The sequence below is a fragment of the Lampetra planeri genome, chromosome 4, assembly GCF_965212315.1.
Source record: "Lampetra planeri chromosome 4, kcLamPlan1.2.h2, whole genome shotgun sequence".
Lineage (NCBI taxonomy): Eukaryota > Metazoa > Chordata > Hyperoartia > Petromyzontiformes > Petromyzontidae > Lampetra > Lampetra planeri.
In genome coordinates, this window is record NC_136110.1 from 18008 (window position 1) to 90000 (window position 71993).

At 51.0% G+C, this 71993-nt stretch overlaps 1 protein-coding gene across 1 annotated transcript; it reads right to left on the minus strand.

Annotated features, from left to right (window-relative positions):
- Positions 1-19132: 19132 nt before the first annotated feature.
- On the minus strand, positions 19133-48075 carry LOC144717480 (homeobox protein MSX-2-like). The gene is made up of 4 exons (XM_078592849.1): positions 48021-48075; positions 45102-45425; positions 20522-20700; positions 19133-19796 (listed from the first exon to the last, which is right to left on the minus strand). The coding sequence occupies exons 1-4, from the start codon at positions 48073-48075 to the stop codon at positions 19530-19532; spliced, it is 825 nt and encodes a 274-aa protein (XP_078448975.1). The 3' UTR covers positions 19133-19529.
- Between the last annotated feature and the right edge of the window lie 23918 nt (positions 48076-71993).

The window sequence follows — 71993 nt, forward strand, 5'->3', positions numbered from 1 at the left end:
CTCTATGGGTCTCTGTGAGTCCATGGATCTATATGGGTCTTAACCCTTCTCTCCTAACCCCTCTAACCCCCGAACCCCCTAACCCTTTAATCCTCTAGCCCTCTACCCTCTAACCCTACCCTAACCCGCACCCCTAACATTAACCCCTAACCCTTAAACCTAACTTTATCCCTAACCCTCGTTCTAACCCTAAACACTAACGCTAACCCCTAATCCTAACACCTAACAATAACCCTTACCCCTAACCCAAACCCTAAATCCTAACGCTAAACCCTAACCCCTCACCCTTACCCTAATCCTAAACCCTTACCCCTAGCCCCTAACCCCTAACCCTAAACCCTAACCCAAATTCTAGATTTGAAGCTTTCGTGACTGCAAGGATTCATATTCTTATGTTTTTTCGGTAAAGTCACGTAGGTAAAACATTAAAATTAATAAAAGTAAAATAAAATAAAAATCACGACGTTTCAGAGGCAACACAAGCCTCCGTCTTCAGGTGGAACCGTCACAGCCACGACAGCTGTATCAAGTAAATGAGAGATTGCAGGAGCTACCACTCCGTTTATATAATGGTTGGAGAGGAGGGAAGGGGCAAGTGCAGCACACTTTTTATTCATATGGTAAGGTGAGGCTTAAGAGGGTGAGCCCTTGTTATGGAGAGGTACGGTTTGTGACTCAACCTGGCCTACCTAACAATAGTGTGAAAAGGAGAAACATGGTAAACCTGTAATAGTTGTCTGTCAAATAAGATTGGTCAAATAAGTGTAGTTAAATCTTTTTTGCATGGTTAATCACATCTTTCCAATGATTACTCAGTTTGTAACCATCATCACGGTTGAAATTATGTCTGTGATTGTATATTTGTATGGCTTCGTGTACAAACCTTTGATGGTAGCCAGGAACCTTGGTCTCAGAAAAGACAATTTCATGAGAGCCCACCGAGTTGTAGCAATGATCCGCAACGGCCGAAGAATCAGTTCTGCCGTGTTTCAGATCTGACTTGTGCTCGCGGACACGATCAGTACGACAGGTTATAAAATACACACGAGCTAGCCCAAATCAAGCAAGCAACTTCTATTTGGCCCGGTAGAGGATGCTAATCTGGCGCGGCACGTGCTAGAGAAGAGATGGGCTGATGCGTTACAGGAGGATGTGGAACTCAGCGGGCTTGCCGATGACTTTCACCCGTGGTGTCAAGATCGGAACTCTGTGGAGGAGGAAGTTCGTGAAGGACCATATTGCAGCTTGAGACAACAGGGTAGTTGTAGACAGTCCGCCTTCAACAATAGCGAAGGGCGGAGGAGCGGCAAATCGCAACAATGAGCGGAGCATCGGGCGGATAAAATTCAGAAAGCATGCACAGTAGGGAGCACAAGTGGTGCATCTGCCAGTTATCTCAGTCAGCCCATGGCACTTGAGTCTGTCCCGTGACCTCCTGCACCGAGCCTGCCACAGCAGTCAACCCACACCACCTGGGTCTGTCCCGTTATTTCCTACGAGCAGTCATCCTTCCACGCTTCGCGCGACATCAAAGTGCACCTCGTCTGGCACAAGCGCTGGGGGGACGTCACCGCCTTTGAGTGGGTAATTCGGGGCCTGGACGCCGCTCTTGGGTTTCCGTCGCCAGCAAAACCGAAAGCAAAACTCCCCTAGTCTGTTCAACACGTAGTATGCTCTCGCGACCAATATTATCCATAGTAGAGGTTTTTGGTTATATCGCGTAAATATAAATGTGTCGTTAAACCCTCCACCACCAGATACAGCTAATTGGTAAGGTCTGGCGTCAATGTGGCCTTAATGCGTAACCAGAACTGAGACATGGCAACAAGTGATGTTAAAGAGACTCAAAGTGAGCGTGAGAAGTTAACGTTGAACTGTGCCGCAAGGTCACGTGTCGTGGATGACGCGAGCTAAACAAAAGCGATTGCAAACCCACAAGTCGGTGAATAGTAACAACAATGATGATCACGGTGAAGAAGACACGCATCTATATGTCGGACGATGAAGAAAGAAGAGCATCATTCTGACTGCATTTGTTGCATTGTTTTGGTGACACATTATTAACTTAAATTCTGAGATAAACCAGTCGTGTATTTTTACTATTATTGTGTAACAGTATCAAGTATGAGTTGATCTTCGTGTTAGTTGCATATAGATACTTGTTTGGATTGAAAAACTGTCTGTGTGTGTGTGTGGTTCAAAAGTGTGTCAACTCCATCCGTTAAATGTGAGATGTCTAAGAATCTGGTTGGCTCATGTCGTTGTGTGTAACGAATAACTCATAACGTAGACAAATCAATGTTTTATATAAATGACATCCCTTCCAGTACTACAAGGTTAATGCATTAGTGAGCGTCCGTGTTCTTTAGTTCTGTAAGGGATGGCAGGGGTAGGAATGGATTTGGACAGTGGATTACGGTGCATGGAGAGGGTTCCCACCGAAATGAGGGGGGCAGTCGGGCAGGAACAGGGGAGAAGGGGAGGAGATACAGGAGGGGGGCATCAGGGGACTCGGGGCATTTGACGGTGAACGGATTGGGAGGGCTGTGGGCATGTGTGGGCTGGGGGTGAATAAAACATCGTGTCGGCTCGAACGCTACAGTCCCTTTAGTGGGTGTCCATGTTGGTTAGTTCATTTAGCGGGAATCCATGTTGGTTAGTTCAATTAGTGGGTGTCCATGTTGGTCAGTTTATTTAGCAGACGTCCATATTGGTTAGTTCAGTTAGTGGGCGTCCATGTTGGTCGGTTCATTTAGCGGGCGTCCATGTTGATCAGTTTATTTAGCGGTGAGTGGCCCGCTCACAGCCGCCGCACAGTGAGCGTAACGATCACTGCCCTCGCACTCACAGTGAGGTGACACGCTCAACGTGGGTACCTCCCCGAGCAAGATGGCAGACACTGCTTTCCTTCCCCGGCACCTCTGAATGTGCAACAGCTGTAGTAGCGCATTTGTCCACAAGAGGACATTACGTCACCATGTATTGCAGTAATCTACTGTTCAAAATTTAACGCTCCCAGATTCTTCACAATAATTTTTTTACCCCCAATAAATTACCAACATTCTTAAACTGTCTATTTCAATAAAAAAAATGTTTAAGTCTAACTAATTCCACCAAAACTATAACTTGATTGGGAGTGGAGTGAAGGTATCGTGTGAAGTGAATCTGTCTCTGGTAGTCTGTCTTTCTCTAGAGCTGCCTCTTAGTTTGTCTCTCTGCCTGTCTGCCTCTCACTGTGCTCTCCGTGTTGCCCTTGACGTTCCCTCTAGAACTCCTCATTGCAACATTCACTCGAATCTGTCCCCTTGGATATCAACAGAGACCCCAACTCGAAAGGTCCTCTTAAATAAATCCGCCAATTATCTAAAGGACCACTTAGTTCCTCTAACTCCCTCCCGTAGACGTTTAAGTGCCTCCTCATTACAGTACGTCCAAACATTCCATTTGCTAAAACTTTGTTTGGTAACAAAATATCTTTCTGCGTTTCTGTTCCACGATTTTGGATTCTCCTTGCCGCTCATCGACAGATCGGTTCCTTACCTTCTCACCGCCTTTATCTCCCTATGAGCCCAACACACAGGGCTTACTTGTACCTGCATCGAACTCTTGCCTGACGCCTCTTGCTCTCATATTACACCTGTCCCTTTTTAAAATTCGCGTTTCATCTCCTGTTAAATACCTCGTTCGTTGTGCAATATTCATGAAGGACCCTGTACCGCCGATCTTCCGTATAAAATAGCCGGGAAACTGGCTAAACTGAACCCATCCGTGTAACAAATCAAGGTAAACGTAAACGTTATCTGTATGCCTGCCTCTCTGTCTCTGCCTATCTATCTGTCTATCTGCGCCGGTCTCTCAGTCAGTCCATCTGTCTGCTTGTCTCTCAGTATGTCTCTCTTTCTGTCTCTGTTTGCCTGTCTGTCGATCTCTATCTACGTCTATCCTTCTGTCTCTGCCTGCCTCTCTCTGTCTGCTTGTCCGTTTGATGTCTTGTACATTTGTCTGTTCATTATGCCTCGTGCAATAATTATAATTGCTAGAAGAACATCGCCAGCCAAATTCTTCAATTACATTACTTACAAAAAATCGTCTCATTCAGTTTCCCTCGGCCATCGTGAGTAATGAAGTGATTATGGAGGAAGACTGGAGGGCGCGGGGTACAACGGGGTGAGACTGGGCAGTGGGCGATGTGGAGGTGGGTGTGGTGGGGGTAGTGAGGGTGGGAGACGCGTGTTACCTTGTGAATCACGGTAGACCTAAATTATCAAATCTTTCGGTCACACATTCTTCAACTCATTCACGCACTCTCTCGCTCACCCACTCGCATGTCAAACCCGTCCAGGCAGTGGCTCGTGCACCCCACTCGCATATTGGTGGATAAATGTCGCAATAATCTTCATCATGAAAAGTGAGCGGCGATGTTCTTGAAAAACTATTTAAATCCTATGCGCATTGTCAGCTTTTGCATATGAATCAGAAATGTGGACACCGACGACAACGAAATGGAACAAAGCTGAAAAGTGCGCAAAGAAGTGTAGAGAGATCTTGATTTGAAGCTGTCGTGACTGCAGGAATCCATACTCTCTGCTCGTTTCGGTATAGTCACGTCGCAGCACAAGTGTCCGTCATCAGGTGAGAAAGAATGATCTGCTGTGGCTCTCCCCCCGTGAACTCCTGCAGCCACGACTCTACAAATCCCTCCCCCTCCCGTAGCTATATAAAGCCACAACAGCAGATCATTGTTTCTCACCTGATGACGGACGCTTGTGTTGCGACCGAAATGTCGTGTTCTATTATTATTATTTCTATCTACGTGACTTTACCAAAAGAACTAGAGAGTATGAAGTGTAGAGACATGAATAAGAGGCAAAGTTGTCAGGGTGATTAATTATCCAGCACTCACTGATTAATTCCCGTCACTCGCTCACCGGTGGTCAGTCGTTTCCTCATCACTCTGATATCGCGACTACCATGGTTATTGTTTCCCCTGAGCTTCACTCATTGATTCTTCCTACTACGTCGATGACTCGGTCTACCGGACTGTTTCATCTTATCAATACTGTGTTCATCCATCACGCTTCAGGTGAAAAATCATCGGTGAAAAATCAATGGTAAAAGTAAGTTTTTCAATGCACACACTTTTATTTGCAATTTCATGCACAAAATAAATAATTTTGACCCCTGAATTAATCGCCTTTGACGTGCTGAATAAAAGTTGGTGGCATCCTTTCGATGTTTAGTTTTATTTATGCAAGCCACCCACTTTTATTCAGCACATAAAATGTGATTAATTCTGGGGTAACAAATATTTAATTTGTACTTGATAGTGCAGATAAAAGTGTGTGCATTGAAAAACTAGTGTTGTACCTATTTTGATGACCCTTGTCGAGATGACAATGATGTCTTTGCCTGTCAACCCTTGTCCATACCGTAAATGAAAGCATGCGCATTGCTACACAACAGTCAACGTACTGAAATGTTGATAGCGCCCGCATCACGGCTATTACAATGAGAATAACGATCATACCGATTGCAAAGTCGTGAAATGACATTGATAACAACACGAGACGTAGAACGCGTTTGTCGGGTTTGCGATCATTAAGTAGTCGCGTGTGAAGGACGCTAAGACGCGTGGACTGCAATGCACGCATATGGACACCGGTGCATATCGCGAGACCGTATTCAACGTGCACAGATTTAGCACTTTAATTTAAAGCGTTTATACCAGCAATCATTACGAGAACATTTTGTCACTCAAAATAGGGATAACATTAATGCATGCATTTGTAAAACATGATCATGCTTCTCACCTGCTCGCTCAACTTCAGCATACCACCCATATTTCCCTCCGCGCGTCGGAACGGGCGTGGCAAAGCAAACGATGATGCTATTTATTAAGATTATAACTCTATAATTATTTTAGCAAGAGTAGAAATATAAATAATTATTGTTGTAATTGTTCGTCTCGCGCTCAGTAACCACAGCGGCCGCTGACGGTGCCACGGCGAGCGGCGATGTTTGCGCGCCTCTCATTGGTCAGAGGCTCCCCAAAAGCCGCTCTGATTGGACGAGACGTTTGTCTCGGAGCTGGGCGCGAACATTCGAGATTTCAAGGGGGGGTGGGGGGGTAAAATGAGCGAGGATTAATTATTTAAATTAAGCCAAAAATACGAACACCCCAAAATCGGCGGGACCTGCACCGGTTTTAATTTATATGAAATCTAGAATTGTCACGTTAGACGAGTCTGTGTTTTATTTTTTGCATGTTCACCACAAGTATATGTGGTTATTGGTGAATGCATACATTAGTACGTGTAAAAGGTTTCTGTTTGATATTTTTACATCTTAACACCTGTTTTATTGCCAGAAAGGGCGAACCCTATTCTTATAGCACAATTATGATAATTCATAACCACGTCTAAACAACCTCACTCTCATCATCATCCATATTCTTTCCTCTTCACCATCATTATCGTAATTCTGTTCAGTATGGTCATTCGAACCCAGGGCAATTACGGATACCCCCCCCCACGTCACCCCAACCACCTCCCCCACTCCATCGCCGCTCTACTGCCTCTACCACTGATGGCGCGCATTGTTCTGGGTCATTCATTCCTACAACAAGGGGTGAGGGGCAGGGGGTAGCTTGTAGCGAGAAAGGGGACGAGAGTTTGGGGTAGGGGTAGGTGGCTGGCGAGAAGGGGATGGGGGAGGCGAAACCTCAACCCACCAGCCCCGCACACTGCACATCTTCTCTGCACTGTAGGCCGTGCAGGGCTTAATAGGTACTCGCAAACAGCGCTCTCCTTGACAACTATGGCTCAACGTAGAAACTTCATGGATTTGCTTCAACGCAACTCCATCCAGATCACCAGCCCTAGCAACAGCTACCAGCGCCTTGCCAGCGTGAGATCGGAGATCCAACGCGTGTATCTTCACATCAACCGACACGCGGATACAGATACCCAGAGCATCATATGTGACTCACCGTAGGGCTACCTGCACCTCCACAAATTTGGTTCATCACACCCCGTGGCCTCCACTGCATTAAATCAAGTGATAACGCCTCGGTGATAGATTTTCCCCAAATCGTCCGTCGGCTCGCAAACTTCCTGTCCACACCAGAGGCTCCTCACAGCCCACCAGCGGGCACCGCAGCCCACGTGACGGTGCGTGGCCTCATCCTGATCTCCGGTGGGGGTGAGGCCAGAGCAAGGACAAAAGGCCGCGCCGTTGAAACTGAATGACGATGATATCCGCCTGCACTAACTTCGCTTTATTACTCAGTGCTGGACACATGGACATATCGGTTCATCTGTAGTGGACCTCCTATCGACACACATTTAATTACAAAACACGTTTGATGTGTCCGTAGAATCGGATAGCAAGGGCAAAAAATACGCAGAAATAAAACTAGTTTTATTTGTATACTATAAATTACTCTGCTTGCAAGGTTCAGGATTTTTTTTATATTTGAAAGTCCCTTTGAGCGTCACATATCTTAAGAGCCTATTGACTCCAAGTGAAATTACTTTTGGGCCATGGAATGAGTGGCGAAGTGCATTATGGTCAGGGTCTTGTTTGTTGGCCACACTGCAATTGGGATACCCATAATGCAAGATGTCAAACATATATATTTTTGAAACTTATTGTGCACACTGTATTATCGTTTAAGATTAAAGTGTCTCTTGTTTGTGTTGCTGCTTTATGTATGTTGAACTTCTTTCGCGCCGTACGTAGCTAACCGCGCTAATCGGAGGTGCGGGGTAAGGACAACAAACTAAACACAAAAGCAGTTCTAAAGAAAAGGGTTTTCACTCGAGATGCTGAAGTGCTCACGCACCTCCGATCTCCCGTGGACAATAGCCGGTAAACTTACTCAACGGGACCATCGCTGTAACAAGTCGAATAAACTCAAATTAAAAACTTGAGTAATGTGTTGAGTTTGTTGTTATTCAAATTTAATTCATGTCACTACCGACACATCGAATCCCACTGTAGTGTTTCTGAACTCGAAACACGACAATAGGGGTTTTACTCTTTTTAAAATCGCCAATGTGGTCTGCACCAAGAGAAAGAGATCAACATCCCTTCTCGAGTTGTATCTCAAAGGAGAGGTGAGAAGGGAGAGGAGAATAATTGGGAAAAGAGAGACGGACAGGGGGGAGGTGAGGGAGAGATGTAGATACGGGTGGGGAGGGAGAGCTGGGAGAGTGTGGGTGGGGGGCTATATACGACAGAGAATGTCCACGTCCAACATCATTGTCGCAATTACCTTGCGAGGAGCGGCTTGAAAAGGACACTTTTCATCGCGTGGAGCCGCGACGCGGGGTGTGGGTGGCGGGAGTGGAGGGGGGGGGTCCCAGGGGGGAAAGGCCCCGCCCCTCTCGTGTTTCCCCTCGGCGCGTCCCCATCCAGGAGCAGTGGAGCAATGAGACCCCCCCCCTCCCCATTGAACCCGTCGGGTTAAGTTGAATTCTGCTATAAAACAAGAAACGTCAGCAGAAACAAACGTTGTTCACGTGTATAACGTGAATCTTACCTGAAGCGCCTTGAGGTCCGTTCGACCATACAACGAATGAGTACTTGATGCGATGGTGTGATCAAATTGACACAGGTGACGGTCACACCACTCCATGCGAAGCCCTAACGGTAAATGAGAAGATTTGCTTCGGGCGCTTGGACGTGCATGTCTGACAAATTTATTTAGTTCTTTGTTCCATGTGTTTCTCAGTGTGTATTGCATGTGTCTCTACATGCGTGTCTGCGTGTGTGTGTGTGTACATAGGTGCTCGCTAACATAACTTTTCCCAACAGTCTGTTAAGCCTTTACGGGAAATATGTATTGTGTGTGTGCACATGTGTGTGCGTGCTCATACGTGTGTGAGCATGTATGACACGTGTCCAGGAGATGAGAGTGTTGAACGTCAATCCCTCTCCTGCATGGATTTCTCCATGTTCTCCGGTTTCCTCTCAAACACCAAACAACCATTCATGGTCAAGGGATGGCTAACAGAAACGATAGCTCAACGAAGTGGCTTGTCACGTGGGAATCTATCGTAGTAGCCAAACCGAGTACTCTAAACGAACGTTTCTAAATGTGGAGGGGAAAAGCAGCGGACCCGGATAAAAATCCACGCGACCACGGGGAGAACACGCGAACTACTAATATACAGGCGTCAGGATCGCACCCACGAACCTGGAGGTGGGGCCTTACCATCACGTCCACCGATACACAGCACATGTCTGGGTACTTTATGTCATCAAACACCCGACCCCTACACTTTCCTGAAGCAAGGGGTTGTAGAGAGAGTGGATGAGTTCTCATACTTGGGCAGTGTGCTCATGGCCAACTCTGGTTTGGGCCGTGGAGGTCTCGCTCCGAATCAGTCCAGAGGCAATTCTTTGTCATCGTCTGCGTATGTCACACTGCGTGGAAACTGCCTGGCCTGCTGCTCCAATACGACACTGGTCGATTTCCGCTCACGGCCACGACCAAACGTGTGGTCGTACATGGTATGGATCTCGTTTATTGTTACATTTGAATCACAGTTCCTATGATCACTGTTTCATTGTTTTTATAGCTTTATTTTGGTGATTAAAAAAAAAATTTGTTTAGCCATTTTTATTTGTTGTATTACAGAGTTAGCCTGATAACTTTAATTTAAATTGTCTTATGGTTGTTCTTGTTTGACTTGCATCCCACTGGGAGTTTTGCACACAGCGTTGGAATACGTGTTTTTTCTGGAAGACTTTGCTGGTTTTTCCAGGATTTTCTTGTTGCGTGTAGTCACTTTAAGATGTTTATTGCTCATGTTTTTGTTTGTTGCGGTTGCACCCGAGTCAAGCGCCGCATGGCTCACAGGGTTATACCTCCTAACACATGAAACTGAAACCAGTGACACATATATGAACAGGTCCTTGGCCTCCTCTTTATTGAGTACCTGGTGTGGTGTGTAAACATCACCACTGGGGAGACAAAGGCGGTCGGGTACCATGCTGGCCTTCATAGGTGCTGTGTTTGTGTCGCGTACTCTGCGCGTGTGTCTGTGGTCTGAATGGGCGCGAGTGTAACTGAATACCGAACGGCAGCGGTCTCTGCGCGCACTGTACACGCATGCGGAGCGAGAACAGCGACCCCAACTCAGAACACATGGCACCACCGCCCCTGCGCACACGCAGGGGCTGTCCCGCGGCGGGCGAGGGATTGTCGAGTTTACTGGCTCCCAACGTGCACGTCGCGGACCACTGGTATTCTGCAAGCCTCAGGGAAGCGTTTCAGGCGGAGCTGTTGTAGATGCTGCGATTTAGAGCCATCTTCACGTGGACGAGTGTGTTTGTGGGTGCACGGTGGGCCATTGACACTGTCTAAGGGTTGCCCCCCGTAGTCCGCGGGCCAGGCATGTTTGGGAAACGCTGCTCGAGTCTCTGCGTCCGACCTGATTAAAGTGGACAAGCGGTGGGGATGTTGTCGCCTTGGTTGCTGTAACCCAACATGAGTGCTGAGAAAACCATCTCCGTTGGCTGATGAACAGTCGCGGTGTTCACGCGCACGAGAGCGCGAGTAGCGAATCACGCGGCGCGTGCCGCTCTGCATGCCGAGGAGTGTCGTCGTGGCCGGCGTCGCGCCGCGTGCGATGAAGATCGACACGTGAGGGGCAGTCTCTCACTCTCTGTGCCACAGCGCATGCACTTGGAGCTGACGTATAGCTGACTTGCGGTGGAGTTGTCTTTTTGTCTCGGTCTTGTTTGCGGTAGCGATACAGAGCCGGGTCTCGTGTCCGCACAGTCGGCGAACAGAACCGCTGCGGAACAAATGTGCGCCCGCGTCCGAGGGGTGGGCAGGCAGCCGACTGAAGGGCGCACCGCTCTCCTGTTGCGGGTTGTCACTTCTGCGTCCCTGATGACTTCGTTGTAACGTGTGCTGCAAGGTCGTAGAACTGGATGACAACCTGCAGTTGCGTGTTGCCGATGGCGACGTTTGGATGTGTGTAGGGTTTTCTGGGTGCGGCTTGGTAAGCTGAACACCGTTTGTTAAGAGCTAAATGTTAGTCCAGAACGTTCTGTCGGCCGAGCGGACCTCTCTGTGAGAAGCTGCACACACCCTTGTGAGTCGGCTTCCAGGGCACAGCCGTCATAATCCAACAGCTCCCGAACTGCTGCTGCCTCAAACACTTTGCTTGAACTGCGCTGTCCATTTCGGTTGAAAGGCTTTCCAGTGAATATGAAATGCACCTCGGTAAATTGCAGCACAGAGAGAAAGCAGAACAAAACCGGTTCCATAACCGCCCCCCCTGCCATTCGGGATGGGAAATGTGTCCGATCGAGCGCCATCGACGCTGACTCGACCAAGCGCGCCGTGGAATACCTTGAGAACGCGGGTGGATGTTTCTTGCGAGTCAAACTCACAAAGTCATTGCCAAAGAGCAGGTCTGCTGACAGCGTCGAATGCTTGAGTTGGGCCAATAAAGGCAAATTCAAGATCGATTAATCGAGGCAACATCGCGCTTCTCCAGACACAGACTGTCCAGAGGGACCGGGCCCCCAGGGCGTGGCGTGGGGGGGGGTGTTCGTGACCATTGCGTGCACGAGAAGGTGTGTGCGCGTGTGTGTGCGCGCGCACTTGTGAGCATGTGCTGGTGTGCATGTATGCTGAATGTGTCCGTGTATTTAGGTGTGCTCTTGTGTCTCGGTGTGCACACGTGTGTGCACGTGCGCGTGGGCACTTGTTCACGTAATTAGTATCGCGTGTGCTGTGCGTGTGTTCACATAATCAGTGTCGCGTGTGCATTCGCCCCGCGCCACGATGCTTTCATCACTTCACCATCGGGCACGATTGCCCGGAAATGCGGGTAAATACCGTCTCACGCGAGGCGACCCACATGAACATGGGGGAGAGACAAAGGCGGACGGGAATTATTTTGGCCCCGCCTCTTCGTCCATCTTGTGCCGTACTTAATAGGTGCTCGCCAACAAAGTTTACTTCAAGATTCTGTAAAGCTGCATTGTCCGTGTATATTCATTTTCTGCATGTATGTGTTTTGGAAGGATGAGTGCACGTTTTGCAGTATTCTGCAACTGTGTGCAGTGGTTCGTATTCTGCTCTACGAACCCGGCGACCTGGGGTTAAGTCCTGGCCACGGACGTCAGGAGCAAGTGGTATCTGAACATCTCTCGTCATACATCTGTGCTGTCGTCTTAACCTAAAACATGAACTCCCTTGAACATGAACACCCCGGTGTTCATGTTCAAGGAAGCTGCCGCGGTGTAATGGTTCTAGCACCGGACCTGCGACCCAGAGGCCGTCGGTTCGATTCCATCTCCCGGCGCGGCAGCTGGAACTATGGAGCACGGTTCTGAAATCCCCCCGCCTCTGTCCAACCCTCAGGGTGCATGGGCTCCCGACAGACGACCGGCAGGTTGCGTGCAGCTGGGTTAGCGTGTGGTGAGCGTGGAAGAGGAGACCAATACCTTCCAGAGTTCGCTCGAGTGGAGGCCCTTCCGCCAGTAGTAGCGCGAGTGAGCGATTGTACAGCTACACCGGTTCATTTACCATTTCCAATGCTCGCCATCGCCCGAGCTGCTGGGTGCTGTGAGTACACAACCGGCACTGGCGATCGAGCGTGGTGCTGGCCCACACCACGCTCGCGTGCGCTGTGTCGGCCTGATTCAGTGTTTGTGAACAGCACCTGCCCCAGCAGCCTGTGGATGCTACACACCGTATCTTTGTCTTTGTGTATCTAAATGCTCATATTGGAACTAAATCTCGACTCAAACCCCGAGCCCCTCCAGAGCAGCGGGCCGCGTCAGATTAGGAGCCGCACTGAGCGCTCAGTTGCCCCCGAATAAACCCCCTTTATTTAATGCCTTTTAAACGCTCACAATTATACAGAGGGGAGAGGGGGTCGTGGGCCGCGGAAGGGTGGGATGGAGGGAGGGGGGAGAAGGGAGGGAGGGGGAAGAGGGATGGAACGCGATATCAAATGCTGCTCGTTCTGTTTTGGAGAACACATGCCCAGGAGGGGGGGGGGGTAGAGCGAGATAGGGGGAGATATGGGGGTGCTGGAGAGCGCGGTGCACATATGTGAACATGAAAAGTGCGTCGTGTGTACGATGTGTGGCATCGTGGTTAGCGCACTGCGCTATGAACCCGGTGACACGAGTTCGATTTCATCCCATAGCCAATATCAGTGAAGAATATACAAACCGGTCCTGGGTCTCTGCTAGGTCGATTCAGCCTCAAATGAGTACCTCGTGCGATGTGTAAACAGTGTGCACACAGCCGCATACGCAGGTATAAGCATCGCCACTGGGGAGACAAAGGCAGTCGGGTGTGGTGCTAGCCAGTCTGCTTAAGGCTATAGGGCGATGTGTCTTTGTTGATGTATTATAACGAGAGAAAAGGGGAATAAGCGATGTGATGAGAGTGCCGTTGAAGGGAGGAGGAGGGTGGAGGAGGCACGAGAATGCAGTTGGTGGAGGAGGTTGTAGGAAGGAGGAGGAGTGGAGTCACGTGGAGCAGCAGAATTGCAAAGTGTGCAGGAGGGAGGAGGAGGTTTTTAAACTCGTCGCGACTGAGATGTTTTTAGAACCAAACACGTGATGTCATGTTGCTGGATTGGTAGTTTTGTACAAATAGCAAAAAGCTCAACACATTCGTCAATGACCCTGTCTTAAAAATAATGTATATGCTATGAAGAAGGGTCATTACCCGAAACGTCACTTATATTTTTGAGACTGACGTACTATAAACGACACGTCTCAGTTATGAACATATCGGCTGGTCACGAGAGTAGGAGGGAGCAGACGAGAGAGGGAGAGACGAGGTGAATGCGCGAAAGAGGAGGGAGGATGTGGGGGCAGACGCGAGACTTGGGGAGGAGTACGGAGCGTGCAGCAGGGTGCAGGCGGAGTGCAGCAGGGTGCAGGCGGAGTGCAGCAGGGTGCAGGCGGAGTGCAGCAGGGTGCAGGCGGAGTGCAGCAGGGTGCAGGCGGAGTGCAGCAGGGTGCAGGCGGAGTGCGCGCGAGCGAGCGAGGAGAGAAGGGAGGGAGGTGGGAGCCGCCGGGGATGTGGGCAGCCGGGCGGGCGAGCGGGCGAGCGAGCGGCGCCTCCTTTCAAAGAACCCTCCACCATAGCTCGCGGCGTCGAGTCTCGCCGGAGCCGGGGTGGAGCTGAGCCGCGTTTGAAGATAACCCGACCCGTAATTACCCTTCTTCTTTATGAGCAGCGCCACGACCCCCCCCCCCACACGGTCCCGTCCCCTCCTCCACGCGGCCCTCTTGGGGAGGGCCGCGTGTGGACACGCCCCGACTCCCGGGGCGCAATCGAGCTGCACACATGCGACTTATTTGCGGTTTATTCCGTGCAGCACCCACTTCAAGGAACGCATTTTATTATTTTTGTGCGTTAGCGTTTTCTATTTTTATACGAAGCCCATTGTGCTTACAGTGAGTGGTGGGCAGCTCGAGTTCCATTTCCACTCACGGCACACATCAGTGGCGATTTTCTGAACTGGTTCAAGGTCTTCCCTAGATCGACTCAGACTTAAATGAGTAACTCCTGTGGTGGGAAGACATGATGCCCGATGGTGGGAGGCTGTAAGGGCGCATCTATGGGTCTTTGTACAAGTCGATGGGTTTCTGTGTAAGTTGATGGGTGTCTGTGTGAGTGGATGGGTGTCTGTGTGAGTCGATGTGTGTCTGTATGAGTCGATGTGTGTCTGTGTAAGTGGATGTGTGTCTGTGTGAGTCGATGGGTGTCTGTGTGAGTCGATGTGTCTGTGTGAGTCGATGGGTGTCTGTGTGAGTCGATGGGTGTCTGTGTGAGTCGATGGGTGTCTGCGTGGATGGGTGTCTGTGTGAGTCGATGTGTGTCTTTGTGAGTCGATGGGTGTCTGTGTAAGTCGATGTGTGTCTGTGTAAGTGGATGTGTGTCTGTGTGAGTCGATGGGTGTCTGTGTGAGTCGATGTGTGTCTGTGTGAGTCGATGGGTGTCTGTGTGAGTGGATGGGTGTCTGTGTGAGTCGATGGCTGTCTGTGTGAGTGGATGGGTGTCTGTGTGAGTCGATGGGTGTGTGTGTGAGTGGATGGGTGTCTGTGTGAGTGGATGGGTGTCTGTGTGAGTCGATGGGTTTCTGTGTAAGTTGATGGGTGTCTGTGTGAGTGGATGGGTGTCTGTGTGAGTCGATGTGTGTCTGTGTGAGTCGATGTGTGTCTGTGTAAGTGGATGTGTGTCTGTGTGAGTCGATGGGTGTCTGTGTGAGTCGATGGGTGGACACCGCGTTTGTGTCGAGGTGCGCTCGTGGCATGAACTGCTTGGGCCACGAAGACGTCTCGATGTTAGGACGGCCATCCATTGTAGGCACTCAGCACACAGCAACCGCACTGTCCCAAATGCCAGGGTTGGTGGATCACGCACAGATGTGTGAAGACGCCCCAAAACTCGCTGCGCTCCGAGGTAATGAGGGTATGACAGTAAAGCAAGTTGGTTAGCCGTCTGTGTCGCGGAAGTTTGTATATATGTGTGTTGAACTTCTTTCGCACCGTACGTAGACAACCGTGCTAATAGCGTGCTGTTCCTCTGGTTCCCTCCCACACGGAGCAAACCACTTCTCAAAGTCCATGCAGAGTACTCGGCATGACCCTCGTGAAAGAGTTGTTGAGACTCACTGAGGCCTGCCTGTATGAAGGGCACTACGTTATTAACACATTATGATCATCATCATCATTAAACCGGGTCTCCCTTGCAGAGACGACTCTTGATCTCAACGGACACTCGTGTGATCATAAAGAGCGTCTTCTGTGCGTCTGTTGGTCTCTTCGTGTCTGTTGGTTGTGTCTTCAACAACAGGTAGAGAGAGAGGTGCGGCCCTGCAAATACTTTCTCACGTCACTGCTGGTGGAAGGGTCTCCACTCGATCGAACTTAAGCGTATTTCGTCTTCTCTTCTAGTTTCACCAGACGTGCTGGAAGTGGTGGTGGTAGTAACCACACTTTACCCCACCGCACGCGACCTGTCGACCGACTAATCGTAGCGCACGGGGAATTTGGGGAAATTGCTCCATTGTTTAAAATGCCGAGCTGGGAGATGGAATCGGACCTGCGACCTCTGCAATTGCTACCGCTCCACCACGCCAGCTCACTTGTTTTGTCTGAATACCATGCATGCGTATACGTGTCTATCCATGGCGATACGTGTGTGTATGTCGACGTGTCTATCTGTCAAACTATATTTGTCTGCTAGTTCGTCCATCCTTGCAAGAGCACAATCGCGTTGACACCGCGTCTGCAATACCCAGCGTAACACTCTCGCTCCAACCATCTCCCCCCACCCCCTCTCTCTCTCGAGCCCTCGCCTCCCTCCCCCGCCCGCCCGCCCGCCCGCGCCCCCCCCCCTCCCACTGGCGTCTCAGCCGCCCCGGTGCCAGTGAAACAATCGGCCGCACTCACTGGTGTCGGCAGACGGAAATATTATTTATATATTTATATAAGCGGAGACAGAGGAGGCTGGGCGCTCTTATTAAGACACTTATTCGGTGGGGGTGGAGGCCGCGCAATATAAGAACCGTAACTGAAACTGCATGGACTTTCCTTCAGAAAACACAAGGCAGAGGGGCGGAGAAGTGGGTAGGGTGGGGGAGCAAGAGGAGGGGGTGATGCATGAGTGGGGAGCTCTGTAAGGTTCTGGAGACGCGAGTCGGAGAGGGGAAAGAACGCGGCTGTGAAAGAAACGCGACATGAAACGCTGTCGGCCTACGATCCACCACTGTACCGCTCACGAGTGCAGAGAAGTGGAACATTATTGAGATGAATTGCTCCCCCACCCGCCCTCCCATCTACTGCCGACATTCCGAATCTCTGTAAAGAGGAACACGAATAAGCAGACGATTCACCGGCCCATATCTGGGGGTAAATATGGGAAGGAGGCGTACAACACATTTCCATCATTGTTGACGCATCCCATCAGCATGGGTCGCACGCAAGCAAAGCCCTAAACCGGCGGTTTCAACATCTCGTGTCACATCAGCACACGAATGAGAGAACAGACTCACGTTAAAGACAACGCAACCCGCCACTAAACGTGGGCTGTCGCTTGAAGGGACGTGGGCCGATGGTCAAGAATGATCGCGGAGTCTCCGTGCGGCTGACGTTGATGTGGAGCAGCAGCAACCAACATTTTACGTTGAGGTGGTTGAGCCAGATGAGTGCATCGGGAGGAGCGGAGTGACTCGTTGTGATGCCTCCTTCGTATTTGTGAATCGGGCATTGAGTCGCTCTCTGTCCCATGGTCCCTTCTCGTGAGTGAGCGGCAGTTCCAAATACTCACGGGAGGGCCAAACACTCATTGAGTGACAAACACTCATTAATCGAATTGACCAAACATCCCAACGCGTACAGGGTCATCCTGAAAAAAAAGTCTTAAGACTCATTCTTTCCTTGGTAAATATATTCCATTATGGCGTCAATTATTGTCATCAAACACCTACACACCCCAGTACCCAGAGAGTCTCTTTCGATGTACACTTTTATTCTGTAAATCTGTAAATGCTTCTCCGCATTCAAAACACGTGAGTGTATATATTTATATATGCGCGGAAGTAAGGTTAAGTAGCCGACCTGGTAGTAGAAAAATGCGCTGCGCTTGAGTTACGACGCCAAACTCCAGTTTTGTGTCGCTGAATTTCGGCTTAACATTCCTGGTGATTCTTTAATTAATTAAGAACCTCGGTCTTATTTTACGAATAATATCGTGCCGCTGGTTGTAACGTGGCGTCGTAACTTGAAGCTGACATCGTGTACCCAGTAGCGGCAGATGCATTCACCCCAGGAGGAGGTCTCACTGACTGGAATCTCTTCCCGAGTCGTCCGCACGCGAGAGGCGACGTCGTGCCTCGTGACGAGCTGCGCTCATTTGTTCAGAAAGTGGGCCCACGTGGCGTACACAGGGGAGTTGTGTCCCTTCGAGTCTTGGGGAGACAGCAGCAGCAGCTGCTGCTCATACCACTGCCGAACCAAGAGACCTCCACTCGAGCGAGCGAGAGAGACGTCTGGTCCACTCTTTGACATTGACCAGACATGCTGGAGGAGCTCGGTGTAGCCACACATTACCACACCATACGCGACCTACCGATCGAATCACTGTTTGGAATAAACCTGCCACATGTAACGTGTTACCCATTATCAGTGCTCTCTGTAAATGTTCCGTTGGCAGTCGTGATGCTTCACAAAGTCCCGGGGAGGCTGGTAGCGCAACACAACAATGAACCCTCGGGCCACGTGCTGAACAGACGCTCCTGGTGACTGCAGGGGCAGCGCGACGTGCAGGCGACGTACAATGCACGCACGTCATTACATCCGACACATTCCATAGGTACAATATATGTACAACGTCATATTAACAATACAATAGCTGTTTGTGTACAATTTATACAAGAATGTACTTTTGTATGTATTAACTTGTTTGGCCAAGTAGCGTCATTCGGCAGCACTCGCCCACGTGAGAGTGGGACCTTCAGTGACGTCACCAAAACTCTTGACATGTCCCCTCACGATATCGTTCAAGTCACACACATGGAGATCGCATTGAAAGCCGAACGTTGAGCCAACGTTACACGTGTACTGCGATGCCGGCCTCTGCTCCACGCTGCGTGAGCTGCAGCTGACATTGACTCCAGTTGACTCATCGGCGGGAGAGGAATGATGCTGCGTACAGGCGGAGTGTCCCATGCAAGTGCAGGTGCTGCTTTGAGTGTCTTTCACCTTCCCGGGTCGATGCATACGCACATCGGTAACGGATAGGCAGGTAACGATCCGACTTCCCACGATTGGACTCTTCTCGACTCGGGGTCGCGATCTGACCGGACGACCCCGTGCTCATCAGCATCTTCATCAGTCTCTGCGCTCCAATCGCTCCCGGAACTATAACCGTGTGGCTGATGAGGTGTGTTTGAAAAAATACGTTTCTAGTTCATGTGAAGGGATAGGTATTGGAGACGGAATTGTCTGTCATTTAGACTTCCGCGGTTTGGGTTCTCGTCTCCCGATGGCCGCGTGCGCCCGGCCCTGCCGCTCAGCCCTGAGGCGTCTCTGGGGTCGCTGAGAGGTCAAGGTCAGGACGGGCCTAACGGGTGTCGTCGGTGCAGGCATAGTTTATTTTTAAAAAAAAACGTAACTAATTACTGTCGTGATTTGAGGTACGCAAGTAATCGACCTTGTCATTAATCGGCGTTAGTACAGTACTTCAGTGACGATTGCAATTCATCCGACAGCATGATTCAAGGTTCCACCTTTTGTCGATTAAAGTTATTATCCCGCTACCTTCTACGCTCACAATGCATCGACATTCTTATTGTATCGACGTCCATAATGTTTGTCACACGTCGACGTTCATAATTAACCGATCGACTTGCATAAGCATTGCTCATAACCAATGCTCAGAATGTATCGGTACCCTCCACCCAGGCGCCGAGTTAACTCCACGCTCCCGACGGAGCGGCGCTACCACGACACCGTCCTCTGCACCATTCGCACTACGAGTGGTGGTAGAGGCTGTACGCCACCGGTGTCGGGTACAGCCCCATAGGGCCCATGGGGAGGCCCGCGGGTCGCGCGAACAGCCCGGACGCCGTGAGGTAGAGGCCGTGAGCAGGCAGGGGCGCCCCGAGGGGCCCGAAGGCCGCGGGGAGGCCAAAGTGCGACGACAACGCGGGTGGCTTGGCGGCCATTTTGAGTCTCTCGAGCTCTGCCTCCTGGAGTCGCTTGGCCTTGGCTCGGCGATTCTGGAACCAGATCTTGACCTGCGGGCGACACGGGGTCGCGCACAACAGTTTGGTGAGGGCTTCGCACCGTGCGCCAATACGTTACAGGTTTGCTCTGAGCACAAAAACATTGTACCCATATGCAAATATATTAGCTGCATCTAAAAAACATCATTATAAGTCATGTAATCTAATGCTGGATGAAGGCCTCCCCAAGCCACTGGCACCTCTCAAAATCCTGTGATTCAACAATCCATCCAGCACCTGTACACAAACTGATTTCATCACTCCATCTCCTCGGAGGTAATCCTTATCTTGGGTATTTTTCATTCCGTGGAGGGGAAGGAGGAGATGATGGGATACAAGGTGGCAGTGCAGTAATGGATTACTGCATCTATTTGTGCATTGCCCTCTCAATATGCGTGGGATTTTCTCCTATTGCCTCCCAAGGGCTAATCGCTCAATGATGTAAAATGGCCACAATCGTCACCAGGGGTTCAGAGCGGAGCCAAGTTCGAGTCGGTTTGTTTAGCCTGCAGGAGGGACCCACAGGGACTTGGAGAGGCTCCGTTGCGAGAACGGCCGGGGCTTTCCACGCACGCCATCGGGAGAGCAGCCTCACGTGCCTTCACCTCGGCTCCAGTGCCGCCATGCAGGGAGTGCCGCTTCCTCCTTCCTACTTGGCCACTCTTAGCGATGCGCAACAAGGTGGGCAATGTAAAAGCGAGGACCGCGATTGATGGCGTGGCCAGAAAGGTTCTCACCTGTGTCTCCGTGAGGCTGAGCGAGGTCGAGAACTCTGCACGCTCCGCGATGGACAGGTACTGCTTCTGCCTGAACTTGTGTTCCAGGGCGAGCAGCTGGGAGGTGGTGAACGGTGTCCGCGGTTTTCGTGTTGCCTTGTGCTTGCGCAGGGGGCACGCCGGGGGGCTCGGCTCCTGTCCTGCAACGTGTGAAATGAACAACACTATGTAACACAATTTTTGTTCCTGGGTAGTAAGTGTTATTTCGTAATTTCTTATGCTTAAAAAGTATAAATAATGGCTATTATTCCCCACAAACTTTGCTTTTGTGACCAGGACAGTGATATTTTGAAATGTACCTATTTTCAAAGAGAAAAAAAGGCGAATTTTTGTTTTTTCGTTTACATAAATTCAGAAGAAAAAAAACCATATGAATAAAATGTACATGTTTTATGCTAAAGTAATACCAAAATGATTGAGTAGTTTTTCGAGATTTACGATTATACTGTAAATCACTTTCACAAATCAACCCACAAATGTAGTCTCCCATCATATTCTCATTATACTGTCCTTGGTAGTGGCGTTCAAAGTCCAGTATATCCTGGTGGAAGCGCTCGCCTTGCTCTTATGAGTGCGCTCCCATGTTCTCCTTTAATTTATCAAGATGAGCATCAAGGATATGGACTTTGAGCGACATCCTACGGCCCATGTGCCATAGTTCTTCATCAGAGTCTCAACCAGCTCCACATAGTTTTAGACTTGTGATTGCACAGGAAACCACGAACCACTGCGACAAAGCTGCCCCAAGCCACTTTCTCCTTACTAGTGAGTTTCTTGGGGAATTCATTGCACTCCAGGATCTTCTTTATCTGTGGTCCGACAAAGACACCGGCTTTGACCTTTGGCTCAGACAGCTTTGGGAAGAAGTCTTGAAGGCACTTGAAGGCTGCCGACTCCTTATCTACAGCTCTGACAAATTGTTTCATAAGGCCCAATTTGATGTGCAGTGGTGGCATCAGCACCTTCCGGGGGTCCACCAGTGGTTCCCACTTGACGTTGTTCCTCCCCACAGAGAACTCGGTCCGCTGTAGCCAGTCCCACCTGGGGTAGTGCGCCTTGGTGTCCCTGCTGTCCCAAAGGCAAAGATAGCAGGGAAAGTTGGTAAAACTGCCTTGGAGAGCTATCAGGAATGCCACCTTTTTGAAGTCTCCGATGACATCCCAGCCATACTCATCATACTTCAAGACGTCCAGTAAGGTCTTGATGCTGTTGTAATCCTCTTTGAGGTGGACCGAGTGAGTCAGGGGAAGAGACGGGTACTTTTTACCATTATGGAGGAGCACGGCTTTGAGGCTCCTGGATGAGCTGTCAATGAAGAGGCGCTACTCATTCTGATTACAGGCGATTCCGATTGTCTTGAACAGACTGGTCACTGTGGCAGAAGCAGAGCCCATCTTTACGGGTGAAGAAGCTGCAAAAAAGTTGGTGACGCTTCCTCTGATCTGCGACTTGCACACTTTCATTCAACAAGTTCCACTGCTTGAGCCTCGACGTCAAAAGCTCGGCATTGGACTTGGTGAGACCAAGATCTCTGATCAAGTCGTTGAGGCCTTTTTAGTTGTGGTAGTATGGGTTTCTTTCCTCAGCTCGACCTCTGAAATTGTCACCTGGATCTATAACGTCTTCCTCGCTCTCTGACTTGCTGCTCTCTTCTAAAGATGGCTGCTCTCTCTCCGGAGGAGTGGGTACGAGAAGCTCATGGCAGTGTGGCACCGGGACAATGAATGAAGGAAGGTCCGGATACGTGATAGCAGGTTCATTCTTGCCAGTCCGACGTTTGGAAGGGTCCACCATGCAGAAGTAGCAGTTGCCTAAATGGTCAATGAGTTCCTGCCAAATTCTTGGGATAGCGAACTTCATGGCTCTCTTTTGCCCTCTGTACCATCCTTAAAAAATACATTTATTTCACCTATGACTAATGTGTAAGAGATTTTCCCAACATTTTTCATATATTATATTTTTTGTTTCAATAATATTCAAAATTGTAAACATTTTAAAATTATAAACTTTAAAATAATCATTTTTTTTACACATTTTATAACATTAAATTTTGAGCAACAATTGTCCATCCTACCTTCCAGAGTTTTTTTGCATTTCTCGCAGGTGAAATGAGGTGCCCAGGGTTTGTCTTGATCCCTGACAGGCATGCCGAAATATGCCTTGTAGGCCTCACACATTTTAGCAGATGCTTCCACAGAGTACTTTTTCACTCTTGTCTTGATAAATTGGCAAAATGTGTCTGCTGGATGCTTGCAGCCTCTTGATGCCATCTCAGAAAAGTGCATATATATCCACTTAGGCAGCTGGAACTAAACTGAACTGGTGGGTTCTTTGGGTCTTTCAGTAAAGTCAAGTAGATAGGTTACGTTTCGATCACAACACAAGCGATCGTCATCAGGAGGAGTTAAGTGGAAACCCTCCCCATGGAGGCGGTTCGATCTTGCCTTTAAGCTTTCGTGACCGCAGGATTATTCTTTTGGATGTAGATAGGTTACAAAAAATAATCCTGCAGTCACGAAAGCTTTAATTCAAGATTGAACCACCTCTACGGGGAGGGTTTCCACTTAACTCCTCCTGACGACGATCGCTTGTATTGTGATCGAAACGTAACCTATCTACATGACTTTACCAAAAGACCCAAATAATAATCTTGCAGTCACGAAAGCTTTAAGTCAAGATTTGAACTGGTGGGCTTAAGGACCCTGTGTTTATACGACTATTTATATTACTGGTAAGTTCTAGAATGTTCTAGAAGTTACTCTAAGTTTACTCAGCACTGGATCTATCTGGAATGTTCTGGAAAATAGGTCAATTTCTAAATATCACTGTCCTGGTCACAAAAGAAAAGTTTGTGGGGAATAATAGCCATTTTCTGTACTTTTGAGGCAGAAGCAATTAGGAAATAACATTTACTACCCAGGAACCAAAAAAAATTGTTACACAGTGCAATCAATCAAAACACAAAACAATCACGAGCAATCTGTCTCCTTCCCGTATCTGTCCCGCCACATCAAAAAAATGTAGTTACACATCGCCTCAGCTGCGCAGCCTTCTGGGAGCGCATACTTCGAGCAGCATTGGTTTAACACAAGCAATCCCTGGACCGGTTTCGACATTCAGTGTCTCACCATAAGGGTGAGGCTTTATTGAGGCAATGCTGTTGAACTGCAAGATGTTTATAGAACAAGTGCCACGTTCGTGGGAATTCAGCAGCGGTTAGAAATGAATAGATTCGCCTTTGGCGTAGGAATGTGGAATTTACACCACTGGTTTCAGGTTGTAAACGCTTTATTGCGCATTAGAAGCCCTGAGCCGGCTGACTGGAGGTGGCCCGAATCAGGGAACCCCGTGGATCTCTCACGGATCTGCCGAATAAAACCACAAACGTTAGTTTTGTTTCACACTCGAACTAACAACACCATTCACAATCCGCGATGTGTACTCATTCATCACCCCACCCCGCCCTTCCAATGTGACACACGCCCCACAGATTGTCACCATCAGGGTAAAGATTTGATTCAAGCTTCGGTTCTGTCGTCTCGTTGCGTTTTCACGAACATTGTCCCGTGCGTTCTGCCTCGTTTGTATCGTCAATTGTCTAATGTAATGTCAAGTTCGCTTTATCAGCTTAACATCTACGGTGTAATTTGATGTATACATTTTGTGTAATTTGGTGATCCAACCTCACACTTGCAAACGTCACTCATCCTAGCCCTTAGAGTTATCGCCTGGTTACACAAAGTCAACTTGACACTAACTATTGGATGCTTACACGCACGATTCGAAGCACGTGTAAAAATTAACCAGCACGGCTGAATCTGAACTGATTGCACAAGTGGTTGACGTAATTACATTTCAGCCACTTAGCGACGGCTAAACTTGGTAAGCGTTTCCCTCGGTTAATGAATAACAGAGTGGAGCAGCGCTGACGTCCAGTATAAACACCTCACTCACCCAAGACCCAAACATCGCACCTCCTGCCTTTGACTTCCTCTTCGAAGACACTGGTGGTGTAACCATCAACCGCATCAGCACACCAGCAGGCCGCTACGCACATCCCCTACGTCAATGGAAACTAAAGACACAAGCCATAGGAGTGCGACTTTGGCCATGCAACCCACACTCTGGACCATACAGTGAACCACTGTGGTATGCGCTCCTTCAACGGAGGAGGAGGAACAGAACAAACTGAACTCTCTCTCCTGAAGCCCTCTTGTCGTGGCCAGCATCGTATTCCTAAACATATTGCTGAAATATAAAATAATACACATTCATATACAACACGTCCGAAATACATTGGTCGTGAAGATCAATTGACTGATATCCATGGTTTGCTCGTTCAAGCAAGCCTGAATGCTGATGAAACATTGAAATTTAATCTTGAAACCCAGAGTTCTTTTGTGCACATATGTTGAACTTTTTTTCGCACCGTACATAGCCAACCGTGCTAAGCGAATGTGCCGGGGGAAGGACAACGAACTGAACACAAACGCAATTGTAAAGAAATGAGCAGAGCTCCAGTGGCCTACTAATGTCGGAAGGAAGAGAGTCCCAGAGGGCCGCAGAAGCACATCTGAACGGGCGGGATGCAGTGGCCGTCTTGGCTCGATGGCTAGCCAAAAGCCGCTTCGAGAATGACCTGAGTTCGCGTGATGGTTTGTGCTCTTTGACGAGATCATCAAGGTATGTGGTTCATTTGTGGCAAGCACTTTGTGTGGAATGAGTGCGACCTTTTAATGTATTCGTTCGTCAACAGGAAGCCAATGCAGCTCAGCGAGCCCTGGACGGAACTGGTCGGATCTTGCAGCATGATGTACATGCTACAGCTTGGTGCAGCGTGTTGAATCTCATCTTATCTTAAGGTAATTTATATAGCGCCTTGACCAAGGTTACATTGCAGAACATTAAGAACGGTACATATGGATGTAATGGTGGCGATGAGGTGACTGAAATAGATGAGAGGAATGATAAATGCTGCTGACAAGATGGGCCTCCCAGAAGTAGATGCGGCAAACGGGATGTGTAAAAATATGATTTTCTATGTGGAGAGACAGACATATGAAGATGGGAGGCGTCTTTTCCCCTGGTTCATGATATGGTTCTCAGAGTAGTTGGAGACATTACGCGAGCCGACCCGCGTGGCTTCCAACGGTGGCCCTTCGCCTCCTACGACAGCTGTGAGGCCACCCATTATGCTGCCTATGGAATGAGGCAACCCATGGAAACGACGACTCTCCTGAGCCAATCTCCGCGAATCTTACGGCACAGCTGGCCAATACCAATGTCCAGATCTGTGTCGTTTGTGGAAACTATTGACCTCTTAACAAGCATTCAACGCTTCACGTGACAACCTCAGTGTGCACCAAGCCCAGCACAACAAGTACCTCGATGACGTCGCCGCCACTTAGTGAGGAATGGCGGTTGCCATTTGCTTACGTCTCATGAAGGGCAGCAGTCACTGCTACCCTTCAGTCACTGCCCCATTTCTATCGCATTAGCGTCACACTCCATGCGAGGCGAATTACTTGGATAACCAATAATGAGGCTCGTGTACGTGTGCGTATTTAGAGTGACTAGGAGCACGTTGGACTAAGCCTGTCTTGTGAGTAAAACCAATTAGCCTACGCGCGCTCATATTTGGGATCCAAAATCGAAAATTTAGATTTTCGGATTTTACAAATTATGCGTATCCAGTCGGCTACATTTGTGCAAAGTTTTATCTTCAGAGCCCTTCTAGAACATCTTTAGAATGTGAATTGATGAAACGTGAGTTTGTGTGAGAGATACTAATTGCAGCACGTATGCAGTCCAAGGTTGTCTGGCCAGTGGCTCAACGTGATCGCGAGAGGCTCGCAGTTGCACGCTCAAATCTGAGGTGAAGTCAACAGAGGTTGTCCTGTGACTAAACTCGTTATAGGAATTTAGAATTTCCACAAATGGCTCGACAGGTCTGTACATGGTAGATGAGCACAAATGCCTAAATGGTCATTTGACTGTGACTGTGAAAGTAACGCAGTTTTTATGTCAGAGGCAGGCGAGGAGCGGGCTGCGTGCTGGGTTGGATCTTTGTGCGTGACGAGTATTGTTTGAGACCGTGTCACAGTTAAAATGTCACTTTATGCACCCATACATTATAGAGGCGTGCACACTCTAGACTGCTTCACGCTCACACTTTACCACGAACCACGATACCTACAAAGTCACACGTCAAGTAAATGTCCTTGCATGTTCGTGTGTATCTGTGTGTGTAGTCCGGCGAAAACAACCCCGACCTCCTCGTTGGTGCCGGACAGCAACGCTGTGGTGGGCAGTGCCGTGGGAGGAGGGCCAATTTCGATTGCCCATTTCCCTCATGGCGTTTGTAACTACGATGGAGGTCAAATGGGGGCTCTGGACGGGTGCAAGGTGCTGGTAAGCTCTCCACCTTCAATGAATTACCACCAAACCACTATTAATTTTTTTAAATTAAAAAGCTTGTGCCAGAGGCCCCGGGGGGACACAGGAGTCTATGACGTCTCCAGGCCAAACCCCATTTGGCGGAGCCAGGAGACTGAATCCTTACCCTCGGGGCTCCTACAGAAACAACTACGGGTGGCCACGTGGAATGTTCAAACGCTTACTGCGGAGGAGAGGCTGCCACTCCTCTGTCGGAAGTTAGACCGGTACGGCCTGGATCTCTGTGGTATTCAGGAGGTCCGGTGGACTGGCTCTGGCTCCTGCCACCATGAGGGGTGGACAGTCCTCTACTCGGAGCAGGAGACTGCCAAACAACAGGGAGTGGCTCTTCTTCTGAACAAAAGAATGAAGGGGACGTGGGACCGTGGCAGTGAGGTGTGGAAAGCTGTAAGTCTCAGGCTACTTTGGGCTCGCCTTCCGATCAACCAGACGCGAGGAGTGGTGGTCATGGTTACTTATGCCCCCACCGAAGACGAACATCCGTGAAGGCATGCAGGCAAGGCCGATGAGTCAGATGCCTTCTATGACCTGTCACAGGTGCTAGCTAAAGTGGCCCGTCAGGATAGAGCCATCTTGTTGGGTGACTTCAATGTCCGATTTGGTCATGATGCTGGCACCTGGTCTGGAGTGATTGGAAGGCATGGGCCAGATCAGCTCAATAACAACGGCAGGAGGCTGCTAAATTTTTGTGCAGCCCATGGGCTTGTGATTACCAATACACTGTTCCGGCATCGGCGCATCCACACAACATAATGGATGCATGCTGGGTCCACGCAAGAACATCTGCTGGACTACATAGTGACGGAACAGCGGATGTGGGCCCATGTCCTTGACACCAGGACCTACCATGGAGCTGATCTGCCAACTGACCATCGACTTGTCATCTGTAAAATGTGCCTGTCATTCTTCCACTCCAGTGGTGGGTGTACACCCAGGACCCCATTAAAACCCATAGTGGCATGGTCTCAGCTAGCTGATGAAATTTGCAAGCCAGAATTTTATCATTGCTTGTGGCTGGGGTTGGCATCCTCCCCCACTCCTGATGTCGAGGGGAAATGGGCGAGGTTTAGGACTGTGGCTCATGCAGCTGCAATGGCTGCTTTGGGTACACAGTCCAGACCTCCCCAGAGACCTGGCTGACAGAGGAGGTGTTCAGGCTGGCTGAGAAAAAGCGACGGGCCCACTCTCATCGGCTACAGCATCCCACGTCGGCGAATGAGGAGGCTTACCACAGCCTTGGCTTGGAGGTTCGGAGAGCTGTGAGGTTCTGCAAGGATGGGTGGTGGTCGCGGGTTGCTGAGGAAATGGAGTCTGCCTCAATGGCCCGCGATCACAAATCGCTCTTTAACTGCATCAAAAAAGTAGCCTGCAGCACCACACCTATTGCCATCATTAGAGGAAAGTGCGGTGATCCAATCTCCGACCCCCTGAAACAGGTTTGCAGATTTGCTGAGCATCTCTGATACAAGGAAAGGCACCGGGCAGGGAGGGTGGTGTGTGTGCACAGACTGCCCTACATGACATAACAACAGGCTGGACCACTGGACGGGTTCCACAGGATTGGAAGATGACCGCACAGACTGTAACAACTACAGGGGCATCTTACTCCTCAGTGTGCCGGGAAAGGTCCTGGCAAGAATTATTCAACATCACCTTGCTAGGCCCGCTGAGGAGAGGCTTGCGGAGCCCTAATGCGGTTTCATAAAAGGGCGGTCTTGCACAGATGCCATATTTTTTGTCTGTCTGCTACAGCTAAGGTGTAGGGAATTCCAACAAGACCTACATCTCTGCTTTATTGACCTGGTCAAGGCCTATGATACCATCAGTAGGCCTGGGCTCTGGGTTGTTCTTCGTGCTTTTGAAGCCCCTGACCCTCTGCTCATGATCATTAAGGATCTTCATGATAGTGAGCGGACCCAGTTGAAACTACGTGGCCGGGAGTCGGAGCCATTCCTTGTTCACCTTGGGGTGCGACAGGGATGTCCTCTGGCTCCCATATTATTTAACATCTATTTCGACCACGTAGTTCGTGAAGCCTTCAATAGGTGTACTGGATGAATTTCCATCTGGTACAAATTCAATGGGAGGCTGATCGATGCCCGGGTGCGGTCAAGGGATGGCTCCCTATTGCTCAACCATGTTATATGTAGTTGTGTATTCACACGGACACTGTCAGCTATGCCGATGATCTGGTAATTGCTGCTCACTCAGAGAAGGAGTTGGAGGCACTGCTGCTGAACCTGGAGCTTGCCACTAAGAGGTGGGGCCTTACAATCAGCCCCACCAAAACTAAGCACCAGCCTGGGTATTTTGTACCATCGGACACTCCACTCCCACAACTCCCAATTGGTGATAGGGCAGTTGTGGAGAGAGTGGAGAGTTTCCCATACCTGGGCAGTGTGCTCATGACCAGCTCCGGTTTAACAGCGGAGGTCTCACTCCAAATCAGTCGAGCGGCATTATATTTTTATTGGTTGCATAACGCTGTGTGGAAGCTACCTGGTCTGTCGCTCCACACGGAGCTTCAGGTCTTTTCGGCCATGGTCATTCCCTCCCTTCTCTACGCTTGCAAAACGTGGACCCCCTGAATGGAACATCTTCCCAGGTAGAAACATTTAGTTGGCCTGCCTACAATCCATCCTGAGTTTAACCAGGCTGGATTGTGTGAGGAGCTCACAAAACCTTGAAAAATCTGGACAAAGTCCCATCGGTGAGCTCCTCCGGCGGGCAAGGCTGCGTTGGCTGTGTCATGTAGCCCGCATGCCCAGCCACAGCATGCCTAAAAAGCTTTTGTTTGGCTGGATCGAGGGCGCTCAACGGGCATGGCACTGGCTAGAGAAGAGATGGAGTGATGTCGTACAGGTCGATGTGGAGCTGAGGGGACTTGCCGATGACTGGTACCAGCGGTGTCAAGATCGGCCTCTGTGGTGGAGGCTCGTGAAGGACGCTACTGGGCAGTTGGAGGCAGTCGCCCTCCAACAACAACGGAGAGCGGAGGAGCGACGCTCACAACAACGAGCGGAGCGCCGGGTGGCTAAAGCACAGCAAGTTGTCACAGTAGGGGGCACAGGTGGTGCATCAGCCAGTCATCTCAGTCAATCGGCTCATGGCACCTGGGTCTGCCCTGTGACCTCCTGCCAGCGGGCGTTTGACACTTCACGTCGCCTCAAGGTGCACATAGCCTGGCATAAGCGTCGTGGTGATGTCACTGCCACTTAGTGGCGAATGGCGGTTGTTGTGTATGTGCAGCGGTATGTAGTTGTAGTTAGCATGCTGGGCCACAAACCCGGCGACGATTCCCTCTCACGACCAACACCGTGACGATTACATGAGCCAGTCCTGGGCCTCTCCCAGGTAGACTCAGCCTCAAATGAGGACCTGGTGCAGTGTGTAAACATCGCCATTGGGGATACAAAGGCGGCCGGGCGTGGTGATGGCCACCAATCCCCTCGTGTGCCGTTGCCGGCCTTCAGAGGTGCTTGCTAACAGCATTTGCCCCAATAGTATGTTCAGGCTATATGGGGGATCTTTGAGGCTATATGGGGGATCTTTGTTTTTGTATGTGTGGAGAGCGGTGGCTTAGTGTAGTTGTCCAGCACAGAGGTGTAGGACATTTCAATAGGATGTGCATCTCTGCTCTATTGACCTGGTCAAGGCCTATGATACCATCAATAGGCCAGAACTCTGTGTTGTTCTTCACACTTTTGGGGTCCTTAACCCTCTTTTCAAAATCATTAAGGACCTTCAAGATGATGGGCAGGCCTGGATAAAGCTGCGTGGCCGGGAGTCAGAGCCATTCCCTGCTCACCTTGGGGTGTGAAAGGGATATCTTCTGGTCCCTACACTCTTTAACATCTTTTTTATCACATAGAATTTCCATCTGGTATAGATGCGATGGGATGCTGATCGGTGCCCAGGTGCAGTCAAGGGATGGCTCCCTATTGGTCAACCATGTTACGTATTCCGATGATCTGGCAATTACTGCTCACTCTGAGAAAGAGTTGGAGACTCTGCTGCTGAATGTGGAGGATGCCAGTAAGAAGTGGGGACTTACCATCAGCCTCACATACAAAGTGTCAGCCTGGGTATGTTGTGCCATCAAACACTCCACTTCCTCAAATTCGCAACTGCTTCATCAACACCACCATGAGGTATGAGGCAGTTGTGGATAGAGTGGAGGAGTTCCCGTACCTGGGCAGTGTGCTTATGGCTAGTTCCGGTTTGGCAAGATAGGCCTCACTCCGAATCAATCGAGCGGCATTATCTTTTAATCAGCCACATGGAACCTACCTGGCCTTTTGCTCCACACGAATCTACAGTTATTCTTGGTCACAGTTATGCCCTCCCTTCTCTATGATTGCAGAAGTGGCCCTCAGGCAATAACGGAGGGCCGAGGAGCAACGCTTACAATAATGAGTGGAGCGTCAGGCGGCTAAAATTCAGAAAGTTGTCAGCAGGGAGCGTAGGTGGTGCATCTGCCAGTTGTTTCAGTCAACCCATGGCACCTGGGTCTGTCTAGTGACCTCCTGTCGATGATCCTTCAACACTTCACGTGGCCTCACAGTGCACCTAGCTTGGCACAAGCGCTGTGGTGACGTCACCGCCACATTGTGGCAAGCGGCGGCTGTTGTTGGCGTAGTGGTTAGCGCGCTGCGCTCCGAACCCCGTGCCTCGAGTTTGATTCCCGCTCACGACCACCATCAGTGACGAATATCTGAACAAGTCCTGGACCTCCCGGAGGTCGACTAAATCTCGTGCAGTATGTAACCATGAGCACTGGGGAGACAAAGGCGGCCGTGCGTGGTGCTGGCCACACTACCGATCTCACAGGTGCCTGCTGATCATCCTCTATCGACTCGAAGGGAGATCTATTGCGACAAGGTCATCTATTAGGCACACACCTAACTCCACCCCTTATCTTATCGATGTGATTAATCAGGAACAAGACCCTTCAACTCTTAGACGCCCCACTGCACTCAAGTGCATTGCCTTGACTCAATCTGTATGAGTGTCCCAAACACCCGGAATTACATCGCTTCACAAAGCCCTCGGCTCCTCTCCCATCACAACTTGATGCAAGGCTGTCGATTATTTGTGATAACTACGCTTGAAATTGGTCTTGACACCATATATCCCCATTTGTTTGTACATTCGTACAAGTCGCCATAATTATGTTTAATGTTTATTTCACTGAGTGGTAATTGTACTACGATCGGTCAAAAAGTATCTTCCTGAGCCGACTTTTCCGAGAAGGCACGTAGTGCTTACATTGATGTATGTTCGTAAAATCTTTTATATTTGTCATGCGACGCAGTCGCTTTTTTCTCCGTGATTTCTATTCACGTCATCGCTCGACTTTATTCTATTTGTCATCTTGAAGGCCCAGGCCACTCTCTCCTGGTTTCTACAGTTCTCGCCGCCTGCGCACACGAATGCACGCCCCAAGAGCGTCCCCTGTCTCCCGGCTTAGCGACTCGGATCACGAGGGACGCGACTCGAGGCACGACTGCGCAGCCCCGACTCTCCCCGCACACATGCCGACCATCCCCCTCGGATGCCCTCGTTGTAGAAGTCGGAGTAGCAGCCAGTGTCGTTTCAAACGCAATGCGTTCAACCACCACAATGCAGGTCCCACCACTCCACTTTTGATAGAGCTGTTTGTTGCTGTCCGTCTGAGGTTTTAGGCATTGAAGCCTGTGATCAGCAACTGCGTTACAAAGATGCACTCATATACTCATGCTCAGGCAGGAGTCATCCAGCAGGCAGGATTGGCCATTGAATAACCAACGCGAATTGAACCCTCACCAGGTGTGCCGAGGCAGTGAGGAGGCGGGGCGCAGATCGTGTGCATCGTCACCGATGCCTCTTATGCGAGGTGTTATCTCATCTGTGCGTTTGTGTATTTAAGTGTGTTTTGTGGGGTAGAACGATAGTGCAGTGGTTAGCGCGCTGCGCTACGAACCCGAGTCCGATCCCGCGCCAGTGACGATTATCTGAAGCGGTACTGGGCCTCGCCTAGGCCGACTCAGCCCCAAATTAATACCTGCAGCGGTGCGTAAACATCGCACCAGGCGGTCGGGCGTGGTTTTGGCCACAATACCCTCTCGTGTGAAGTCCCAGCATGTACAGGTGCTCGATAACCGCACTTGCCCCAAGATCGCGGGTAAGGCTACACGGGAAGTCTTTGTTTTGGACGGTGGTTCGCGCACTGCGCTCGCAACCCGAGTTCAATTCGCGCTCGCGACTAACATACCTAAACCGGTCATGACCTCTCATCGGTCGACTCAGCCTTTCATGAGTGTATAGCACGGTTAGCTACGTACGGTGCGAAATAAGTTTAACATGCATACGTAAAATAGCATCACAACTCGGGAGAGGAAGGTGACCCGGCGTTAATTCTAGATTTGAAGCTTTCGTGACTGCAAGGAATCATCTTCTTAGGTTTTTTCAAGTGATACAGCTAATCTGGCTGTGACGGTCCCACCTGATGACGGAGACTTGTGTTGCCTCCGAAACGTCGTGATTTTTGTTTTTATTTTATTTTACTTTCTACGTGACTTTACCGAAAAAACCTAAGAAGATGACCCGGCGTTGTTCTTCGCAGCGGCCCGCTCGCAGTGCGCGGGACTGGCTGCCCAGTCGTCAGAGGATCCTGGCCATTGTGTGACGGTGTTGTTCACAATCAACGTTTTTGGGTTTAGATCGCGTTATTTATAAATGTGTCGTAACCCTCCACCACGCGACACGTGTTAAACTGACGGTGTTGTGTTGGCACCTATACGCACACGTGTGCGCGTGCGAGAGTTTGTAATTGTCGGTGTGTGCGCGTGTGTGTTTCGTTCATTTGTTAAGCGACTTGGTTTTATAGGCAGTGGACTGTCAACATATTCGTACTTGCAAATAACAAACCATGCATTGTAGTAATCCGTTACGCTCGCACCTCATGTCTGAACAGACGTTACGATTCCGACTCTGGACACGCGCCACGTGCTTGATGATTTATCGAGACTCCTTCCCGCTATTGATGTCAGCTTTAACACAACAAGCTTCTTCACGCCCCGCATGTCTCTGTGTTGTTGAACTTCTCTCGCACCAGACGTAGCCAACCATGCTCATCGGAGGCGCCGGGGTGATTCACCGCTCGTGACGACTTCGTGCAGTGGAGAGTCTCGGAGGGGAATTTACAACTTCAGTGTCAAAAGAACGCGCATATACTGGGAACAGTATAGATGTAACTGTACATGTACGTGGTGTGTTTATGTTTAAATATGAGGAACGGCAATGTAGTGGTTACCGCACTGTGCCGAGTTCAATTCGCACTCACGACTGATATTTGAACCGGTTTTGGGCGTCCCCTAGGTCGACTCAGCCTTAAATGAGCACTTCGTTGCGGGGTGCAGTTCCCATGAGCGTAGTCCAGTGACGGCCTTCAGCGGTGTTCGCGATCGGCACTTGCCCCAACATGGAGGCAATACAAGGGGTGTATCTGTATATATATATCTGTGTGTGTGTACACATGGCTACATATATGTACGTCTGTGAATGTATAATATTCTACATTATTTATATGTTTCAGAATTTGTGCAACTTTCTTCAAAGTGAACAGAGTTCTCATTTCACACGTGCGTTCTCTCGCTGTGAGTTGCGCTGTGAGGGTTCAATGAGAGACACCGATGCAGTGGCAAGATCAAATCGCACGACTCGCCGCGGACACACAATGTTACGGGTCAAGTAAAGATCATTTGTCCATGCATGTGAAACACATTTTGGTTGTTTATTTCTGTGAAAAAGTCATTTAGTTGAAACAATGTTGACAATGAGATAAAACTGAGAAATGTATTTCCTCTTGCAATAAAAACATGCTGCATTCGTTCTCTGCGTCCTAAATAAAATAAAATACAATTTAGCTGTTCCTCTGGGAGTATTTAAACTCTCCAAAGCTGTGGTTCGTCTCATCCTCACAGTATCCAACCACCACCAGACGTCTCAACTCCACCCTCACCCACTCACTCACAAACTCAGCTACTCACACCCACCCGCACTCACGACTCAGCCACTCACACGCACTGCTACCCCCCCCCCACCCAGGTCATCTCTCTTCTCTCTCTGCTTCCTCTCTCGCATCGCTCTACTCTGGGATCCCCTTTCCTATCGCCCCCCCCCCAAAAAAAAACCTCTTATAATTCAACTTTTATTCCAGAAATGTGTCACACTGTTATCTCTTACAACTTTAACGATGCTTTTGTTGCTGGTCGTATGACGTGTTGGGCCTTTGGGCCCTGCACTAACGCAACGGTGTTTCAAATGAACCCCACAACTCGATGAAACGCGTTCTCTGGCAGCAGACATTGGGGACGCAGCGACAGCGAAACAAACCGAGGTGACATTTAGACAGTCACACTTGCAGTCAGCTCGCCGAAATCCACCGTTTCTGGTAATATCCCCTCAGATCAGAGCGAGAATGCAGAGAGAGTGGATGACTGAACGTTGGAGGTCGCACTTATACTGTGGAGTCGTGAACACGAGGATTTGAATGAAGTTGACACGTGGAAGAATGGAGACTAAGAGTCTCCACGAACAGGTCTTGTAACAAATTATTCACCAATCAAGATCTGAAGTTTTCGTGACTGCAATGATTCATACTCTTTGGTTCTTTCGGTGAAGTCACGTGGGTAGAAAATAAAATATTAAATTAATTAAATTACGACGTTTGGGAAGCAACACAAGCGTCCGTCATCAGGTGGGAAAGCCGCCACAGCAAGAAACAACAAACATCAAAAACAATTCGCTTCTTGCTGTGGCGGCTTTCTCACCTGATGACGGACGCTTGTGTTGCTTCCGAAACGTCGTGATTTAATTTATTTAATATTTTATTTTATACCTACGTGACTTTACCGAAAGAACCAAAGAGAATAAATTATTCACCGCTAGCAGACTTGGCTCGTTTTGACGGATGTCGCGTCTCACTCCACGGTGGCGAATTACTCGGTTCATTGATGATGCTGCGACTCTGGTTAAACTCAGAATGGATCGTTGGCAGGTTAGCATGTTTATGTCGTGCCGGCACAGATGTTCCTTCAAAGGGCTCCACGTTTAGCAAGCATAGAGAAGGGAGGGCATGACTATGGCCGAGGAGACAATTACCTTGGTATTGAGCGATAGGCTCGGTCGCTTGCACATGGCGTTACGCAACTGATGAAAAGAAAACGCCGCTCGACCCATTCCAAATGATACCTCCGCTTCCAATCCGGAGTGCACTGCCCAAGTATGGGAGCTCCTCCACTCTCTCAAACAACTGCTCCCTTACTCGTGGAGAGTTAAGGGGGTGGGGTGTTTGATGATTTTTTTTTTACAAAAATCAACCCGACCCGGCCACTGAAACCACCAACTCGGCACTCTCTTCTCTCCAGCACTGGGCATCGATGTGGTTTCAGACCAGCGCAGTTCTGCACAGACGCCATATTCTCTGTCCGTCTGCTAGAGCAGAGGTCTAAGACATTTCGACAAGACCTACATCTCTTCTCGACTGACCTGCTCAAGGCCTATGATACCATCAACAGGCCAGTGATCTGCGTTACTCTTCATGCTTTCGGGGTCCCTTCCCCTCTGGTTACAATCGTTAAGGACCATTATGATGGTGGGCAGGCTAGGGTCAAGCTGCGTGCCCCAGTCAGCGGCGTTCTCTCTCTGCTCACCTGGCAATGCGACAGGGATGGCCAACTCTGTTATGTATTCTGAGAAGGAGATGGAGACTCTTGTGCTGAGCCTGGAGCTTGCTACTAAGAGGTGGGTGATACCATCAGCTCTACCACAACCAAGCACCTGCGTGAGTCAATGTCATCACACATTCCACCCGTGCAACTCCCCACGAGTGACGGAGCAGTTGTGGAGACAATGGATACGTTCCCTTACCTGGGCAGTGTGCTTATGAGCAGCTCCAGTTCGGCAGCGAATATCTCACGTATCCATGCTTGTGAAACGAGGATCCCTCTGAAGGAACATCTCCACCAGTTTGAAACATTCCGGCTGCCTACGGTCCATCCATTGTGTGTAGCACGCATGCCCAGCCATTGCATGCCCAAGCAGTTTCTGTTTGACAGGATAGAGCGGGCGAAACGGACGCGGCACGGGCTAGAGATGGGCTGATGGAATACAAAAAGAATGTCGATCTGATTTGACGATGGCTGATACAAGCCGTGTAAAGATCGGCCTCTATAGAAGAGGCTCGTGAAGGACGCTACTGGGCAGTTAGAAGCAGTCGCCCTCCAACAACGGAGGGCAGAGGAGCGACGCTCATATCAACGAGCCATGGCACCTGGGTCTGTCTCGTAACCTCCTCTCAGCAAGCTTTCGACACTCCACGTGCCCTCAAAGTGCACCTGGCCTGGCACAAGCGTCGTGGTAACGTCACCGCTACTTAATGACGAATTGCGGCTGTTGTTGTTGTTGTCGTCGGGGTGATGCGTTTGCGCCGACACGGGATACAACTGGAAGTAGCGGTAGCCACCACCACGCCAGGCCGCCTTGATCTCCACAATGCTAATGTTTACATATCACACCAGGTACTCATTTAAGGGGTAGTCGACCTGGTTAAGGCCCACTTGCTACTAATGTTGGACGGAGCTGCGAATCGAGCGCACGTCAGGCAGTTCGTAGGGCAGGGCACAAAACACTGCACCACCGCTCCCTACAGCGTCACACGTGGATACGCGGAAATTAGCAACGCAGGTTGTCAATAATGGGCCTCGACATGAATCTCAAGATGAGTTCAGGGTCACTCTTCGTGTCGTCCATATCGCTCTTCTGTCGCTACTGCCATGACTGACTGTCCCCGTGTTCCCGTGTGGAGGACCCGGTCTACCACCGTCGTCTCGTCCAAACTCACTCCACCACCGCCCACTCGCTAGCTCACTCACTTCACTCGCCATGTCACACTGTGGTTGAACATTGTATCATGAGACGACCAAGGGGGCGTCGTAGGAGGAGCTGGAGGGGGGGGCTGCGTGGAGTCTGGCCTGATGGAGAGCCGAGTGTCACGCGCGGGAGGGAGCGGGGGGGGCGATGAGAGACGCCGTGAAACCCGAGCGACGCCGGCGCGGGGCCTCCAACCCGACCCGCCCCCTCGACGCGACTCCGGGACACCGAGAAGGAGAGGCCGCGTGTGCGTGTGCAGTGTCGAGGAGGGGTGCACATGTGTGTGTACGGGGAGTGTGGGCGAAGTGGTTAGCGCACTGCGCAACGAATCCGGCGACCCGAGTTAGATTTATGTCGACGTCCAATGACAGTGGCGAGTATTTGACACGGTACTGGGCATCCCGTACGTTGACTTAGATTGAAATGAGTACCTGGTGCGGTGTGCAAACAAAAACATTCGTGGGATAAATGCGGCTGAGCGTAGTGTTGGCCCCACCATCCCTTCGTGCGCCGTGCAGATCTTAATGTGTGCTCGCTAACACTATGAGATCTCTTTTACCAGTGGCAAAATATAATGGTAGGTTTTTACCCTTTTAACTGGTACATATAAAGGTGTCAGTTTTGTACCAGTTAAAAGGGTAAAAACCTACCATTATGTGCTCGCTAACATAACTTGTCCCAATAATCTGTGTAGGCTATACGGGCGATCTTTGTATGTGTACTTGGACTCATGGAAGCCCTCATTGTGAAGCGACGACCCCGCTCCAGGGTGCCCCCTCGCGCATCACAACGCCCAGGCCCCCCACCCGCGCGCTGGGCCCCTCCCCCAATGTCACGCTCCACACGCAATCAACCTTCTGATTAGCCTCCAGCCAATGGCAAGGCTGGGATGAGACAATAGTTGACCGCCACCTGCATTGTGCGCGAGGACGAGTTGAGGCTGCGCGCACGTGCGGTGCATGAGGTTTTACTCAACACGTCAGGCGGCCAGCAACGAACAGCACTGTCAGAGTTGTACTCGATTAACGTTAGCACGTCTCTTGAATTGACAAAGGTTATTATGAGACACGGGGGGACAGGGAGGATAGAATGGAATTCCATCGTCAAAGAGAAGCATTGCGAGGGGATCAGCAGACACAAGCGTTGCGACCTGCAGTCAGGGCCTTCCATAGGGGGGTGCGGGGCTGGGGCAATTCACACTGAGTGCCGCCCCCCCCCCCCCCCCGAGGTACTGCATCTGACTCCGTGACGTCCAAGTGCAGGGCCCTCCAAAGCGGTTGCCCCAATCCACCGTCCACCGTACCCTGCCTGCAGTGTGTGGCGAGTGGGCCAGTGTATGAGTCGTTGTGACCTGCAGTGTTCTGGTTGAACACAGTGTGGATAGGACTACACAGTCAGTGTCTACTTGTGTGTACGTACATTGAACATGTTTTGCACCGTACGTAGCCTATCCTGCCAATCGAAGGTGAAGGAATTAAGGAGTGCACGGGAAAGGCAACCATGGTAGTTGCGATAGAAGAGTGATACGAAGGCGATTGTTTGGACGTGACACCACAGTCCCAGACTCAGCCAGCGTGAAAGGTCGAACCACACGGACCCCTCCTGCACTTCCACAACCATCTCACTGATGTCACCACGCCAGCTATGGCCAGCGACGTCACCCCCCCCCCCCCCCCATAGACCTCGCCACGCGACCAGGAGGATCAACATCTTGGAGGAATCCAATGAGCTATGAAGCTCTTTGTACACACGTCCAGTCGGGTAACAATAACCAACAAGCACGCAGACATGTCGCCTCCTTCCCACCTCCGAGTGTCACGGTTGGCTACGTACGGTGCGACATAAGTTCAACTACATACATCTGTCTCTCCACATGTACAATACAATTATTGTTTTACACGTCCCATCGGCCACACGAACTTATGGGGTGCATCATTTCAACTCAAGAACAACTCAGAACCGATTCAATATTCATTGTCCCATCAGCAGTCAGGCTCCCTGGCGGGTGATCGGCGAGATCTCTCTCTGAGATGGAGGTGCTCGCTCGACGCAAAACTGTACAACAACGAAAACCACTAATTCGTCTAGTTGTGGCAAATATAAGTAACGGGATTATCTTGATTTGAAGCTTTCGTGACCTCAGGAATCCATACTCTTTGGTTCTTTCGGTAAAGTCACGTGGGTAAAAAACAAAAATAGATCACGACGTTTCGATCGCAACACAAGCAACCGTCATCAGGTGTGAAACAAACGAGTCCTCGGCTGTGTTTGTCTCACACCTGAAGACGGTTGCTTGTGTTGCGATCAAAACGTCGTGATCTATTGTTTTTTCTACCTACGTGACTTACCGAAAGAACCAAAGAGTAATGGAATTATGAGGCAATTGGCTTCCTTCACGTAGATAAGGGCGGCGTCACAGATAGAAGCAGTCGCTGTGCAGACGCAGTTTGTTTTTGTATGTACGCAGTGACCGAGCACAGTTCCAAAGGCCCAACCCGTCAAGCGGCCAGAAACAAGCAGCACTCTCAGAGTTGTCATCGCCACGAGTCGACGCGCTTCTTGAATGGATCCCGCAGTGGGGGGTTTGAGAAACTTGCTCCATTGTTTCAGCTGCCGCGCCGGGAGATGGGATCGAAGCGGCGAGCTCTGGATCGCAAGTGTCGTGTTCTACCCATACAGTAGTAGTAGTAGCACGTGCTGTGTGTGTGGTCGTGTGTGGAGTGTACGTGGTGTGCCTGACAGCGCGCAGGACAACGTGGAGGTACGAGCACTGGTACAACGTGTTGCGCGTCACGGCATGGGGCGTCATATCTAGTACGGGGTCATGTGCACCATGGTGCGATGATAGTGAACAATGCAACGTGGATATTGTTGAATGACGCGTGGAGCGGTGGCCGTGCAGTGCTGAGCGCATTGCGCCACGAACCCGGCGAGCTCAACGTCCATTTCTGGCCACACTTTCAGTCGCGCACAGGCGCGACACGCTCGCTCACGTGACCATTCCCTTTGTTCGTCTGTGTCGGGTGGTGAAGGTCTCACGACATGAATTTGGCCACATCCTTAGGTGGCCTAAAATAGCTGATTAAATATTACATTCGCTATGAAACGCCATAAATGTATATTTGCCTTGTTATGATGCGGAATAATGCGTAGAATGCGCGGGCTCGTGTGGAGTGCGCGCGCCATATTGTATCGCTAGTGCCTGCTACTGAGCAAAATCGCGGTGTGCAGATCCATGTCGCATGAAACTCCGACTCTGGCCGATGTCTACCACGCTCAACACTCGATATGTATATACCACATTCACACGTCTATTAACTACAGCGTTCTGCGGTGTAACAAAGAGATGGTCCACATGGTGTAATATACAAGACGAGAGCAAGACGGGAGGAGCACGCGCAGGTGAACGACATCGTCCACTCCGCGAGGAGGCGCGGGGGGGGGGGGCAGCAGGACGCGTCGCGGCCACAAAGGACGGGACGCGTCCGAGAGGTGCCTGGCCACCGAGGAGATGGAGCGATGGGATCAGTTGATGTGCAAGTGCTGGAGGGAGATTCGCATCAAAGAGCATGAGAGGTGGTGAAGGCTTCGGGAGGCCTTCATCCAGCAGTCGACTGACCATGGCTGATGACGAAGTCATACAGCAGCACGCCGCTTCACTCTCGTAATCAGTTACCCGAGTAATTGTTTTGATCTTGATTTAATTGTTTTGAGACCAACACCACACCCCTCCGCCTTTGTTTCCCTAGCGGGTATGTTTACTCAAGGTAAACATACCCGCTGAGTAGACCTAGGGGAGGTCCAGGACCAACTTAGATCATCATCACTGATATTGACCGTGAGCCGGGATTGAATTCGGCTCGTCGGGTTCGTCGCCCAGTGCGCAAACCAAAAACACGCCACCGCTCATAACTATATATATATACACACACTCACTGATACGCATACACAGTCATGCACACATTGACACAGATACTCGTCGACATAGGATACACATATATACCTACACATACACACAGCTCGGCTTGCCGTTACTATATACATATATACATTATTGTCTTCGTCTTGTTATTATCGCTGATGCTATTATGTTTGTCAATTCACAAAATAAACATGGTTCCAAAGTGGGCATTGTTCCTAAGTTGCTGAAACCCCCCCGGGTCGCGCAGTAATCGCAACTTGCGTGCGGGGTTTCCTCGGATCGCACGCGAGCCGCTTTGTGGGGAAGTGACCAGGGGTTGTCCTATGGATAGATTCGCCCCCGCCATAGGAATGTGGAATTTACACCACGGGCTCTGCAGGGCTGTAAACGGGAGATGAGCACCAATGCCTCAATGCTCATTTGAGCATCAGGAGCGCGCTCCGCCTTGAATGCACATCGTCACAATAATTGTGACCCTGTGCCGCATGTCCAGTGGCGCTTTCTTCAAGGTATCTCACATCGTCTCGCGTCTCATTTCACCCACCCGAAGGAACCCCCAAGGGGCAGCTATCCCTGTGCTGCACAAGGTGACTGAGTAGCGGCGTTCACGTGGACTGTCGTCTGCAGGTCGAGGACGTGACGTGGCGCGCGCAGTGTGTTGCCTGCGTGACATTACCGGTGCGACGCAGTGATGAGCGTCGCGTGTCGCGTGTAAAGTTGTAACCCGCGTCGCGTGTCGCGTGTAAAGTTGTATCCCGCGTTGTGTGTCGCGTGTAAAGTTGTAACCCGCGTCGCGTGTCGCGTGTAAAGTTGTAACCCGCGTCGCGTGTCGCGTGTAAAGTTGTAACCCGCGTCGCGTGTCGCGTGTAAAGTTGTAACCCGGATTAGGAGAGCCACATCGAACACAGCGGGTCTTTACCTATGAACGTTGGGTAGTTCACCGGCATTGCTACAACCAAGCCTGACTGCTGATGAAACACCGCATGTCGAGCCAATCCAGAGTAGTGCTTGTGATGAAACAATGCTACTGAAATTGTGCACTCCAGGAAGGCCGTGTGGCTGACGGGATGTGTTTTAAGTAAATGTTTATGTTGTATGTAGAAGGAGAGAAATGGGAAGGAGGCGAATTGCCTGCACAGTTGTTTGTTCTTCCTCGCGCTCTTGAGAGCGACGCGACTGAGGCGTTCCCGTCGGATCTCCCAAACACCTCGCGAACAGAGTTCAAGGTCATCATCAAGAGGTCATCCCAAGCAATGCAGTTGATGCCACCGCTTCATGCCGCCTAATAGATTCCTGCAGATTTTGCAAAATCTTCTTTTACCGACCCCGGAGTGAGGGATTTAGGAGCTGACTCAGCCTCAGCCGGGAAGTGAACTCGCAGCCTCCCTATTGCGAGCCATTCGCTCTACCACTGAGCCGTAACCTGCGTCTGTTTAATATTTTATATAGTGTAGTGTATACACTACGCTATATGCATACTATATGATACATTATGGTGGTAAACTCCATTAATAAGTGCGTGACTCAGCTGTTGTGAAGCCAACGATTGTCGTCATAGTATTTCTGTACTGCGTCTATCGGGAAGCCTCTTCGCCGCGGTGGGACGCGTGGCCACCGATTGTCCATCGAGAGTCCTCAACCCTTGGGCCCATGTCACGTGAAACGGTAACGGCGCAGCCCTGCAATTGCTTGCTCGCGAAATTGCTGCATCTGTAGCTAACATTGCCCGGTGTGGCGACAAGGCGTTGTGGTATCTTGTGGTATGTCGAATACAGCCCTGAAACAGCGGTGGGAATTCCACTCATTTGACCGAGAGCAGTGAGTCCAAAGGATAAACGCGCTTACAGCCTATAAAATAGATACACGGACAATTCGTCCCATTCCTAAACCTGTCCCTCCACACACAAAATATTAGTTTAACACATCCTATCAGCCACGCGGCAGTCTTTCTGAGTAACTCAATTCAGCAGCAAAACTCTGGACCGGTTTCGACATTCATGGTCTCATCAGCATTGTCAAGCTTGCATCGTCAAGCTTGCTTGACGATGCTGATGACCTACTAGATGTTATACTTCGGGAGGTGGCGAGTTCAACTCCTGGTCGTGGCGGTGGTTTACTCAGCATATCATCCCTCCGGGTTCGATGAAAAACATATACAGTACCACTTTGTGGACAAGTCAACAGTGGTGGTCCTCGTGGATATACTCGCCCCGTTATCGTATCGTGGAATTTCCACCACTGGCTGAGGTCCATAAAAGGGAGATGAACACCGATGCCTCGATGCTCAGTTGAGCAACAAATCACTCTGACTGTTGACTTTGACGACCGTGAACGTGGACTCCCTTTGACTATCTCGTCTGTGCGCACCTTGACTCGGGGTGGGGAGGGCGGATTACTCCGTTTACTGGCGATGGAGATGTCTTTGCTAAGGACGCGGATTTAAGCAATGTGGACATTTGAGATGCCCCCCGCGAGTGAAACCAAACAGCGGATTATACATCACATATAGTCGCTGTTTCACATAAAAACGGCCACAGCAAGTGTATGACATATACTGATTGACCACGAGTTAATCAGCACGATACCCACAGACGAGGAGAAGTTTCTCAAACGACGCCATGCGTACACATGCACTCACGCCATTAATCCCAGCAGCATGATGTGTTCCACACGAGAGAGACTCGCTGGAACCAATGTTTATCGGCGACCCCCCCCTCTCTCTCTTAGACACCGGTCCTGGTGAGACGCACAACACAGAATTGTCGTTATCGTCGCTGCGGAGAATATAAGAAAAGACGCGTTCTGAACAAATCTGCCTCCTGGACCAGGTTCGCTATTCGGCGTGAGCTCAAAGTGAAGTCACTGAGCCGCTCCTCAGACTTGATGCTCGTACAATGAATTTGCGCTGTAATTAGAATTTACTCCGCATCTTGAGATGAATCTAGATACGTTCAGTAACATTCTAAACGCACACTACCCTTGCTATTTGTCTCACATTAACTCAAGGTGGTTTTGTTTTTGTCACTTTTAACCATTCCCCACCGCCCCTGCGTGATGCTGTTTGGACATAGCTTTTGTATAAAATGAAATCTGGCAGTTCACCAGCATTGCTTTAAAGCAAACCTGACCCTGCTGATGAGATACTCAATGCCGAAACCGGCCCAGGGTGTGCTCGTATCCAATGCCGCTGCAATTCTGCACGGACGAGGCAGATCGTCTGCGTATCTGCTCTACTTCTGCTGCACTCACTTGGTGGAGACGAGAACTTCGATGGCGGGCCCCAGGGGCCGTTGTCTCTCTGAGTCTCTGCGGCTGTCGGACTCTCAGTGTCTCCAGCGTCAGCGCCACCGCCTTTGATGGTGGAGATGTCTTGCTCCGTCTCACGCTCCGTCTCACGCTCCCTCTCACGCTCTCGAAGGTCCGACATTAACGCGTCCACGCTGAAGGCCAAACGCGGCGCCACCGTCCCCTGCTGCTGCTGCTGCTGTGGGGTCCCCTCCTTCATTCTCTCCATGCCGAGCGTGGCGCCGACTCGCACGCCTTGGACAGCGGGAGACCCCGGCTCGCCCGAAGCTCCTCCGAGCGCAGCGGCCCAAGGGGTGGCGGCCCCTCTCCGCCGCCTCTCCCCTCGCGCCCGGCGATGGGACCGGGGAGATCGTCGATTTACGTCGCTGCGGTTATCGCTCACTTTTTAAACGCATGCGTGCCCGTGACCGGCCCTTTAAAAGAGGCCGCGTCCCGATATGAATAAATAATTACGGCGAGACGACAGAAGAGACGACACGCTAATTGCTCAGCGAGATGCGATGGAAAAGCTCTCGTTATCTCTCAGCCCTTCGAGGTCTTCACGACCCTCACAAGAACCACAGCTGCGGCGCAGCGGCAGCGATGAAGGCGAGCGCGTTACCCACGGAGCGCGTTTGCCGGAGTTGCTCGCTAATGGTGGCGACACGCGCGTGTGGCGATGTCCGTGTGCCTCCCCCTCCATCATCTCCCTCCGCGCTCGCACCCCACCCATCGCCCCCCCCCCCCAGTCTCCGCAAGCCCCGGTGCCAGGAGAGCGCCTCCGCCCTCGCCAAGGCCACTCCCCGTCACGCAAAGGGCGCCGTTCAACCCCCTTCTTTCTACCCCGCTCCCTCCCTCCCTCCCCGCAGGGCGCCCGTGTTCTCACGCGTGCGCGGGGAGTCCCGTCGACTCCGCCTCCTCCTTCCCTCTCCGTCCCTCCTCCCGCTCGCCCCCACAGCCCCTCCCCTCGGTGTGACTGAGCGCTGACCGTGCCAGCGTCTCGCGCTCCTTGTGACCAACTTTCATTTGTGTGCGGATTTTAACGAAAAGCGCATAGCTGCCATTCCTGCGTGACACTTGCATAATGTAGACACTGTACGTGTGTGCGCGTACCCGGCGGGCTGAGCACCGCCACGTGTGCGAGCATGTGTGTGTATCAGTGCGTGTGCGTGTGTGTCTAAGTGCGTGTTTCAGTGCGTTTGTGTGTCGCTCTGCACGTGCGTGTGTGCCGGTGTGTGTGTGTCGCTGTGTGTGTCGCTGTGTGCGTGTGCGGTAAGCTGCGGCGCAGTGGTTAGCACGCTGCGCTACAAACTCCACAACGCGAGTTCGATTCCTGGCCACGGCTAACATCATTGACGAGTGAGATCTGCACCGGTCATGGGCCTTCGCGAGGTCGACTCACCTTCAATTAGAACCGAGCACACACCACTCGATCGTGAGCCCTGCTGGTCTCTTCATAGGTGGTCGCTAACAGGACATGCCCCAACAGCCTGCGTAGGCTACACGAGAGAAGAATACACGAGGGATCTTTGTATGTGTTTGTGACAATATTTCAGTCCGTTGCACATATATATATGTGTGTGTGTGCGGATATGTGAGAGAGTCTATTGTCCGTGTGTGTGCTTGTGTGGGTACGGAGTGCAGTGGTGCACCGGTTAGCGCGCTGCTCTACGAACCCCGCCACCTGGGTTCAATTCCTAGCCACGGCTAACATCAGATGTGTATCTACACATCAGATGTGTGTCTACACATCAGATGTGTGTCTACACGCCTCAAACAGGGAGACAAATGCGGCAGGGGTGGTTCTGGCCACATCACTTTTTCGTGCGCCGTCAGGATCTTCAAACGTGATCGCGAACAGCACTTGCCCCAAAGCATGTGGTATGTATTGTGGATGTCTGCGTTAAATTAGTGTTTGTGAGCAATGAGTATTATCTTGACATGTACCTATCTCTCCTTGGTCATGAATAGTGTGCGGAAAGACAACAACATGCTGGAGTATTATGAGAGCATTAAGATAGCGTGACCCTTGTATAACATTTCTCTTTTGTCGCTGAAGTCGCTCGTGCCTGGAAGATCGGGACACGCGACCTCGTGCTGGAGGAATCGTCTCCCTCGCGTCGCTTCGTGCCTCCGCTCCTCGGCTGTTGTTCTGAAGACGTTCGCTGTGACGACCGTGGAGCCGCCGCCCCCGCTGCGTTAATTTGGCCAACAGCTCAGATGCACTGAAGCGACCGTGGAGATGGTAAGTCCAGAAGTATTTGTACTCGTGTTTTACACATCCCATCCACCACATCGACCCGTCTGTGAACACGTAATTTAAATATGCTTTGGTGCAACACAAACAAACATCTGGAACGGTTCAGACATTCAAGCAAGCCTGACTGCTGATGAGACACTTAATTCTGAAACCGATCCAGAGTTTGCCTTCATTGAACCAATGGTGCTGAAAGTATTCACTCCCAGAAAGAAGACGGGCGGCTGATGGAATGTGTTAAAACATAGTACTATTACGTGGAGGGACAGATGTGTGAGGGAGACACATTGTCTGCTTATTAATTCGTTTTTTTGATAATCTCCAGACAAGGCTGTGCTTTGGCTGCAGGCTCTTCTCTCGGCTGGTAGGAGCTCGCCTCTCCCGTGCCGCCGACGAAGGCGACACGCGGCATGCGGCAGCGCTGTTGTCGGAGACACCACGCCTGGTGAGTGAGTGTCCATGCAATCTGCTCGTGAGTTAAAGTTTCAGGTTGATGTTCTTCAACCAGGTGAGCACTCAGGAAACCAGAATTTCAGCCACTCCAACCGCATCATCAGATCGTACATCTTCCACCTCAGGGCCCGTTGTCACTGACGTCCACTCGTTACCACCCGAATCGCCGACACCTTCGCCTGCAGCGTCGTCTCGCCCCGACGACTGCAACTCCTTCCCTTGGTCCATCCCCACCGAGTAACCTCAAGAAACTCCGACGGCCGAGAAAAACATCTCGCTCGCGCCTCTTGTCCTCAGCTCCTCCTCCCACCTCCCCCATCTGGACTCTCCATCGCCAGCAGCAGAGCCGCCTGCCAGAGCCCCTGCTGCCTGAGCCTCGGCCCATCCCGTCGTCTCCCTCTCGCTCTCTGCGCTCACTGTAGAACTCCCTGCAGCAGGAGCAGGGCCACTCCCTGCACCAGGGAGCAGGGGGGCCACAGTCGCAGCCGCTTCTCCGCGGCAGGCCCCGCCGTGTAGAACGCAGCCATCGTCCCCGCTGCCGCCGCCGCTGCCGCCGCCGCCACTCGCAGCGGCAGCGCTCCCTCCGCTCGGCCTCTCGGCGTCCCGTGGCTGCTGCGAGCGACACTGCGCTTGGCTCCGCGCCTCGGTCACGGTCACTTACGTCCGTGAAGTGTTACATTTGCAAGAATAATATTATTTTCTCAGTTGTAAGCGTTAAGTTGTTAATATTTGCTACTCGGTCGCTGCCAATGGGAAATTGTTCTTGGATCAACTCAAAGCGGTTTCATTTATTCAAATCAAACAAAACATTTAAATTCACATCGGTTTCATTAAAATGCGGGGTTTGACCGAGCCGCTAAGACAATCTCTCTCTCTGTTCTAAACATCATCTATGTTATATATATATGAAGGCCTTTTCCCGAAACGTCGCCTATCATACCGTATTTGTTTATCTTTTGTAAGGGCCAATGTCACCGATGCCGGTATTGACAGGATGTGTGATTATGGGCCACTGCCAGTATCACAATGACATGGCCTGAAGATGACCATTTCCCGAACCGTTAACGTTCTGTCTGTTATAAGACAATGGAGATGACGGGGGTAGTGGTGTGAGCGGTTTTTGTGATGACACCGCGGACACGATACGAGCGGTAACACAATGCGCAGGGCGGAGCGAGAGGAACACAACGCGCCCAAAAACTCATTGTAGCTACAGCCCAGAATGTGTGCCAGGCTGTCATCCGCGAGTCTGTACACTTGGTTAATGATTCTATGTATATATATGATTTTATAAACGATGTAACGCATGCATCTATATTCATGCAATGCTCTAGAATCACGGCCTGCCACTGATCACCGGCACGCTCGCGATGAGCTCTCGCCTCGTCACGGCTGTCGCGGCGTCGTCCGTCTCGTTCACACTCTTCGGTGCACGCGACATCGCGAATCATCGATTGTCACCCGCACGACGAGACGCGGCTAATGCGAATAGATTGCGAATAGAATAGAATTGAATAGATTGCCCGATGATCAAAGTACCCGGTCTACCACACACTGACTGTCATCGCATCCACACGGTGATCAACCACCACACTACAGGTCGCAACAACACACTGACCACTCACCCACTCACCAATCCACCCACCCACTCACCACTCGGCAGGTCACCCACTTCTCTATCGACGTCTTCACTCGCACTGCCCCATTCTGGAATGGTCTCCGATCGTCTCTCTCCCCAAACCTCTCGCGACAACAACAACAACAATAACCTCGCTCTGTTCAACAAACGCGTTGACGCTTTACAATTACAGCTTTGATAACAATTGATGTTTGCTGCTGGCTTTGGGCCTGTGCTCAGCCACCGGGTTTCACAATATCTCTGCGGAGCGGACACATACGATGCACGTGTGCACAATGTACGTGTACAATGTACGGGACACGTGTGCACTATGTACGTGTACAATGTACGGGACACGTGTGCACTATGTATGGGATCCCACAAGAGTACAATGTCAGGGACCTCGCATGTGTTGCTTAAACGCGAACAATACATCTGATAACTTCATGTAACTTCGCACCTCCGATGAGCTCGGTTGGCTACGTACAGTGCGAAAGAAGTTCAACATACATACATGTGTATTGTATTTAATTTCCAATATGAAGCATTACGGGGGCGATTTGGAAATTCTGTAAAATGATACAAAATTACCAATTATTATCACAAACACATTACCTCGCAAGAGTACATCGTGAAATGGGAAGGGTAATTGATATTTTATTATTCTGATTTTTAGATCGAATCGTTGGTCGATGAAATGCGTTTGTATTCCAAGGCAGTGTTCACTATTAACGTCGTGTTTTTTATATTTTTGTTCATTTGGCTGATCAACTATGATTATGTGATTTCCTTGTTTGTTTTTATAAATCACTAGCTTAAATACCTGGCGTTGCCCTGGCCAACAAAAATATTTCAAAACTACTCTTACAAATCTAACAGCAGTGCGTACCAACTGTGGTGGTACCTGCTATGATTACAGCAGTGCATACCGACTGTGGTGGTACTTGCTATCACTACAGTAGTACATGCTGACTCTATAGCAGTATTTATGGACTCTATAGCACAAAGTAGTCACCTGACAGAGTGGCGTGGCGAGGCCGAGTCCCGTGCAGAGCCTCCGGCCTCGCCTAGATTGTCCAGCCGGCCGAGGTGGCACCTTGGCAAGCTGGGGCTGGGCTGCTGATCCCCCCCCCATCCACGATCTCCCCGGCCGCTCTGCAGTAATATCTACGGCCTGTAGTGGTAGCATCTAGCGACTGTGTATCGTAGTAACTGCAGCATCGGGGTGGGGGGGACATCACACATTGAAGATTTAAGCTCAGCGTTTAGAGTATTTTTAAAGCATTTTTAACGCTAAAGAAAATGCCCCCCCCCCACCAAAGGCCCGTGAGTTGGTATGGTCGTGCACGCGTCATAAATAAATAAAGGGATCGCGCAAAAAAATCGCACTAAATCGCTAATTAAACGTGTTACAAGTTGACGGATGTGAGAAAGGAATAGCGCTTGCTCACGGCGGGGCTTACGGCGTGGTACCTGGCTATTAATATTCTACGTCAACCCCACCGTTGAAGAGCCAAATCCTTCGCAAGCGCGCGAACACACATAAAGCCACAAACCGACAGACAATTTTTGACTTTTATATATATATACAATTATTCAATCGTTATAAAAAATATCAAATCTAATTATGAAATCGATACTAGTAGTCTTATCTGCTCGTATACATACAACCGATCTACGAGATAAGAGAGCGATGCCCTCTTCACGTTCACACGGATCACACACACAGCCATTCAGCCGCACACCCTTCTGGCAGTGCGTAATGTCAGCAGCATTGTTGCAAGACAGCCACATCCGTCAGCAGATGAGTCAGGCTTGCTCAAGTCAAGACTGTCGAACTGTTGATCTTGCAGGCAAGGACCCTCATAACGATACGGAGTCCTCGTTTGACTTGTCTTGAAAACAACACCCATATCCATGGACAGGAAAAATCTCACCTCCACATTAAGACAGAGACCCGCCTCCCGTACAGCCTTAGCAGACTGTTGGGGCAAGTGCTATTAGCGAGCACCTATGAAGGCTGGCACAGCACACAAGGGGGTGGGTGGCCAGCACCACGCCTTTGTCTCCCCAGTGGCGATGTTTACACATCGCGCCAGGTACTAATTTAAGACTGAGTCGACCTGGGAGAGGCCCAGGACCGGTTCGGACAATCGTCACTGGTGTTGGCCGTGAGCGGGAATCGAATGCGGGTCGCCAGGTTCGAAGCGCAGCGTAGCGCTAACCACTACACTACCAGCCTCCACACCGACACAAAGCAAACACGTAATGACACGTATACACACATTTTTAAAGCATTGTCTTACGCAATATAATATATCTTATACACAAGTATATGTATGCACGTGTATTGTTGAACTTCTTTCGCACCGTACGTAGCTAACCGCGCTAATCGGAGGTGCGGGGGAAGGACAACTAACTAAGCACAAAAAGTAGCTCTCAATAAATAAATAAAAAACATCCCTCTAAAGGTGTATAATACATATATTTAAACAATTAATATCGCAGCCAGTCGAGCAATTATAGGAATTTAGTACGATCGTAAGTCGCGTTTCGGCTGCGGCAGTCGACGGGTCGGGCATGCCCTCCCTGCCTGCGGTGAACTCAGCTCCTCATGTTCTACAGGGCTTAGGTCTCGATTTCTCTCCCAAATACAGCCGAGTCTGCTTATTAGTTTATGTGATTTGTTACACGGCTGATCCCGTTCAGCCAGTTCCCCGGCTGTTTGACACGGGGAATCCGTGGTGTGCACAGCAGCAACAAAACAAAGACGAAAGATCGACATCGAAGACAAGGAGGACGAGGTCCTTAAGGAATATTGCAAAACTAATGAACGAGGTGTTAACGGTACTAAGCGAAACACACGGGAACAGAAAACACTGCGAATATAATGAGAGCAAGAGGCGCCGGAAGAGTAGAAGGCGCAGGTGTTTTGGTTTAATAGCGGCGAGGGGAGTGGAGGGACGGAACCAAGCTATGGACATCCAGCTGAGTCTCTCGCTTTGCGCTGAAGTTCACTGACTTCAGTCACAGGGCAGGCGCTGCCAAGAGTTCATAGTGCACATTGCTGTGGCTCGCACTGTCACTCACGAGCTCCACCATCATCGGTTCACCAAGTGACTCGCCTGCCGTGGAGTGTGACGCTAAAGCGGGTGCAAAGCGGAAGACCCCGTGACTTATTACTGAAGTTAGAGCCTTGCTCAATGAAGGCATCCCGTTGCTATTCGATCAAATGTTTTTTGTTGACGATATTTCACCACAATGGTCGCTGCGGGTTGATTAAGGGGGAGGCATAGGACTGGTTCTGATATCGCTCGACGCTGATGTGAGCCGTGACAGGGACTCCATCTCAGACTCTCTGCTTCTTTCGGTGGAGTCACGTATAGGTAGAAACAATCATCGTAGATCACGACGTTTCGATCGCAACAGATACGGCAGGAGGACTGCAGACATACGTCAGCAGCAGCAGTCCTGCTGCTCTGTCTGTTCCACCTGATGACGGGCGCTTGTGCTGTGACCCACGTGACTTTACCGAAAGAAGCAGAGTGTGGATTCCTGCAGTCACGACAGCTTCAAATCAACACTGAGTCCATCTCAGGTGAAGGTTCATGACGCAGTGCGCTAACCACTGCGCCACCGCTCTTGGTGCCACGCTTCGGCATAACGCCCGTCTAAGCTCGGTGCCGATCACAAATGCGATATAAACGGTAGTGCAGCGGTTAGCGCGCTGCGCTATGAACCCGAGTTCGATGCCCGTTCACGGCCAACACCAGCGACGATTATCTGAACCGGCCTTCAGCCTCTCCTAGGTCGACTCAGCCTTAAAATAAATACCTGTTACGGAGCGTAAACATCAGCACTGTGAAGACAACGGCGACCGGGCGTGATGTTGGCCACCGCTCACCTCGCATGCCGTGGCAACCTTCATCGGTGGCAGCCTTCATCGGTGGCAGCCTTCATCGGTGGCAGCCTTCATCAGTGGCAGCCTTCATCAGTGGCAGCCTTCATCAGTGGCAGCCTTCATCATCAGTAACAGCCTTCATCGGTGGCAGCCTTCATCAGTGGCAGCCTTTATCAGTAACAGCCTTCATCGATGGCAGCCTTCATCATCAGTAACAGCCTTCATCAGTGGCAGCCTTCATCGGTGGCAGCCTTCATCGGTGGCAGCCTTCATCATCAGTAACAGCCTTTATCGGTGGCAGCCTTCATCGGTGGCAGCCTTCATCAGTGGCAGCCTTCATCATCAGTAACAGCCTTCATCGGTGGCAGCCTTCATCAGTGGCAGCCTTCATCGGTGGCAGCCTTCATCAGTGGCAGCCTTCATCAGTGGCAGCCTTCATCGGTGGCAGCCTTCATCAGTGGCAGCCTTCATCGGTGGCAGCCTTCATCAGTGGCAGCCTTCATCAGTGGCAGCCTTCATCGGTGGCAGCCTTCATCAGTAACAGCCTTCATCGGTGGCAGCCTTCATCGGTGGCAGCCTTCATCGGTGGCAGCCTTCATCGGTGGCAGCCTTCATCAGTGGCAGCCTTCATCATCAGTAACAGCCTTCATCGGTGGCAGCCTTCATCAGTGGCAGCCTTCATCATCAGTAACAGCCTTCATCAGTGGCAGCCTTCATCAGTGGCAGCCTTCATCATCAGTAACAGCCTTCATCAGTGGCAGCCTTCATCAGTGGCAGCCTTCATCAGTGGCAGCCTTCATCAGTGGCAGCCTTCATCGGTGGCAGCCTTCATCAGTGGCAGCCTTCATCGGTGGCAGCCTTCATCATCAGTAACAGCCTTCATCGGTGGCAGCCTTCATCAGTGGCAGCCTTCATCAGTGGCAGCCTTCATCGGTGGCAGCCTTCATCATCAGTAACAACCTTCATCGGTGGCAGCCTTCATCAGTGGCAGCCTTCATCAGTGGCAGCCTTCATCAGTGGCAGCCTTCATCAGTGGCAGCCTTCATCATCAGTAACAGCCTTCATCGGTGGCAGCCTTCATCGGTGGCAGCCTTCATCAGTGGCAGCCTTCATCAGTGGCAGCCTTCATCAGTGGCAGCCTTCATCAGTGGCAGCCTTCATCATCAGTAACAGCCTTCATCGGTGGCAGCCTTCATCGGTGGCAGCCTTCATCAGTGGCAGCCTTCATCAGTGGCAGCCTTCATCAGTGGCAGCCTTCATCAGTGGCAGCCTTCATCATCAGTAACAGCCTTCATCGGTGGCAGCCTTCATCGGTGGCAGCCTTCATCAGTAACAGCCTTCATCGGTGGCAGCCTTCATCAGTGGCAGCCTTCATCGGTGGCAGCCTTCATCATCAGTAACAGCCTTCATCGGTGGCAGCCTTCATCAGTGGCAGCCTTCATCGGTGGGAGCCTTCATCAGTGGCAGCCTTCATCAGTGGCAGCCTTCATCAGTAACAGCCTTCATCAGTGGCAGCCTTCATCAGTGGCAGCCTTCATCAGTAACAGCCTTCATCGGTGGCAGCCTTCATCAGTGCCAGCCTTCATCAGTGCCGCCACTCGCTAACACTATTTGACCCGGCAGCTTGGAAGTGATGCACGGGGGGTCTTTGTTTTGGATCCTCGACGCAACTCGCACGGGAGTAATACAGGACGCATATGTGTGTGAACAGAAACATACCATCCACCCAATCGGTTTATTGTGAATTCAGATATCATGAACAAATTACGGATAATTATCAATAGACGGTAAGATTGTTGTGGAATGGGGTACACGGCACCTGTAATGCAGATCACGATTATACAGCGACGAATACAACTTGAACTTACTCTGAAATGACCGTAATGTGTTCGTATTGTATAGAGGGAGGTGGAACGTTGTTTTGTATAGACTATGAGGAATGGAGGTTGTTGGTGGTGGTTGTGATTGTTGTTGTTGATGGCTGTGGTTGTTGTTGGTTGTGGTTGTTGTTGTTGGTGGTTGTTGTTGGTTGTTGGCTGTGCCTGTGCACCGCTGGCAAACACAGCAGCATCACAAAACATTCGCCTCCTCCTTATATACAGTAAAAAATACTCTCATCTGTGTGTGTGGAGGGAGCGATATGGGAATGTGTACATTAAACTACGACTGCTATTACTAAAGTATAAGCACGGTTTACGAATTATTCAAAGTAGTGTATTAATTGGCACTGTTAGTTTGTATATGGAATGTTTCACGCTGTGTGTTATTTATATATTTGATCATTCCTCAAGTCTATATATGCTTCCCTATTTCTGATAGGCGATGGCGAGGCGCCTCGTGCTCCAGTCAACGGGAGACGTCCCTCGTCTCGGCTGCCCACGGCAGACGAACACCGACTGCGATTCGAACAGTCGGGGCCAAGTGCTGTGAGCGAGCAGCTGTCACGCCCGACCGCCTTCGTCTCCCCGACGGCCGCACGCCGCACCAGGGACTCGTGAACGGTTCACCCAGTGACGGCTCAGGACCGGTTCAGATATTCGTCACCGATGTCGGTCGTGAGCTGTAATCGAACTGCACTTCCTACCACGTACACACACAGATACACATGAACACGTACACACACATACACATGAACACGTACACACAGATGCACATGAACACGTACACACACATACACATGAACACGTACACACACATACACATGAACACGTACACACACATACACATGAACACGTACACACACATACACATGAACACGTACACACACATACACATGAACACGTACACACACATACACATGAACACGTACACACAGATGCACATGAACACGTACACACAGATGCACATGAACACGTACACACACATACACATGAACACGTACACACACATACACATGAACACGTACACACACAGATACACATGAACACGTACACACAGATGCACATGAACACGTACACACAGATGCACATGAACACGTACACACACATACACATGAACACGTACACACACATACACATGAACACGTACACACACATACACATGAACACGTACACACACATACACATGAACACGTACACACAGATACACATGAACACGTACACACACATACACATGAACACGTACACACACATACACATGAACACGTACACACACATACACATGAACACGTACACACACATACACATGAACACGTACACACACATACACATGAACACGTACACACAGATGCACATGAGCACGTACACACAGATACACATGAACACGTACACACACATACACATGAACACGTACACACACATACACATGAACACGTACACACACATACACATGAACACGTACACACAGATGCACATGAACACGTACACACACATACACATGAACACGTACACACACATACACATGAACACGTACACACACATACACATGAACACGTACACACACATACACATGAACACGTACACACACATACACATGAACACGTACACACACATACACATGAACACGTACACACACATACACATGAACACGTACACACAGATGCACATGAGCACGTACACACAGATACACATGAACACGTACACACAGATGCACATGAACACGTACACACACATACACATGAACACGTACACACACATACACATGAACACGTACACACAGATGCACATGAACACGTACACACACATACACATGAACACGTACACACAGATGCACATGAACACGTACACACAGATACACATGAACACGTACACACACATACACATGAACACGTACACACACATACACATGAACACGTACACACACATACACATGAACACGTACACACAGATGCACATGAACACGTACACACAGATGCACATGAACACGTACACACACATACACATGAACACGTACACACAGATGCACATGAGCACGTACACACACACATACACATGAACACGTACACACAGATGCACATGAACACGTAGACTCGCACAGGATCGGAATCGCGTGTCTCGATGTCGCCGCCGCCGCCGCCGCCTCTGTGATGCGGGTGCCGCAGTTCCGTGGCCCGTGGGGGGCCCCGTGCCGCTTTCTGTGGCCACGGCGCCTCCTGCTGCTGCTGTTGCTGCTGCTGTTGCTGCTGCTCCTGCTGCTGATGTTGCTCTTGCTGCTGCTGCTGCTGCTCCTGTTGCTCTTGCTGCTCTTGCTGCTCTTGCTGCTGCTCCTGCTGCTGCTGTTGCTGCTGTTGCTCTTGCTGCTGCTGCTCCTGTTGCTCTTGCTGCTCTTGCTGCTGCTGCTCCTGTTGCTCTTGCTGCTCTTGCTGCTGCTGCTGCTGTTGCTGCTGCTCCTGCTGCTCCTGTTGCTGCTGCTGCTGAATGCGAAGTCCCCGCGCGGGGAGGGATGCCGCCCCCGGCCCCTCACGCCACCGCTGCCTCTCCGCCAGGAAACATCGTCAACATCGTCATCGTCAACATCGTCAACATCATCGTCAACATCGACAACATCATCGTCATCGTCAACATCGTCAACATCGTCGTCAACATCGACAACATCGTCAACATCGACAACATCGTCAACATCATCGTCATCGTTAACATCGTCAACATCATCGTCAACATCGTCAACATCGACAACATCATCGTCAACATCGACAACATCATCGTCATCGTCAACATCGTCAACATCGTCGTCAACATCGACAACATCGTCAACATCGTCAACATCGACAACATCGTCAACATCATCGTCATCGTTAACATCGTCAACATCATCGTCAACATCGTCAACATCGACAACATCATCGTCATCGTCAACATCGTCAACATCGTCGTCAACATCGTCAACATCGACAACATCGTCAACATCGACAACATCATCGTCATCGTCAACATCGTCATCATCGTCATCATCGTCGTCGTCGTCATCGTCGTCATCGTCGACATTCGACAGTGACACTTTTAGTCGCACGACGCAACCACGAGCGTCATTCTGGAGATTATGAGGAACAAAATAGATAACGACTAGAACGCTTCTTTCCCATCGATGTCTCTCCAAATAAAAACACAAACGTCCCTTCTGAGCTCATCGATGTGGGCGACGCTTCTGCGCGGCGTGGAGGATCCCCGGCGCGTGTGTCACACACACACAGACACACGTGTGTCCACACACACACACAGACACGCGTGTGTCACACACAGACACAGCGCGCGAGGCACCAGTGGTGCCATCCAGTGTCCCGCCATCAACAGCGTGGGGCTTGCTGGGCACGCCGCTGAACATCCCCCACCATCTCCAGGTTCCCCTTCACGATGGCCACGGTCGTTGTGTGGTTCGGCGCGTGCAACTCGGACTCCGATCTCGCAGAGAAGATTCTCGCCTATACACTTGATCTTGTCAACTGTATATCGTGAGACCCTCCACCATCCGATGCTTATGATATGGTATCGATTAGCCCTAAAGTGTCACGTGTCCAAGCGCCATACAACGCCCGGGTGGTGCTTGTTCAGCTCGCTCAGCTCTGGGGAGAGAGACATTCCCTCACAGCTGAAATGAGTAAGCCGAACGTTAACTGTGCATAATGATGAAATTGGCTGCACCAAACTCAATATAAAGTTGATATATCGCGTGTAAATATAGCGCAAACAAGCGATTATATTGTGCATTATCATGGATGCATTTGCTGCATATGTGTGTGTGTTAGTATGTTTTTGTCTTTGTGGAGATGTGTTGTATCAGGGAGCGCGGAAATCACGAGCTCTGATTTAACACCGGAGGTCTCACTCTGAATCAGTCATCTTCTTCTCACCAGCTGCGTGCCGCTGTGTGGATGCTACCTGGCATGTCGCTCCACACGAAGCTCCAGGTCTTCTCGACCACAGTTATACATTCTCCTCTACGCTTGCGAAACGTGGAGCCCTTGAAAGGGACATCTGCGCCAGTTTTAAACACTGAGGCTATCCTGCCGACAATGCACGCTGATCTTCTTGGTTCTTTCGGTAAAGTCACGTAGAAGGGAAGTAATAAAATAATAAAATAATAAAAATAAAACATAATAAAACAATTCTCACGACGTTTCGGCCACAGAATTGTTTTATTATGTTTTATTTTTATTATTTTATTACTTCCCTTCTACGTGACTTTACCGAAAGAACCAAGAAGATGAATCCCTGCAGTCACGAAAGCTTTAAATCGAAATGCACGCTGAGTGTAACCAGACGATATTGTGAGGAGCTCACATATCCTTGAAAGATCTGGACACAGTCCCGTCAGTGATTTCCTGCGCCAAGCGAGACCGCGGTGACTGGGTCACGTAGCCCGCATGCCCAGCCACCGCATGCCCAATCCGCTTCTGTTTGGCCGCATAGAGAGGGGGCTAAACGAGCAAGAGAGGTGAGGATTAATGCAGGAGGGTCGTGAAGGACGCTCCTGGGCAGTTAGAGCCAGGAGTCCTCCAGCAACGCTCACAACAACGAGCAGAGCGCCGGGCGCATTAAACGCAGAAAATGTGCACAGTGGGGATCGCAGTTGGTTCCTCTACCAGTCATCTAATAAAGTCAACCCATAGCACCTGGATGTGTCCCGTGACCACCTGGGAGCGGCCGTAAAAAACTCCACGTGGCCTCAACGTGCACCTAGCCTGGTACAGTCGAACGGCGGTTGTTGTTGTATCCAGCGACCGGGCGTGGTGCTGGCCATAACACTGCCTCGTGCGTCGTGTTGACCTAAATAGGTGCTCGCTAACAGCCCTCGCATTTACAGTTCGCACGGCTATACCGGGCGGGCGTCTCTGTGTGTTAGTGGGGACGCAGTGGCGCAGTGATTCGCGCACTGCGCTACGAACTCGACAATCCGAGACCAACTTCTGCTCACGGCCGAGCTCAGTGCCGAATATCTGAACACATCCTCGACACTGGAGATACAAAGGCGGCCGGGAGTGGCGCTGGTCACCCATGACATCGTACGCCTCACCAGTCAACGTAGACCGTAAGGCAGGCCTCCTAAAACTGTGCATATCTACAAACTATACAGACTAGCTTAGTTTGTAGACACCGCCAGGATTAGTTTGTAGAATAAATGTAGATCATCTATAGAGCCCCATTGTTGCATTGATTTACGCTCGCTAACGAAGCAACGACACCAGGAGGCGACGCTGCTTTGTCTGGAAGATGCCATCAAGGGACAGATGCATCATAGAACTGCGGAACTCGTCGAGTTCCCACTTGAGTATCGAGAAGTCCGACTCGACCGCCGTCGTGTTGGCGAGCACCGATGCCAACCCGCCGCTGAAAGCGCGGAGGTTGTCGAAACCACTCGGCAGCACATCCCACGCGTCGTTGAATGTCGTCGTGTTGGTGTGCTTGTTGATGGCGTCGTGAATGATCGTGTCCTCCTTGTAGAGCTTGACCAGTTGGCGATGCTCCTCCTCGACCATGTCGACCTTCACAGCTGACCAGAATTTCGTAACATGCACGCGACGCACTGCCAGCACGTCCTTCACGAACACACCAGGACGCATCTTCACGAGCTGAGCGGGCATCACGGGCGCCGCATCCTGGTCGAGAGCTCGATTGGCGTCGTTACGCTCTGCTTTGACGTCGTTGAGACCCGCGATCAGCGTCATCGCATATATCGAGATCTCCTTACGATCCTCGTCTTGTCGACCTCATTGAGGCCCTCGTAGCTCTCCTGCGCAAACGATCCCTGCTCCTCAATGTGGGCAATGATCGCGGCAGACGCGATGCGCATCGACTGATCATGATACGACACGTACGCCTCATCATGATTGTTGACGCCATCAACAATCTCAACACTGAACAAAACGGTGAGCGACCCGATGAGCGACTGAATCTGCTCCTCCTGCTGCGCCATGAGCAGCGACTGGCTCTGGAGCTGGACGAGAGTGACGTTGATGGCGTCGATGGCGGGCGCGAGCGCGTAGGTAAGAACCCACCAATCGGCGGTGGGCAGCTTCGCGGGGTTGTTCTCAGTAGTGTACTCGATCAATGCTCGGCGGTACTGCTTGTAGAACTTGAGCACGTTTCCGAGATTGGCCCATCGGTTAGCCTTCCTGGGGCACTTGACCTTCATCTTGATGATCAGGTTGTTTTGGGCGCGGAGGTACACCGAAAAGTCGCACACGATCTTCACCCAGCTGCCATCGAAGACGCACTCGGCGGATTTCTTGACCACAATATCGATCTGATGAGGCGGACACCAGATTCGAATGACGTCGTTCTCGGCCTCCTTCACAATGAGCGTCACCAGCCCCCCATGACGCCCAGTCATCGTATTCTCGCCGTCCGATGAAAAGCCGATCAGCTTGGCGCGCCAGTTGGGGTACAGCGCGTCGAGGAACTTGACGAGCATGCGGAAGATGTTCTGAGCAGTGTGACGCTCGAACATAGGGATCGCGACCAGGTGCAGATTGACGAGGAAGCCGCGGTAACAAAGGCGGGTGCGCAGGTCGAAGAACGACCGACCGCGGTGAGTACTGCCGTCGCCAGCCAGAGAGAAGGCCCACACCGATGGATCGTCGATTATCCTGGCGATCATCTGCAGCCCGACGGCCACCAGAACACGGACTGACTGTGCGACGATGAGGTCGTTCATGCCCTGCAGCTTCGGCGTGTTGGTGCGGATCCTGGCATGATCGATGGCAGCAGCCGTTTGACGGAACGACATGCCAACACCGACGTGGTCCATGGCGAGCTCGAAGCGCATCTCGTTCTTGATTGTTGCCGTGTACGTATACGTCCCCGTCTCGATGTTCACTTTCTTGACGAACAGCTTCATCGCGTTGACCTTCTCTTTGGCCTTCTTGGCGGCCTTCTTGGCCGCGTCCTCGTCGTCGTTGTCGTCGCCGCTGTCCTCGTCGTCATCGCGAAAGAACAAGTCCCCGATAATTGTCTCAATGATGCTGTTCTGGATCACGTAGTCGATCGACGCGGTCGACAGGTCCATGTAGTTGTGGAGCGTGTTGGTGCGCTTGGCCATGCCGTTCAAGTAGCTCTTCTTCTCATCGGGCGACAGCGTCTGGTAGAGCATCCACGATTCCTTGTGCTGCCCTTCAAGATGGTGGCGGTACTGATGCGGCAGGAACGGCTTCGTGAAGTACTTGATGTCGGTGCGGTTCTTGCGCTTGCGACCCGAGTCGCCCGTCACCTCGACCACATCACGGCCTTGGTGAACACAGAACAAGCAACGACAGGACTGCGCGCCATTGGCCTCCGTCGTGATGAGCTCCATCCCATACTGAAGGGTGTGTGAGGATTGGAACGGCGTCGCCACTTTCTTCCCTCCCATGTTGCTGCAGCTGCAATGCTCGGTATAACGATGCGGTACGTCTTGCCGCGGATTATGCAACTGCGCACTCCGCGCACTCACTAGTTTGTAGACGTAGCCAGGCTTAGTTTGTAGATATGTGGCGCTATTTATAGCGAATCTACAGTTTTAGGAGGCCTGCCGTCAGGGGATGTTTGTCTTTAGGTATGTGCCTATGGCATGTATATACCGTCTCTATGTACGTGTGTTTGTCTGTATACAATATACTGTCGTGCGCTATGGGTGATGACTTCACCAAAATATTCATATTTACTGAATTATATGACTTTACCCAAAATATAAGCTTACAATACCTGTAATAGCAATGCACGTGTCTGTTTCGTGTAAAATAAAGCGGCAATGTTGTGATTCCTGCACTTATAAACAACGCTGCCCGCGCGCTGCACCAATTAGCGCACTACCGTGTGCACTGCATAAGTGTACAGGTGTCAATGTGTCTATACATTGGTCGACTCAGCCTTAAATGAGTACCTGGTGCGGTGTGTACCCATCGGTACTGGGAAGACAAAAGCGGCCGAGACTCGTGCTGGTCACGCGTCGTGCGCTGCTCCCACCTCGATCGGTGATCGCGAACAGAACCTGCCCCAGCAGCAGCCCACGTGTTGGCTCCATGGGCATCTAAGTTTCCTATGTGTGACTGAGTGTGCGTATATTGTGGTGTGTGTGTATATATTGTGTGTGTATATTGTGTGTGTATATAGTGTGTGTGTGTGTGTATTGTGTATGTGTGTATATTGTGTGTATATATTGTGTGTATATTGTGTGTGTATAGTGTGTGTATTGTGTATGTGTGTATATTGTGTGTGTGTATATTGTATGTGTGTATATTGTGTGTGTATAGTGTGTGTGTGTATTGTGTATGTGTGTATATTGTGTGTGTGTATATTGTGTGTGCATTGTGTATGTGTGTACATTATGTGTGTATATATTGTGTGTGTATTTTGTGTGTGTGTATTGTGTGTATATTGTGTGTGTGTGTTGTGTATGTGTGTATATTGTGTGTGTATTATGTGTGTGTATACTGTGTGTGTATTTATTGTGTGTGTATATTGTGTGTGTATATTGTGTGTGTATATGTGTGTTTGTGTATATATTGTGTGTATATGTTGTGTGTTAGTGGGGAGCGGTAGTGTAGCGGTTAGCACGCTGCGCTATGACCCCGGCGACCCGGGTTCGATTCCCGCTCACGGCAAAATACCAGTGACGATTATCTGAACCGGTCCTGGGCCTCCCCTAGGTCGACTCAGCCTTAAATGAGTACCTGGTGCGGTGTGTAAACATCGCCACTGGGGAGACAAAGGCGATCGGGCGTGGTGCTGGCCACCCACCCCCCGTGTACCGTTCCGGCCTTCATAGGTGCTCGCTAACAGCACTTGCCCCTACAGTCTGTTAAGGCTATACGGGGGATATTTGTCTTATATTTGTGTATATTGTGTATATTGTGTGTGTGTATATTGTGTATATTGTGTATATTGTGTATATTGTGTATATTGTGTGTCTATGTGTGTGTGTGTATATTGTGTAGATTGTGTGTGTGTCTATGTGCAAGTGGCTGGATCGGTTGTGTTGTGGTTAGCGCCCCGCGCTCCAACCCCTGTGGTCGATTTCCAGCTGCGGCCAACAAGAGCGGCGAATGTGGACGGCTGCACGAGTCTAAGACGAGTACCGAGTGCGGTGTGTAAACATTGCCACTGGGGAGACAATGGCGGTCTGACGTAGTGCTGGTCACATCATCTCCTCGCGCGCCGTCCCGTACTAAATAGGTGCTCCCTAACAGCACTTGCCCCTTACAGTCTTGGAAGGCTATATGGGGTATCTTTGCCTTTGTTTGTTTTTCGATGTGTGGTGCATCGCCCAGTCACCTCGGTCAAACGGTACCAAAGAACCTTCACTTCACGCCCTCACGGTGCACCTAGCCTGGCACAAGCGCTGTCATGACATCACCGCCCCTCAGTGACGAATGGTGGCAATGGAGATATAATGAATATTCTTAGGTTGTTTCGGTAAAGTCACGTAGGTAAAACATCAAAATTATTTTGATTAATTTTGATGTTTTACCTACGTGACTACCGAAAAACCACGTAGGTAAAACATCAAAATTATTTTGATTAATTTTGATGTTTTACCTACGTGACTTTACCGAAAAAACCTAAGAATATGAATCCATGCAGTCACGAAAGCTTCAAATCTGGAATATAATGAATACACAAGGTTACCGACCATAATAGAGGTTTTCATGTCATCGAGTTAATATATTCATTGTATTAATTAGATCATCAAGGCTTTGGTTGAGTTTGATTTTACGTTTATTTTGATTTGGTACACGCAAGGCACCGTTTAGCCAGTTGCCTGGTAATTGTACACGGGAGATCCGTGAGCACAGCAACAACGAAGACAACACACGGATATCGCAGAGGACGTGTGCTGCGTCCTTGAGGGATATTGCACGACTAACAAACGAGCTATTTAATCAGGGTTATGCAATAATTGCATTAGGTAAACAACGTTCCATTAATACAATAAAAACATTAATTCCATTCATTTATTAACCAAGATGTATCCCACAGTATAGGAAACAAAAACCAATGTCAGTGAGCGACGACAATGGGTGAGCCTCGGCTCAACGAGGCAGCCACGCGGGCAGCCGGGCTCGGCTCTCGCGCGTGGCCTGCGGCTGCTGCGGCTGCTGCGGCTGCTGCTGCTGCTGCTGCTGCTGCGGCTGCTGCTGCTGCTGCTGCTGCTGCTGCTGCTGCTGCTGCGGCTGCTGCTGCTGCTGCTGCTGCTGCTGCTGCGGCTGCTGCTGCTGCTGCTGCTGCGGCTGCTGCTGCGGCTGCTGCTGCTGCTGCTGCTGCTGCTGCGGCTGCTGTTGCGGCTGCTGCTGCTGCTGCTGCGGCTGCTGCTGCTGCGGCTGCTGCTGCTGCTGCTGCTGCGGCTGCTGCTGCTGCTGCGGCTGCTGCTGCGGCTGCGGCTGCTGCGGCTGCTGCGGCTGCTGCTGCTGCTGCTGCGGCTGCTGCTGCGGCTGCTGCTGCTGCTGCGGCTGCTGCTGCGGCTGCTGCTGCTGCTGCGGCTGCTGCTGCGGCTGCGGCTGCTGCGGCTGCTGCTGCGGCTGCGGCTGCTGCGGCTGCTGCGGCTGCTGCTGCTGCTGCTGCTGCGGCTGCTGCTGCTGCTGCGGCTGCTGCTGCTGCTGCTGCGGCTGCTGCGGCTGCTGCTGCGGCTGCTGCGGCTGCTGCTGCGGCTGCTGCTGCGGCTGCTGCTGCTACTGCTGCTGCTGCGGCTGCTGCGGCTGCTGCTGCTGCTGCTGCGGCTGCTGCGGCTGCTGCTGCTGCTGCTGCTGCTGCTGCGGCTGCTGCGGCTGCTGCTGCTGCTGCTGCGGCTGCTGCGGCTGCTGCTGCGGCTGCTGCTGCTACTGCTGCTGCTGCGGCTGCTGCGGCTGCTGCTGCTGCTGCGGCTGCTGCGGCTGCTACTGCTGCTGCTGCGGCTGCTGCGGCTGCTGCTGCTGCTGCTGCTGCTGCTGCGGCTGCTGCGGCTGCTGCTGCTGCTGCTGCGGCTGCTGCGGCTGCTGCTGCGGCTGCTGCTGCGGCTGCTGCTACTGCTGCTGCTGCTGCGGCTGCTGCTGCTGCTGCGGCTGCTGCTGCTGCGGCTGCTGCTGCGGCTGCTGCTGCTGCTGCGGCTGCTGCTGTTGCTGTTGCGGCTGCTGCTGCTGCGGCCTGCGTCCAGTGTCTCGTCAGCGCTGTGTCAAACAACACGGGCGTGTGCTGGTTTTAATCGCGGTTGCTGAGCACAGGCCCCACGAGACCAAAGTGCCAAGCGGGCAGCAACAAACAGCAGTATTATGAACGTTGTAAATAGATAAGAAAAGAGAGAGCAGCACATCCCGTCGTGGTGCTCGGACACTCGCGAAATCGGCGCGGTATCGGGAATGGTGTCGGGTTCTCACCCCCGTGCCCAGACGCGAACCCTCTCCCCCGCACGTGAAGGGTCAGCACTATGAAGAAGGATAATTGCCCAAAACGTTGCCTGTTATTCAAATCAATCTCCAGTTTGGCACAATATATATCCCCGCACCTCCGATTAGCACGGTTGGCTACGTACAGTGCGAAAGAAGTTCAACATCCATATATCGTGGTAGTGATGACGTGCAGAGAGATATTGAGAGAGAGTTCGTGGAGTTTTGCCGATCCTCCTCCTCCTCTGTTGAACGCAGCTGCAGTGGTCGACTGTTCGTGGTTCACACTTTGCGTGGCATGGCCACAATCGGACTTGTTCACACGCCAATGCGGTGTGTTTACAGCTGTCGTGGCTGTGACGGTACCACCTGAAGACGGAAGCTTGTGTTGCCTCCGAAACGTCGTGATTTTTATTTTATTTTACTTTTTAATGTTTTTACCTACGTGACTTTATCGAACAAACCTAAGAATAAGGTGGAAGAGGGGTTGAGAGCGGGGCCATATCCCCCAACAGTAGCGTGGGCGAGAAATTGCAGGGCTGCACCTTTACTTGTTGTCAATCAGTGAAATGGACCTCCCGAGTTGCGCTCCTTCGCTTAAAGCGGCGCTCACCTCAGCAGAGAAAGCGAATTGCTGACTTGTGTAAGAAAGGGGGGTGAGTGGGGTGAGGGAGGTGAGGGAGGGGGGTGAGTGCGGGGCTGGGTGGAGATGCGCCCTCGTGTTTTCACGCCGTCCATCAACCAGCGGCTGTTGGCGGAGCCGAGGAGGTCCAGAGAGGCACCTCGCCTCGAGGCTGGGCGACCGTCTCGAGGCGCAGTCGGCGCCATGCGAGCAAAACTCCGCACCGGCTTCGATATTCAGTGCTTCATCGGCAGTGAGGCTGGCTTCAGCCAATGCTGGTGAACTGTCCGATGTCATCGGCAAGGACCGTCCCCGTGACAAATGTCCCCATGAGGATTGCGAGCTCCGCTTCACGCGGGCCCATGGAGGCGCGACGAGGTGCTTGGATTGGGAGGCGGCGTGGAGGGGAGGGCGCCGTCTTGGCACTCAGTGGGGCTCACTCAGACTGCGGTCGACGGGACCGCGTGCCAGGTTTGGACACGGACACGGGGACACGGAGACGGGGACACGGAGACGGGCATCCAGACAGAGGCGCGTGGCGAGAAGCCGTGAGAGTCGCGCAGAGAGGCGAACGCGAGGAGAGACACGCGCACAGAAGGGCAGAGAGACACGAGCAGAGGTGAACGCTGAGAGAAATAGACATGGACGTCGACACAGAGAGGCACAGCGAAGTGAGAGGGACACATGCACATGCACAAAGCACACGCGCGCACACAAACATTTAAATCTATAACATATGCGGTAGTATACGCATTTATACAATGAACATCACAGCCACTCGAATACAATTAAAGTAATTTAGAGAATTAGTTTTAATTGTGAGATTATTATGATCATTTAAAAAGCAGATTAAAAAACAATCATGAACTGTCGATGGCCCGTCAGAAATGTGAATCCCCGCCACGAGGTCAGGGCCCGAACCAAGAGACGAGCATCACCGTGACGCCGACAGATACAACATTTTATATCAAAGTGATGACTTCGCATTCTTTCGTTCAGACTCGCGGAGGGTGGAACATCAACGCGGCGGATGACGCCCTGCATTGTGAACATGAACCCAGCCACGGCGAACATCAGTGGCGAGCCGTACCCACGACGACGGCGACGATGATGATGAAGTTTGGGCTGCACAGCTCCGAACCTCTTCCCCCTTCGAGACGAATTTCAGACGCCGTGACGTCAGCACGAGACGCGCAGGAGGCCCACGAGATGGAGGTGTCGCGTTTCTCCAATCACTTCACCAGGCAGCTCGGGAACACGCGGCAAATTGAATCTCCCGCTAATTGTACAAGAGGGGGTCGTCTCACCTTTGCTCTTTCACCGCCCTCGCCCTCACCCCCAGCACCCCCATCCTCCCTCCATCTCTCCCCGTCGGCTCCCAGCAGGGGGTGAAGACCAAGCCAGACTGGATGTAAACGAACATCCCCTGCTGACGGCACGCTAATTGTATTGCTCGATAGTTGCTCACGAGCTGGGAGGAGGGCAGCATTGCCTCAACACTAACGCGCCATTCTGGACGGGGTTCAACGCCCGGTGTTGAGTCAGCAGCGTCCGGCTCGCTGGCGTTCTGGGGAGCTCCTGTCCGTCCGATTGGTGGCGCAAACGCGGCGAAGCGCTCATCAACAAAGCCAGCGATCTGCTCATCTCCCGTACACAGCCTCGCGGGGCCAGTGGTAGGAATTCCATATTCCTCTATCGGCGGCAACCGTTGGTGACTTCCCCACAACGTAGTACTTATTTTACCTTCACCGAGCGAGGCATGATGAGCTGAGTCGACCTCATCCACGCTCTGCTGTCGAACCCCCCGGTTCGACTCACACTGAGAAGTCATCACGGGCGCATATTGCAACTGTTACCATCATCACCATCATCACCATCGTTACCATCGTTACCATCATCACCATTGTTACCATCATCACCATCATCACCATCATTACCATTGTTACCATCATCACCATCATCACCATCATTACCATTGTTACCATTGTTACCATCATCACCATCATCACCATCATCACCATCATTACCATTGTTACCATCATCACCATCATCACCATCATTACCATTGTTGCCATCATCACCATCATCACCATCATCACCATCATTACCATGATCACCATTGTTACCATCATCACCATCATCACCAGTGTTACCATCATCACCATCATCACCATCATCACCATCATCACCATTGTTACCATCATCACCATCATCACCATTATCACCATTGTTACCATCATCACCATTGTTACCATCATCACCATTGTTACCATCATCACCATCATTACCATCATCACCATCATTACCATCATCACCATCACCATCATCACCATCATCACCATCATTACCATCATCACCATCATCACCATTGTTACCATCATCACCAACATTACCATTATCACCATTGTTACCATCATCACCATCATCACCATCATTACCATTATCACCATTGTTACCATCATCACCATCATCACCATCATTACCATTGTTACCATCATCACCATCATCACCATCATTACCATTGTTATCATCATCACCATCATCACCATTGTTACCATTATTACCATCATCACCATTGATACAATTATTACCATCATCACCATTGTTACCATCATCACCATTGTCACCATTGTTACCATCATCACCATTGTTACCGTTAACCCCAAAAAGCCAAGCGGCCAGCAACACACAGCACTGCGAACATTGTAACCGCTAACGCGTTTCTCCTCGTGCACGACGCCATGGCGACATACGAACTCTGCGCGTCACCACGTGGGGACACCACGTGGGGACACCACGTGGGGACACCGGGTGGAGACACCGGGTGGGGACACCGGGTGGGGACACCGGGTGGGGACACCGGGTGGGGACACCGGGTGGGGACACCGGGTGGGGACACCGGGTGGGTGGGAGATTGCTGCGAGTGCCGAGTCGGCTCGGGCTGCGAGGTGGTTGCCAGGAGAGGAGAGCAGTGCAGCCGTGGAGCTCGGGATCGATCTGTGCGGAGCCCTCTCTGTGTGTGACCCCACACACGCGACGCGCGCTCCGACTTGACTCGCATTCATGGCATTGGCCCGTGTCGTGGGGCCTCCCTGACCACACGAGCATTGCAACTCGGTGAAGCTTCCTGCTAATCAAGGGGCATTGTTCTTGTTCTATCTCCGTTGTTGACCCTGATCCTGCCGTGGACATCGGCGATGGAGACGACGATGGTGATGATGGTTAGGGGGGTTAGCTCAGCCCATCGCATGTCCCTTCGGGATGAATGCAAAGGACACCAGCTTGTGGGGAGGTCCTGTGGGTGGACTCGCCCCCGCCCGCACCATGTGAATGTGGAATTTCCCACCAATGGTTGAGGGCTGTGAATAGGAGACGGCTACTTCTTCTGCGCACAGCGCAGCGGGAAGTCGCTTTGACTTCGCGATGAGGACCCGACGCTTCGTCAGAAACCATTGGACGGCGGGGAGCTTCATCGACCACACGAGCCGACACCTCGAGGGTGCCAACACATCTGGCTCTGCTGATGTGACACTCATTGTCGAAACCGGCGGTCCAGAGTGTTGTTATGGTTCAACCAACGCTGCTTTTAAAATACACTCCCAGAGAATGGGATGTGTGAACTACGTGTCTATATATACCACTTATATATTGTATCTATATATATACCACTTAAATATTGTATATATATATACCACATATATATTGTCTATGAGAAGACAAACATGGGACGGGGAGTTGTTTGTTTGCTCCAGTTCGTGGGGCGAAGCGCGCGCGCTGCCACGGCGAGAGCGCCGCTCCACGTCCCCCCCTCTCAGCCCCCCCCCCCATCCTCTAGTTGAACCCCCCACCCCCCTCCCCCATCTCCTCCCTCCCCACCCCCTCCCCCATCTCCTCCCTCCCCACCCCCTCCCCCCATCTCCCCCCTCCCCACCCCTTCTCCCATCTCCTCCCTGCCCACCCCTTCCCCCCATCTCCCCCCTCCCCACCCCCTCCCCCATCTCCCCCCTCCCCACCCCCTCCCCCATCTCCCCTCCCCACCCCTTCCCCCCATCTCCCCCCTCCCCCCATCTCCCCCCTCCCCACCCCCCTCCCCCATCTCCCCTCCCCACCCCCCTCCCCCCATCTCCCCCCTCCCCACCCCTTCTCCCCATCTCCCCCCTTCTCCCCCCCTCCCCACCCCCCTCCCCCCATCTCCCCCCTCCCCGCCACTCGAACCAATTTCCCTCGGCTCAGCCGACGCCGCCACTCATTTAGGAGCGGAGATCGAGTTTCGTCGAAGCGGACCTTGCGTGGCCCGGAGCACACTGAGATTCTCCGCGCGAGACAGCGGCCTAATCCGGCGCGCGCGTGAGCCGAGGGCTGAAGAGAAAAACACAAACAGCAATCATCGTCCTCATAAGTGTAATAGCCAGCCTAATCACCCTCATAATTATAGGGCGCCCGCCATAGGAATGTGGAATATCCAGCGCAGGAGTGCCACCAATAACACCTACTGTAGCGGTGTTGGACATGCATTCTATTTGATTACTCTCAAGACTCATTCTCAGAAGGGTCGTGCTACATTGGGTTGTTTGGCCAATTCATTTTCGAAAAACATGTGCACGCCATTTCACACGCAAAGCTTTGCACAGATTTATTCAATGATCCACGAAAATACTTCAATCTCCCGGCTACATCACAGCCCAAACCTCGGTGACACCTGATATCATCAGACACAAACAGACAAACCACATGCACA

Bases quoted from the DNA above. Each gene is read 5' to 3' on its own strand.
- LOC144717480 (XM_078592849.1), bottom strand. From the start codon at position 48,075: ATGGACCAAGGGAAGGAGTTGCAGTCGTCGGGGCGAGACGACGCTGCA. The intron at 20,701-45,101 runs GTGAGTGCAGCA...CACACGTTGCAG, and splicing joins GAAGTTCTCGTCTCCACCAA to GACAGGAGCCGAGCCCCCCG. The intron at 19,797-20,521 runs GTGAGAACCTTT...TGTCGCCCGCAG, and splicing joins TCAGCCTCACGGAGACACAG to GTCAAGATCTGGTTCCAGAA.